General features: G+C 44.8%; 2 protein-coding genes across 4 annotated transcripts; one reads left to right on the forward strand and one right to left on the reverse strand.

Moving 5' to 3' along the window:
• Positions 1 to 27,265: 27,265 nt before the first annotated feature.
• LOC137525658 (hemoglobin subunit alpha-3-like) lies at positions 27,266 to 32,013 on the reverse strand. Its single transcript, XM_068246814.1, has 3 exons — positions 31,899 to 32,013; positions 29,365 to 29,569; positions 27,266 to 27,443 (listed from the first exon to the last, which is right to left on the reverse strand). Exons 1-3 carry the CDS (start codon positions 31,991 to 31,993, stop codon positions 27,315 to 27,317), a joined length of 429 nt encoding a protein of 142 aa, XP_068102915.1. The 5' UTR covers positions 31,994 to 32,013; the 3' UTR covers positions 27,266 to 27,314.
• LOC137525657 (hemoglobin subunit alpha-5-like) lies at positions 30,191 to 44,007 on the forward strand. Of its 3 annotated transcripts, XM_068246812.1 has the most exons (4): positions 30,191 to 30,221; positions 38,208 to 38,277; positions 39,897 to 40,101; positions 43,814 to 44,007. In XM_068246812.1, the coding sequence occupies exons 1-4, from the start codon at positions 30,209 to 30,211 to the stop codon at positions 43,955 to 43,957; spliced, it is 432 nt and encodes a 143-aa protein (XP_068102913.1). In that variant the 5' UTR covers positions 30,191 to 30,208; the 3' UTR covers positions 43,958 to 44,007. The 3 variants fall into 3 exon arrangements, with proteins under 3 accessions (XP_068102913.1, XP_068102914.1, XP_068102912.1); XM_068246813.1 differs by lacking the exon at positions 38,208 to 38,277 and having other exon boundaries at positions 30,203 to 30,231; XM_068246811.1 differs by lacking the exons at positions 30,191 to 30,221; positions 38,208 to 38,277 and adding an exon at positions 37,627 to 37,721.
• The last annotated feature ends 28,082 nt before the right edge of the window (positions 44,008 to 72,089 follow it).

Consider the following 72,089-nt stretch of genomic DNA (forward strand, 5'->3'; position numbering starts at 1 on the left):
GCCCATTTTGAGTGGCCCCATTCTAAGCTGCATACAATTCACATTAAATTTACATGCAAGCCAGAATTATTAGTATCTCATTATTGCCCCTAGTCTTTTAGCAGGAGGAAAGTTTTCATACTTATAATCTAAAAATGAAACTCTGCTTTCGTGGAAAACAAATTCTCTCGAAGACAACTATATGAAGATAGTAGGGATGTTATCGGAAATCGGATTCCACTGAAATCCAATTTACCGCAACTCAGTAATATTAGACCAGTCACAGAACTCAGAAGCATTGGACTGATCAGAGAATGCAGAACTTTTCTGCAAAAATCAGATTACCGCAGTAATTTTAGACCAATCACAAGATTCCGTCTTTCTGATTTTTAAAATTTTTGTCATTTTTTTGCATTCCCTGATGCAAAACATGACAAATAAAATACTCTTCGTAAATTAGAAATTTGGAAACACAGAAAATCAAAAAAGGGGAATGGAAATCGATAATTGGCATTGGCAGAAATCAGAATTTCCGTGAATCGGAAATGGGCTTTTCCAACCATCCCTGGAAGAGAAAGGACAAAGTATTTCCCTACAGAGAAGATTGCACCACCTAATACAGGTCCTCTAAAAAAATTAGCATATTGTGATAAAGTTCATTATTTTCTGTAATGTACTGATAAACATTAGATTTTCATATACTTTAGATTCATTACACACAACTAAAGTAGTTCAAGCCTTTTATTGTTTTAATATTGATGATTTTGGCATACAGCTCATGAAAATAGCAATAGCATATCATGAAAAGGTTCTCTAAACGAGCTATTAACCTAATCATCTGAATCAACTAATTAACTCTAAACACCTACAAAAGATTCCTGAGGCTTTTAAAAACTCCCAGCCTGGTTCATTACTCTAAACTGCAATCATGGGTAAGACTGCCGACCTGACTGCTGTCCAGAAGGCCATCATTGACACCCTCAAGCAAGAGGGTAAGACACAGAAAGAAATTTCTGAACGAATAGGCTGTTCCCAGAGTGCTGTATCAAGGCACCTCAGTGGGAAGTCTGTGGGAAGGAAAAAGTGTGCAAGAAAACGCTGCACAATGAGAAGAGGTGACCGGACCGTGAGGAAGATTGTGGAGAAGGACCGATTCCAGACCTTGGGGGACCTGCGGAAGCAGTGGACTGAGTCTGGAGTAGAAACATCCAGAGCCACCATGTACAGGCGTGTGCAGGAAATGGGATACAGGTACCGCATTCCCCAGGTCAAGCCACTTTTGAACCAGAAACAGCGGCAGAAGCGCCTGACCTGGGCTACAGAGAAGCAGCACTGGACTGTTGCTCAGTGGTCCAAAGTACTTTTTTCGGATGAAAGCAACTTTTGCATGTCATTCGGAAATCAAGGTAACAGAGTCTGGAGGTAGACTAGGGAGAGGGAAATGCCAAAATGCCTGAAGTCCAGTGTCAAGTACCCACAGTCAGTGATGGTCTGGGGTGCCATGTCAGCTGCTGGTGTTGGTCCATTGTGTTTTTATCAAGGGCAGGGTCAATGCAGCTAGCTATCAGGAGATTTTGGAGCACTTCATGCTTCCATCTGCTGAAAAGCTTTATGGAGATGAAGATTTCATTTTTCAGCACGACCTGGCACCTGCTCACAGTGCCAAAACCACTGGTAAATGATTTACTGACCATGGTATTACTGTGCTCAAGTGGCCTGTCAACTCTCCTGACCTGAACCCCATAGAGAATCTGTGGGATATTGTGAAGAGAGAGTTGAGAGACGCAAGACCCAACACTCTGGATGAGCTTAAAGAGAAACTCCAACCTAGAATTGAACTTTATCCCAATCAGTAGCTGATACCCCCTTTTACATGAGAAATATAATGATTTTCACAAACAGACCATCAGGGGGCGCTATATGACTGATTTTGTGCTGAAACCCCTCCCACAAGAAGCTCTGAGTACCGCGGTACTCTGGGCAAACGGCCACAATGTAACAATGTTCACAGACAGGAATTAGCTGTTTACAGCTGTCTCTAACAGCCAAAACAGCTAGGAGCAGCTACATAACCTGCCCACAGTAAAAATGTCACAATGTAATAAATGTCAGAATGTAAATTGAGGAGAGGAAAGATTTTACAATGAGCAAACACTGACTAAATCATTTATACATAATTATGGTAAAAAATGAAGCACTTTTTTTACTACATTATTTTCACTGGAGTTCCTCTTTAAGGCCACTATCGAAGCATCCTGGGCATCCATAACACCTGAGCAGTGTCACAGGCTGATTGCCTCTATGCCACGCCACATTGAAGCAGTCATTTCTGCAAAAGGATTCCCGACCAAGTATTGAGTGCATAACTGAACATAATTATTTGAAGGTTGACTTTTTTTGTTTTAAAAACACTTTTCTTTTATTGGTCGGATGAAATATGCTAATTTTTTGAGATAGGAATTTTGGGTTTTCATGAGCTAAAATCATCAATATTAAAACAATAAAAGGCTTGAACTACTTCAGTTGTGTGTAATGAATCTAAAATATATGAAAGTCTAATGTTTATCAGTACATTAAGCCCCGTCTACACGAGGCGATCCGGCGGCGATTAGCCGCTCGCCCGCCAGTGCGTCGGATTCGATCTCCCGCTCGTCCCGCCGGCGCCGCTTGTCTTCCGCTTGATTCCCTGCCTTCGTCCCCTCGTGGGGAACGAGCAGGGAATCGGCGGTGGCGAAATCCGACCTGACGGATCTTATCAATCGAGCCGCATAAGCGGCTCGATTGATAAGGAACATTGCTGTAACATCGCTCCGTGTAGATGGAGCTTTACAGAAAATAATGAACTTTATCACAATATGCTAATATTTTGAGAAGGACCTGTATATCAAATCAACACTTTATTATTATACATCTGCTGCACAACAATACAACGCGATAAAATCAGTCCCCTGCCTTGGGGTGAATAAAATAAGATCCTCAAATAGATGGACCTCATAGCTGCATAGAAGTATCATAGGGACTGTGAAACCACCGAAAAGTAATTTATAGTGTAGTTCTGTTTTTGTCCCACCCCTTAGAATTTGAATAGCACGTGGTGATTTTGGGACAAGAACTTGTATGCAGTTTACATGATCTAAATTTTAGTTCACTACATAGTGTTTACCCTTACTTGCTATATGTAAATACTGGGTCATTTTAATATTTTCTCATGACCTGTATCTTAGAACAGATCTTCAACTTAGCAATTTTAGCATGAAACGGTGTAAAATTAATATTTATCTAAAAATAATAACTGGGATGAAAACACACATGTACCCATATTCCCTATATTTGCAAGCAGTTGGCACTTTGATGCGACAATTATGTATAATATATACAGTAATTACCTGTAAGAAGAAGTAGAATAAGTCTATGGAAATGAAGGGTACAGCAGCCAGAGGCGTGGCTATTGCAATGACCGGTAATATCTTCTCAAGTATAGTTAGTGTCATTATTGTAAACATTAAAGCTGGCCATACACTGGCCCGATTTGCCGCCGTTTCGACAGCAGATTTGATCACTGGGATCGAATCTGCTGCTGATCGCTCGCGCTAAACGCACCCGCCGATCCGATTTCCTCCCGCAATTGGATCGGACCGTCGATCGCGCCGTGCGGGAAATTACCGTCGATCACCCACGGGTAGGGAGCGCGTCGCTAGCGGCGGCCGATACGATGCAGGTATACATTACCTGACGCTGGCTCCCGGGTATATTCTCCGCGCTGCACCGCTCTGTTCCTGCTTCCATCCCAGCGTACATTAATTTCATGTGTCACTATGGTGACCAGGAAGTTCAAATAGATCTATTTGAGCTTCCTGGTCACGGAGTGACACAGTGTACGCTGGGATGCGGTGCGGGATGCTGGTATGCGGTGCAGCGTGGAGAAAAGGACCCGGAGCCTGCTTCAGGTAATGTATAGGGGGGGCGGGACAGGCGGCAGGAGCAGCTCAACAGATTGTGATAGGTTTCAGGCTGAAATCGATTCACAATCTGTTTGCAGTAAAGGCAGCCATACGATCCCTCTCTGATCAGATTCGATCAGATAGGGATCTGTCAGTTGGTCGATCTAATGGCAAATCGACCAGTGTATGGCTACCTTAACATCTTGTGGAGAATACTATTTGTTGTGTGGATTGTTGTGTGCATTACCTTAGCAAGTTGGTTGGTTAAGTTTCCACAAAGTACTATATCCTTTCAAAAAAAGCTAAGTGGACATCTTATGATGCTGTGCAAGAGCTTTGAGTGAAGATGGCGGGACACTTATACTCTTCCCACAATTAGGCTGCAAAGATACACAGAACTGTGGAGAGGAATGGAGAATTAATTCAGCAGTAACAGTAAGAAGCAGAGCAAGAAAAAAGTGCGCATGTGGCAAGTGGACTAAATGGACGCCGCCATAGGCGTCAATACAAGATAGCGGTCTTTGGACGCCAGAGCGGAAATTTGGGTGCTCGATATATAGTGAGCGCTGATACTGTGCCGCTATATATCGCGGGCGCCCAAATGCTGCTATTCTGCGGTGCATATTTGTTTTTTAAAAACTTTTTTTGTGCGGTGGGTGGGGGTTAGTTTTAGGGATTAGGTAGGTAGTTTGTGCAGGTAGGGGGTTAGTTTCAGGGATTGGATAGGTAGTTCGTGTGGGTGGGGGGTTAGTTTTAGGCATTAAGTAGGAAGTTTGTGCCTTACCCTAAGACCCCCCTAATGGTGCCTAACTCTAAAGGTGGCCACACGCCATACAATTTTTTAAATATCTGTTCAATTTAAGGATTGCAATCAATTTTTCTGACTGATTGTAACGTTTCAAAAATATGACCAATGTACCACACACGTATGTTCAATTTTTCCCCAATTATGATAAAAATGATTGGAAACTCTGATAAAATTGCTAGGGTGTGTATGTTAATAAATTGACAATCTAACACACACCATACAATCTTCAGAGAGATTGAAGAAAAATATATGGCATTCTGCATCGATAAAAATCGAAGAAAACGGGAAATCCGATTGGATTTTTCACTCAAATGAAAAAAAAGCTTTCAATGTTTTCGGGAGATCCGATAGTTTTTATCGAATTGCCATAAAATCGGATCATTTTATGTTGTATGGGGGCATTGGGAAGCCTCCCCGTGGCGCTCCTGGATAGTGCTAATGTAGCATGAACTAATTCCCGCAGGGCAACCGCTTTGCGGTATTGGTTTTTTGACCCTGCATAGTTTGGCATGCGAAAGCAAATGCATATTTGCATGAGCATTGCCTCATGAATAGCCAATTAGGCCAGATTTGCAAAGCGAGACTTGCTAGGGTTAAACTTGGTGTTTGAGCACGCATACATTTTCTCATGGAAATCATTTTATTGTATCGTTTGTGTGGCCACCTTAAGCCCCCCCCCCCCCAGCTTTTGATGCCTAATCCTAACCCACCGCTGCACCCCTGAATCAAAAATCTCAGCTATAAAAGGGCATCCTTTTGTAGCAGAATCAAAAACCTTGTAGCCAAATCAAAAATATGGGCTACAAAGGGACGCCCTTTTGTAGAAGAATTAAAAACCTTGTAGCTGAAAACCTTGTAGCTGAATGGGCTACAAAGGGGCGCCCTTTTGTAGCAGAATCAAAAACCTTGTAGCCGAATCAAAAATATGGGGTACAAAGGGGAGCCCTTTTGTAGCCGAATCAAAAACCTTGTAGCAGAAAGAAAACTCGGGTGCCCTTTTCACCACCTTGGCTTGTAGCCCATATTTGCAGAAATAACATTAAAGTCTATGGAGGCGCCCTTTAAAGGTGGCCACACACCATACAATTTTTTAAATATCTGTTCAATTTAAGAATTGCAATCAATTTTTCTGACTGATTGTAACATTTCAAAAATATGACCAATGTACCACACACGTATGTTCAATTTTTCCCCAATTATGATAAAAATGATTGGAAACTCTGACAAAATTGCTAGGGTGTGTACCGTATATACTCGGATACAAGTCGACCTCGTGTATAAGTCGACCCCAATATTTGACCCTCTTAAGCTGGAATTATTTAATTACTCCAGTATAAGTCTATCTAGCAAAGTTAATGGCTGCACAGTAGACTTGAAGCCTTGCACAGGACATAAAGAAAACCTAGAGAAATGCACCCTGTATGTAATAAGAGTTTAGCCTGCCTAATCCCCCCTCATCTGTGTCTAATCACAAACTGTAATTTGATCTCTCCCGTGTCACCTGACAAGGCAGATAAGCTCATTTGAAAGCACAGGATGTTAACAATATGCCTGCTTCCATGAAAACAGGAAGTAGACACACTACAGCTGATACAAATTCTCCAATACATCTGCACACAAAAGCCGTTTTTCTTTTAAAGGTTATTATGCTATTGCATATCTTTTAGAGCAGAGAGAAAGATCTGAGATCAGGTCCACTTTAAACAATAGACCCTTCCCAGAGCCCCAGCAGCCAGCGTCTCTCTATCCCTCACCACAGTGCTAAATCAGCTGCAACACACTGAAAATCCCCCCTCCCTCCCCAGCACAACTCTGTAATGTTATGCGCTGAGAAGGCTGCCTCTTTCTGTCCCCTTCCCCGCAGTGCTTACGTTATTTTGTGCTTCCATCCGCTTTCTCCCCCCTCTGTGCGATGTGATGCACAGTGATCACTGCAGCAGAAGTGACACAGTTCCCATTGCCAGCGCTGAATTCATGCTGTAACTTTCCCACCTTCCCTTCTTCCCCCGCATCTCTGTGCAAATGTGGGCTGCCTCTCTCTCCCCCTCTGTGTAATTAATGTTAGGTGCCCTCGCAGCTGAAGCCGACACTTAAGTTTTATTGCCAGCACGGAATCCTCCCTTCATGCCGCTCTCTGTCCGTCAGTACAGCTCCAGTTCCCGATGTCATGTGACTTCATTTGTCATGTGACATCGAGAGTCGCGCTGTACTATTGGACAGAGAGCGGCATGAAGGGAGGATTCCGTGCTGGCAATAAAACTTAAGTGTCGGCTTCAGCTGCGAGGGCACCTAACATTAATTACACAGAGGGGGGAGAGAGGCAGCCCACATTTGCACGGAGATGCGGGGGAAGAAGGGAAGGTGGGAAAGTTACAGCATGATGGCTACATCAGAGGGGGAGAGAGAGCGATGCCCTCCCCCCACCCTGCTATAAGTGGGACATTTAGGACTGACTCGAGTATAAGGCGACCCCCCCACTTTTATACTTTGAGTCAGTCCTAAATTTCTCGACTTATAGCCGAGTATATACGGTATATTAATAAATTGACAATCCAACACACACCATACAATCTTTAGAAGGATTGAAGAAAAGTATCTGGCATTCCGGATCGATTAAAATCGAAGAAAACGGGAAATCCGATCAGATTTTTCAGTCGAATAAAAAAAAAGCTTTCGATTTTTTCGGGAGATCCGATCGTTTTTATCGAATTGCCATAAAATCGGATCATTTTATTGTATCGTGTGTAGCCACCTTAACCTTCTGCCGCCCGCGTCACGCCAGTAGGCGTGGCCGCGGCGGCAGCCCCAGGACCGCCTAACGCCAATTGGCGTAAAGTCCTGGGGCTCTGTTTTGCATGAGATCGCGCGCATGGTGCGCGCGCATCTCATGCTCGGAGGGCGGAGCTCCGCCCCACCTTCAGTCTCCGAGCGGCTATTGCCGCTCGGGAGACTGTTAGACGGCGATCACGCCGTCTATTTACTTGGTGCAGCGCTGCGATGAGCAGCAGCGCTGCACTGGGGACAGCCGTGTGACACGGCTGTCCCCATGGGGGACAAGAGAGCGATCGGCTCTCATAGGCAGAAGCCTATGACAGCCGATTGCCATAATTGGCTGGCTGTGGGGAGGGAGGGAGGGAGGGTAGAAATTTAAAGTAACAGGGTTTTTTTTAAAACAAAACAAAACAATAATATTTATTAAAAAAAAATAAACATGGGGGGAGCGATCAGACCCCACCAACAGAGAGCTTTGTTGGTGGGGAGAAAAGGGGGGGGGGTCACTTGTGTGCTGAGTTGTGCGGCCCTGCAGCTTGGCCTTAAAGCTGCAGTGGCCAATTTAGCTAAAAATTGCCTGGTCACTAGGGGGGTTTAGCCCTGCAGTCCTCAAGTGGTTAATACAGATGGCTAAGGAGCCCTCTTCAACTGATCGGGGGGCAGTTAGGGTTAGGCAGCGGGGGAAGGGTTTTGTGTGGAGAGTAGGGTTAGGTTTGGCCATAGTAAAATATTGCTATTTAATATTGATATTTTACGTTTTTATAGTAAAATATCGGTATTTAATAATATTTTACTAACAACGTTAGTGTGCGCCCCTATTTCCCTGTGCCTTTATTTGATGTACCAGTAAGAAGACTGCATTCAGCTACAAAGGGTGCTCGGTGTAGCCCATATGCCAAATTCGGCTACAAAGGGTGCCTGGTTTAGCCAAAAATTTAGTTTTAGTTTATAAAAAGGATGATGCTATAGGCACAATTTGTTGGGCTGTAAAAGGGCTCTGGACATAGTCGAGAAAAGTGATTACTATGACCTAACTTCTCTCTACTCTCACACAGAACCCTCCCCTGGTGGTGCCTAACCCTAAGACCCCCCTTGTGGTGCCTTACCCCCCTGGTGGTACCTAATCCTAACCACTCCCTGGTGGTGGCTAACCCTAAGACCCCCCTGGTGGTGCCCAACCCTAACCCCTCCCTGGTGGTGTCTAACCCTAAGACACCCCCTGGTGATTACTATGACCTTCCCCCTACTCTCACACAGAACCCTTCCCTAACCTTAACTCCCCTGGTGGTACCTACCACTAAGACCCCCTCTGGTGGTGCCTAACCCTAAGTTCCCCCTTGTGGTGTCTAACCCTAAGACTCCCCTGGTGGTGCCTAACCCTAAGACCCCCTGGTGGTGCCTAACTCTAATCCCCCCTTGGTGGTGCCTAACCTCTCCCTGGTGTTGCCTAACCCTAACCTCCACATGGTGGTTCCTAACCCTAAGACCCTGCTTGGTGGTGCCTAACCCTAACACCCCCCTGGTGATTACTATGACCTAACTTCTCCCTACTCTCACACAGAACCCTCCCCTGGTGGTACCTTACTCTAAGACCCCCTAGTTGTGCCTAACCCTAAGACCCCCTGGCGGTGCCCAACCCTAAGTCCCCCCCTCCTGGTGATTACTATGACCTAACTTCTCCCTACTCACACACAGAACCCTACCCTGGTGGTGCCTTTACCCTAAGTCCCCTCTAATGGTGTCTAACCCTAAGTACCCCCCAGCTTGTGATGCCTAATCCTAGCCCACCCCTGCACCCCCGAATCAAAAATCTCATCTATAAAAGTATGCCCTTTTGTAGCAGAATCAAAAACCTTGTAGCCGAAACCTTGTAGCCGAATCAAAAATATGGGCTACAAAGGGGTGTCTCTTTGTAGCAGAATCAAAATCCTTGTAACCGAAAACCTTGTAGCCGAATCAAAAATATGGGCTAAAAAGAGGCACTCTTTTGTAGCAGAATCAAAAACCTTTTAGCCGAAAACCTTGTAGCCGAATCAAAAATATGGGCTACAAAGGGACGCCCTTTTGTAGCAGAATCGAAAACCTTGTAGCTGAATTAAAAATATGGGCTACAAAGGAACACCCTTTTGTAGCAGAATCAAAAACATTGTAGCAGAAAGAACACTCGGACACCCTTTTCACCACCTTGTAGTCCATATTTGCAGAAATAACATTGAAGTCTATGGAGGCGACCTTTTAATACAGATGGCTCTGGAGCCCTCTTCAACTGATTTCGGGGGACAGTTAGGGTTAGGCAGCTGGGGAAGGGTTTTGTGTGGAGAGGGGGTTAGGTTTGGCCATAGTAAAATATTGCTATTTAATATCGTTAGTTTACGTTTTTATAGTAAACTATTGGTATTTAATAACAATATTTTACTAACAACATTAGTGTGCGCCCCTATTTCCCTGTGCCTTTATTTAATGTACCAGTAAGAAGACTGCATCAAAACAGTGTGTCAACATTACTTAATATTAAAAGGGTAGGTTATTAGTACTTAAAGTGAACCTAAAGCCTGGAAAAAAAAATGAGATTAACTCACCTGGGGCTTCCCTCAGCTCCCTGCAGCCGATCGGTGCCCTTGCAGCCCCGCTCTGACGCTCCAGGACCCGCCGGCGAACACATCCGGTTTGGCCGTCACCGGCCGACAGGCATGGGAACGCGAGTGATTGTTCGCGTTCCCAGCCTGTATATCGCCCCCTATGCTGCTATTGCGGGCAGGAGGCCAGGCCAGGAGGCCGCAATAGCAGCATAGGGGGCGATATACAGGCTGGGAACGCGAACAATCACTCGCGTTCCCATGCCTGTCAGCCGGTGACGGCCAAAAAGGAAGTGTTCGCTGGTGGGTCCTGGAGCGTCAGAGCGGGGCTGCGAGGACACCGATCGGCTGCAGGGGGCTGAGGGAAGCCCCAGGTGAGTTAATCTCATTTTTTTTTCCAGGCTTTAGGTTCACTTTAAAGGGTACCTGAGATGGCAAAATAAAAAGATTTTATACTCACCCGGGGCTATTACTGTATATAACTACCATATAGCATGTGTGCGCAGATGAGCCGACTGGCATGACTGAGCCAGATTACCGGGCTGATTGTGACCGAATAGAGGCACTTGGGAGGACAGCATGGGACGCATCGGTGCTCATGGGGCTGGAGGCTAGGTGAGTATAAAATCTATTTATTCCGTCCTCACAGGTTTACCTTAAGTCAAACCTGAACTGAAAATAAACTGATGAGATAAACAATTCTATCTTGTTACTTGTTGTAACAGAGTAACCAAGCACCTCGGGGTGACCCAAAACCACAAGGAAGTATAGGGGACTAAAAGAGACCGAAAAGCCCCCCTACTAAAAAGCAATGCATGGTGTGACTTTTTGTTTAGAACCCCACAGTTTTAGTTTCTGGTTAAAAGCCAGAAAAGCTTAATATTTTATTCACAGACAAAGGATACAGTCTTGCACACAGTCTGACACAGTTGAGAGCTACAATCTATGAACTAATGACCTATTTTATCTATTCCATGCACTCAGAAACTGTTCTCTTCCAAGCAAAAGTTTTATGGCTGAGATGTTTAAACTTTTCAGGGAGAAAATAACCACAGCTTAGTTATATACTGGAATAGAATTGTGCATGTCAGTTCAGGTACTCTTTAAAGTGGATCTCCAGCCTGTTACCTGCGCTCCCTTGAAGCTGTCACAAAGACCCTGAATCACTCGACTTCCAGCACGTGGCTCCACCTCCCCTCCCTACCAAGAGAAAAACACCAAGATATTTACTCCAGTAAACATCTTGGTGGAGGTGGAGCCATGTGCCAGAAGCACGGCTTTGAGGGAGAAGGCAGTGCAGGCTGCTGGATTTTACAGGCAGGCTGCTGGATTTTACAGGCAGGCTGCTGGATTTCACAGGAAGGCTGATGGAATCTAACAGAAATTTACATATCATTTTTTAAAATAAAAAGTCCCACATTTAAAATTAAGTCTTTCCCTCCCACACTCTCTCATAAATAATACCCAGTTTGTTTGTTTTTGTATAAAAAAAAAAATAGTTACCCTAGGGCCTGAACTTTTGTAATAGGTATGTCAAGAGGGTATATTACTGTTATTTTTTAAATCATGGGTTTGTAAATAGTGATGGATGCAACATTGAAAAGAATGCTCCTTTATTTCCAAATAAAATATTTTCACCATACAGTGTACTAGGGAATAATTTTAAACGTTGCAATAACTACTGTAGAACAAATGAGCAAATAAAATGTGTGTGTTTTAATTACAGTAGCATGTAATATTTTAAAACTGTAATGGCTAAAAACTCAGAAATATTGAATTTTTCCCAATCTTTTCTTATTATTCCCATTAAAATGCATTTAGCATAAAATAATTCTTAGCAAAAAGTACCACCCAAACGAAACCTAATTGGTGGTGAAAAACATAATATATATTATTTCATTATGATAAGTAATAATAAAGTTATAGGTGAATGAATAGAAGGAGTGCTATTGCTCTAGTGTTTAAAGAGGAACTCCAGTGAAAATAATGTAATAAAAAAAGTGCTTATTTTTTACAATAATTATGTATAAATGATTAGTCAGTGTTTGCACATTGTAAAATCTTTTAAATCCCTGATTTACATTCTGACATTTATTACATGGTGACATTTTTACTGTTGGCAGGTGATATAGATGCTGCATGTTTTTTTGGCATTTGGAAACAGCTGTAAACAGCTATTTCCCACAATGCAGCAAGGTTCCCAGACAGGAAACTGCCAGGAGTACGTACTCAAGAGTTTCTTGTGGGAGGGGTTTCACCACAATATCAGTCATACAGCGCCCCCTGATGGTCTGTTTGTGAAAAGCAATAGATTTCTCATGGGAAAGGGGGTATCAGCTACTGATTTTGGATAAAGTTCAATTCTTGGTCGGAGTTTCTCTTTAAGGGGAAAAAACCTTGGAGGTGAAGTGGTTAAATAAAAACATTAAAAAGCGTTTGCGTAAAGTACGTATGTTTTTGATAACTGTTTTGCCATTTATTCCCGACAGTCACAAAATTGAGATGTTCGTCCATCCCTTGTAGGCATTGGGAAGGTGGTTAGTGTTAGGCATTAGGAGGAGGGTTAGTGTTAGGCATTAGTAAAGGCATTAGTGCTAGAATTCGGTACCACGTAAGTCGATAGTAAAATACTAATCATATTATTTATATCACTGGTATGTTCACTATTGCTATTAACCAACACCCAATTCAACAGTGGCGTCCCAATACATACACACATTTTCTGGTGTACTGCCTAGCAAGGTCAGATGACTAGAGATGTAGCGAACGGTTTGCCGGCGAACGGTTCCAGGCGAACATTTGGGGTTCACGTTCGCCTGCGCCAGGCGAACTTTTCCGGAAGTTCGATTCGCCCCGTAATGCACTATGAGGGTCAACTTTGACCCCAGGGGCGTAGCAATAGAGGTCGCAGGTCACAGACCATTGATCTAAGGAATGCACAGACATACAGTGATTAGTCAGGTCCGTCAGAGGCTGGCCAGGTGAGTGAATTTTTTTTTATTTGTACAGGTTTATTTTCTGGTGACTGCCCCCACATAACGATTATTTTCTGGTGACTGTCCCCACATAACGATTATTTTCTGGTGACTGTCCCCACATAACGATTATTCTCTGGTGACTGCCCTCACATAACGATTATTTTCTGGTGACTGCCCCCACATAACGATTATTTTGTGGTGACTGCTCCCAGGGGCGTAGCAATAGAGGTCGCAGAGGTCGCATTCGCGACGGGGCCCACCGCCTGAAGCCTTGAGGGGGGCCCGGCCGCTGGGCCCCCCCACCCTGTTTGCATAATGTAACTTTTTTGCAAGGACGAGCCGGAGTGTGTGGGTGCTGCTGGGCTGGCATCCTTACTAATTGCATCTCTCTCTCTCCCTCGGCTCCGCCTCCCTCCTCCCCAGCGTCAGCAGCAGACAGCACAGCAGTGATCAGCGGTGGAGCCAGGCGAGTCTGGCGAGATGAGTCATGTCACTCTGTCTGTGACTATGACGTCACTCGCTCTCTCCCCCTGGTGTTGGCTGGCCTCTAGGCTAGCCTCTCCAGCTTCAACTGCACGGGGGGGGGGGGGGGGGGGGGCAGAGCAGGCCAAGTTCCAGGAGGAGGAGGTCGGGTCGGGTGCACCGTTAGTAGAGGCAGCAGGAGTGAGTGCCGTTGTTCTTTATGTTGAGATGTTGGATTGCTGTCCGTGCCTCTGTGGTCTGCAGGTCACAGACCATTGATCTAAGGAATGCACAGACATACAGTGATTAGTCAGGTCCGTCAGAGGCTGGCCAGGTGAGTGAATTTTTTTTTATTTGTACAGGTTTATTTTCTGGTGACTGCCCCCACATAACGATTATTTTCTTGTGACTGTCCCCACATAACGATTATTTTCTGGTGACTGCCCCCACATAACGATTATTCTCTGGTGACTGCCCCCACATAACGATTATTTTCTGGTGACTGCCCCCACATAATGATTATTTTCTGGTGACTGCCCCCACATAACGATTATTTTCTGGTGACTGCCCCCACATAACTATTATTTTCTGGTGACTGTCCCCACATAACAATTATTTCCTCGTGACTGTCCCCACATAACGATTATTTTCTGGTGACTGCTCCCACATAACGATTATTTTCTGGTGACTGCCCCCACATAACGATTATTTTCTGGTAACTGCCCCCACATAACGATTATTTTCTGGTGACTGTCCCCACATAACGATTATTTTCTGGTGACTGCCCCCACATAACGATTATTTTCTGGTGACTGTCCCCACATAACGATTATGTTCTGGTGAATGCCCCCACATTGCGTTTATTTTCTGGTGAATGCCCCCACATTGCGTTTATTTTCTGGTGAATGCCCCCACATTGCGTTTATTTTCTGGTGAATTCCCCCACATTGCGTTTATTTTCTGGTGAAAGCTCCCACATTGCGTTTATTTTCTGGTGAATGCTCCCACATTGCGTTTATTTTCTGGTGAATGCTGCGCACATGACGATTATTTTCTGGTGACTGCTCCCCATATTGCGATTATTTTCTGGTGAATGCTCCCACATTGCGATTATTTTCTGGTGAATGCTCCCACATTGCGATTATTTTCTGGTGAATGCTGTGCACATAACAATTTTCTGGTGAATGCTGCGCACAAAACAATTATTATCTGGTGAATGCTGCGCACATAACTAATATTTTCTGGTGAATGCTGCGCACATAACGATTTTCTGGTGAATGCTGCGCACATAATAATTATTATCGGGTGAATGCTGCGCACATAACGATTATTTTCCTTCAGACTGGCATCTTGCTACTAATTGCCCTATTTCCTCTGGGTGCTGCGTATGTTTGCAAATTGAACGTGGCAGCCATGCTGCTGGAAAGCGGAATTGATATAGCCATGCTATGCACAGCTATGGGGATTTGGATATGTGTGTGCTTCGGGTGTTGCGAGGGGGGGCTGTTGTTGCCGGGAGGGGCCCACATCCAGATTCCGCATCGGGGCCCAGAGGGTTCTAGCTATGCCACTGTTTGACCCTCTGCATCACAGTCACTGCATCCTACTACTACCTGTTGTGTTTACTTAACCCACCTCATCACTGCACATAACTACCTGTAGTGTTGAGTGAACCCAGCTCACTGCATCCTACTACTACCTGTTGTGTTTACTTAACCCACCTCATCACTGCACAAAACTACCTGTTGTGTTGAGTGAACCCAGCTCACTGCATATACCTACTACCTGTTGTGTTCAGTGAACCCAGCTCACTGCATATACCTACTACCTGTTGTGTTTACTTAACCCACCTCATAACTGCACATAACTACCTGTAGTGTTGAGTGAACCCAGCTCACTGCATATACCTACTACCTGTTGTGTTGAGTGAACCCAGTTCACTGCATATACCTACTACCTGTTGTGTTTACTTAGCCCACCTCATCACTGCACATAACTACCTGTAGTGTTGAGTGAACCCAGCTCACTGCATATACCTACTACCTGTTGTGTTGAGTGAACCCAGCTCATCACTGCATATACCTAGCTTTGTGTTGAGTGAACCCAGCTCACTGCATCCTACTACTACCTGTTGTGTTTACGTAACCCACCTCATCACTGCACATAACTACCTGTAGTGTTGAGTGAACCCAGCTCACTGCATATACCTACTACCTGTTGTGTTCAGTGAACCCAGCTCACTGCATATACCTACTACCTGTTGTGTTTACTTAACCCACCTCATAACTGCACATAACTACCTGTAGTGTTGAGTGAACCCAGCTCACTGCATATACCTACTACCTGTTGTGTTTACTTAACCCACCTCATCACTGCACAAAACTACCTGTTGTGTTGAGTGAACCCGGCTCACTGCATATACCTACTACCTGTTGTGTTTACTTAACCCACCTCATCACTGCACATAACTACCTGTAGTGTTGAGTGAACCCAGCTCACTGCATATACCTACTACCTGTTGTGTTGAGTGAACCCAGCTCATCACTGCATATACCTAGCTTTGTGTTGAGTGAACCCAGCTCACTGCATCCTACTACTACCTGTTGTGTTTACTTAACCCACCTCATCACTGCACATAACTACCTGTAGTGTTGAGTGAACCCAGCTCACTGCATCCTACTACTACCTGTTGTGTTTACTTAACCCACCTCATCACTGCACATAACTACCTGTTGTGTTGAGTGAACCCAGCTCACTGCATATACCTACTACCTGTTGTGTTCAGTGAACCCAGCTCACTGCATATACCTACTACCTGTTGTGTTTACTTAACCCACCTCATAACTGCACATAACTACCTGTAGTGTTGAGTGAACCCGGCTCACTGCATATACCTACTACCTGTTGTGTTGAGTGAACCCAGCTCACTGCATATACCTACTACCTGTTGCGTTTACTTAACCCACCTCATCAGTGCACATAACTACCTGTTGTGTTGAGTAAACCCAGCTCACTGCATATACCTAGCATCCCCCCGAGATGGACAAAATTGACAAACCAGGTAGAGGAAGAGGTAGAGGCAGACCCAGAGGAAGGCCACCAGGCACCGGCAGGTCTGTGCGAGGTGGTGTTGCTGTGATTTCGTGCGGACCTGCCCCAAAATACAGTGCTCAGAAGGAGGCACGTGCCATCACTTCCCAAAATCATGAGGAGGTGATTGAGTATTTAACACAGAACACCTCATCTCCCGCAGCCACCAGCGCTACAACAAACACCACATCCGCTGCATTTGACACTTCGCAGGAGTTATTTGGTGGTGGTGGTGGTGGTGAAATCACCGATTCACAGCCACTACTGCAACAACAAGAAAAAGGCGCAGGTACACCACCTCCTACGTCTGAGTTAGGTGGCGATAGTATGGACGTAACGTGTGTGGATGTGGATGATGGACCACCTGAAGTTGGTGCAGTTGAGGAGGTTTCTGAGGAAAGCGCAGCTGGCCAGGAGGATTATGATGACGATTATACGGATACCACATATGTTCTCGGTAGAGGAGATGACCAGGGGGACAGTTCAGAGGAGGATTCAGAGAAGAGTAGAAGGAGACGACTCCATGATAGAAGCAGAGGGAGCTCGTCCTCAGAAACAGCTGAGGGCAGTGTCCGGCGCCATGTATCGCCAGCTATGGCCAGACAGCCAACATGCCCTTCAACCTCAGCTGCTGTTGCCACCGTAGCGCCATCAGCCCAGGGGGGCTCAGCGGTTTGGAATTTTTTTTCACGTGTGTGCCTCAGATCGGAGCAAAGCCATCTGTTGTCTCTGCCAGCAAAAATTGAGCCGTGGAAAGGCCAACTCTCACGTAGGGACAAGTGCCTTACGAAGGCACCTGGAGAGAAGGCACAAACAGCTATGGCAAGAACACCGGAGGAAAAGCAGCACCCCTCAAAAGACAAGCCACCCTCCTTCTCCTCTTCCTCCTTCAGGTGCATCGTCTTCATCCACTTTCTCCCTTGCACCTTCACAGCCACCCTCCTCCACACCGCCTCTTCCCTTCAGCGGTTCCTTCTCCTCTGCCCACAGCAGTACCCAGCTGTCCGTGAAGGAAGTATTTGATACGGAAGAAGCAAATGTCTGCCAGTCACCCTCTTGCCCGGCGTCTGACAGCTGACGTGGCGGAACTATTAGCTCGCCAGCTATTACCATACAAGCTGGTGGAGTCGGAGGCTTTCCGTAAGTTTGTGGCCATTGGTACACCGCAGTGGAAGATACCAGGCCGCAATTATTTTTCACAAAAGGCCATACCCAAACTGTACTGAGAGGCAAGTGGTGTCATCTCTGGCACACAGCGTTGGGTCAAGGGTCCACCTGACCACGGATGCCTGGTCTGCCAAGCACGGGCAGGGCCACTACATTACATACACAGCCCATTGGGTCAACCTGGTGACCGATGGCAGCAAGCAGGGAGTACGTGGCTGCGCAGAGGACCGACTTGTCACACCTCCACGGCTTGCAGGCAGGCCTCCAGCCACCTCCTCTCCACCTGCTATCACCGCTTCGCTGTCGTCATCCTCCTCCTCCTCCTCCTTGGCTGGTGCCGCCATCTCCTCTCCAGCTACACAGCCCCAGCACCCCAGGGCCTATGCTGCATGCCAGGTGCGACGGTGTCATGAAGTGTTAGACATGTCTTGCCTGAAAGCGGAGAGTCACACTGGAGCAGCTCTCCTGGCTACTCTTAACAAACAAGTGGAGCAATGGCTGACCCCGCACAAGCTTGAGATCGGCAACGTGGTGTGTGACAATGGCAGCAATCTCAATGCTGCGTTGAATTTGGGAAAGCTGACACACATACCCTGCATGGCACATGTGCTTAATCTGGTCGTGCAAAGATTTGTGTCCAAGTACCCAGGCTTAGAGGACGTCCTGAAGCAGGCCAGGAAGTTGTGTGGGCATTTCAGGCGCTCTTACAAGGCCATGGCACGCTCTGCGGAGATTCAGCGTAGAATCAACTTGCCGGTGAGACGCCTGATTTGCGATAGCCCGACTCGCTGGAATTCCACCCTGCTGATGTTCTCTCGCCTGCTAGACCAGGAGAAAGCCGTCACCCAGTACCTGTATCATTACAGTACAATGACACAATCTGGGAGGATGGGGATGTTGTAGCCCAACAACTGGACACTGATGCAAAATGCATGCAGGGTCATGGAGCCCTTTGAGGAGGTGACCAAACTGGTGAGTCGCGATGAGGGCATCATCAGCAACTTGATCCCCTACGCCTACTTCCTGGAGCGTGCCGTGCGTAGAGTGGTGGATACAGCTGTGGAGGAGCGTGAACAAGAAGAGTTAGGGCAGCAGGAGTCGTGGGAGCCATTTACACACGAACCCGATGTTTCCACAACACCGGCGGCAGCACAGAGGGGGGAGGAGGAGGAAGAAGAGGAGTCGTGTGGGGAAGGAGAGGAGTCAGACTCTGATGATGGAGATGATGAGGAAGGTGTTTCTGTGGAGGAGGAAGAGGCGGCGGAAGGAGAACAACCGCGGCAGCCATCACAGGGGGCTTCTGCTGCTCCACGTTCCCGTGGTATTGTTCGTGGCTGGGGGGAGGAAGAGGAGTTGCGTCCCGTCACTGAGGAAGAGCAAGAGGAGATGGAGAGTACGTCTTCATCCAGCTTTGTGCAGATGTCCTCTTTCATGTTGTCCAGTCTGTTGAGGGACCCCTGTATAAAAAAACTCAAGACGAATGACCTGTACTGGGTGGCCACGCTACTAGACCCTCGGTACAGGCACAAAGTGGCGGACCTCTTAGCAACTCAACAAAAGGCGGAAAGGATGCAGCACTAGCAGAACAAGCTGTTGATGATGCTTTACAATGCATTTAAGGGTGATGTGGCTGCACAACGCAATAAAGGTACCACTGGCAGTAACCCTCCTCCTCCCAAGTCCACGCAGGCAAGAACAGGATGCTCCAGTGATCTCAGGGTGATGTCGGACATGCGGACGTTCTTTAGTCCAACTCCTCGCCATAGTCCATCCGGATCCACCCTCCACCAACGCCTGGACCGACAGGTAGCCGACTACCTGGCCTTGAGTGTGGATGTAGACTCTGCGAAAAGCGACGATGAACCCTTGGACTACTGGTTGCGCAGGCTTGACCTGTGGCCAGAGCTGTCCCAATTTGCCATACAACTTCTCTCTTGCCCTGCCGCAAGCGTCCTGTCAGAAAGGACCTTCAGTGCAGCTGGAGGCATAGTTACTGAGAAGAGAAGTCGCCTAAGTCACGACAGTGTTCAGTACCTGACCTTTATCAAAATGAATGAGGAATGGATCACGGAGGGCTACAGACTAAGTCAGTCCCCACACACAGCATCTCTGCCTGCAGGCCGCTTGACTGCCTTCTCCGCCACTACCAACAGGGTCCAGGATTCTAGGCGGATTCCTGAATTTTTAACTTGCCGCTACACTAATTTTTCTGGTGCGTGTACATGTGCCCATCCCCCTTCGTGATCATTACCTTGCCGCGGTGAAGGGGCTTGCGCATCATAATGAAGCAATGACCGCCGGCTATTTGAGTGTCTCGGGTGGGGGTGGCACACAAAAAGATAATAAGGTCGTTGCTTCATTGTGGTCAGAACAAATTTGATCAGCTGGACAGTCACTGTTCTGTCATTCAGCTACATCAGCCAGGCGAGCATATGGGCTGAAAAGCCACCATCACCTGCACTCTCGTCATGGTGCGCACCAGTCCAGCGCGGCCGTCACTACACAAACGGCTGTTTGCAGTCACTGCATACCTTTCACTGCATCTGTGACTGCACATTATACCTGGCAGTGAGTGCATAATTTGCACTTGAATTGATACACTTTTAAACAATTTAAAAATACAACCATCTAAACTTTCAAACAATTTAAAAATACAACCATCTATCATTTTCTAAAAATTTAAAAAAAAGGGCAAAAAAACTTGCCCTCCGTAAAACATTCTTGGCAAATGCTTTCGACTTGGTTTGTCTTCCGCTGGCTCAAGGGTCCATCTGACCACAGATGCCTGGTCTGCAAAGCACGGTCAGGGCAGCTACAGCATGGGTCTCAGCAGGCTCCCACTTCGGGCCGGAATCCAACCTTCATTCCCCACGGTGACAATGGCAGACTTTCCCTCCATAACGGATTCCCGTTAAAGGATTTAAAGTTAATTCATTTCAAATACACAGCAGGGCCTCGAAAGTCCGCCTCCTGTATTGTTATTTTTGGTCACTACCTCGGGGCGGGCGTGCATGCCTGCCTGCTGCCCTCCTTGGATGTGTAGTGGTAGCCGTTTCTCAGGCTCCACACCGGATTCCATCCCTCATTCCCCGGCCATTACCCGGGGTCACAAATGGCATATTTGCCTGCCTCCATATGATTCTCGTGAAAGGAATGTGGTGTCATCTTTGCCCGCCATAACTGGTTCTCGTTAAAGGATTTAAAGTACATTCATTTCAAATACACAGCAGGGCTTCGAAAGTCCTCCTCCTGTATTGTTATTTTTGGTCACTACCTCGGGGCGGGCGGGCGTGCATGCTTGTCCACTGCCCTCCTTGGATGTGTAGTGGTAGCCGTTGCTCAGGCTCCACACCGGATTCAAACCCCTCATTCCCCGACCATTACCCGGGGTCACAATGGCAGACTTGCCCGCCTCCACAGGATTCTCATTGTAGCGGTACTGAACAAGTACACAGCAAGTAGAAAATGTAATTTAAAAACAAAACGTAAGCTTTGTAACAATGCCATGGAAAGTTGAGAAGGAAGTCACACATTACCTGACATCACTGAGTGAGGAAGAGCAATCTCGCCATGTTGCGCAGTAGTCCAGCATGGCCATCACTACACAAACAGCTGTTTGCGGTGCGTTACACAGTGAGTTTGGTGTGTCAGTGTGAAGCAGTACTTTAATTACACTCCCTGATTGATGTATACACATGCAAGATGTTTGAAAGCACGTTAGGCCTGCAATTTAGCATTCAATGTGATTTCTGCCCTTAAAACGCTGCTTTGCGTCACATCCAGATTTTTCCCCGGGACTTTTGGCATGTATCCCACTCCGCCATGCCCCCCTCCATGTGTTAGACCCCTTGAAACATCTTTTCCATCACTTTTGTGGCCAGCATAATTTTTTCTATTTTTCAAAGTTCGCCTCCCCATCAGGGCCGGATTACTGACCAGGCAACAAAAGCAGTCGCTTGGGGCCCCATTCAGAGTCAAAGGGGCCCCATCAGCACATAAACCAGCCCTCTCCATCCTGTCAGCGGTGGCTGGAAGGTATAATGGTTAAAGGGACTCTGAGCAGTGCAGTAACTATGGAAAGGTGCATATCATTTTAAAGCTCTCTTTCTCCTCTTTCCAATGATATATAAACCGCCACCCTATGCCTTTTAATTTTTTGCTATTTTCGCAATCGAAATCGTGGCCACAGCAATTCCGATTGCGAAAATAGCGAAAACTAAAAGGCGTAGGGTGGCAGTTTATCTATCATTGGAAAGAGGGGATAATTACAAACATCATGCTGGTAGGTGTGAGAATGTAATTAATTAGTTGTGGGTATGCTTAAAGGAATACCCACAGGCACTGCTTGGAGTCCCTTTAAGGGCTCTGCCTCTGACACAGGAGACCAGGGTTCGAATCTCGGCTCTGCCTGTTCAGTAAGCCAGCACCTATTCAGTAGAAGACCTTAGGCAAGTCTCTCTAACCCTGCTACTGCCTATAGGGTGCGTCCTAGTGGCTGCAGCTCTGGCGCTTTGAGTCCGCCAGGAGAAAAGCGCGATATAAATGTTATTTGTCTTGTCTTGTCAAATGATGCCGTGCGCTGCTGATTGTCTTCAGAGCCAGGCTCTCCTCCTAGGTCCCCCTTCCTGCTACTGTGCGCTCTGCCACTGCCCACTCCTCTCTCCCTTCCCACAGAGAACCACAGCTGCAGCAAGAATGATAGCAGCAGATGGCAAACGCTGACTCACCTATCCATGATCCAAGCGATAGAGATCCCGTCATCTGAAACCCATCTGTCTCTTCTACAGTGCAGCCGCTCGCTCTGAACTTCCTGATTCTCAGATCAGACAGGAAGTAGGAAGTAGTAATAGTAGTAGTAACAGAGCGGCAGCACTCTAGAGGAGACAGATGGGCTCCGGATGACGGGACCTCTATTGCTTGGATCGCAATAGGTGAATGTGAGTCATCTGGTGCTGTCATTCTCCCCCGCTGTGGTTGCCTTCTCTGCTGGACTATCGTATTCACTGGGATGGAGGCTGCATCGTGGCTGTCTAGTTTGGGAGAAAATCGGATGTTCGGTGGTGGGGGTGGTTATATAATTCTGTCTGGGGAACAGCTTCCAGTTTGGCGGTGTCCAGAGCTTTCTGCTATTGCCAGGCTGGAGATGCAGGGGGAAAGTGCTGCTGCTGTGATATCTGGCGCCCTCTTCACAGGGGTGCCCCTGCTCCTGAGTGCAAATGTCCCAGCCATTCATCTCTCACTTTGCATTTTGCCGCTGCTATTCCCTGCATTGTGCACCCACAGAGGAAAGTGGGCTGTTGCCCATAGCAACCAGTAGCTTGGCTGCCTCGGTGTGTGCGGCATGTTGCTGTGCAGCTGCAATATCTTCTGATTCTATTATGACATGATGGGGGGGCCCAAATCAGTTACTTTGCTTAGGGCCCCATTTAACCTTAATCCGGCTCTGCTCCCCATTGAAGTCTATTGCGGTTCGCGAACTTTTCCGCGAACCGAACCTTCCGTGGAAGTTCGCGAACCCGGTTCGCGAACCGAAAATCGGAGGTTCGCGACATCTCTACAGATGACTTGAACCTGAACCACTTAGCTTGTGAACCAGTAATTTAGGTCTGGAATCTGGTACATGGCATGCTGAATATTGCCAGAGGTGCCACCTGCATCTAATTGGCCTGCTAATTAATTACATTTCTACACAGGGTATACATATATTTGAAATGACTGACAACGTTTTCATTTGAACATGTGTCCAGTTCAATGAGTATGAAGGTGAAACACTCCAAGAAGCGAAGCAGGCAATTTGGGTGCCTGCTAGCGCCAGAATTTTGGGTGCCGCCATAGGTACCTACAGAATTATTGGCATTGAGCCGTAATTTGGGCGCACGATAATTAGCGAGCGCTGGTACAGCTCAATGCCAATATTTCAATTGGTGCTTATGGCGGCGCTTGAGAACTTTGTATTTATTTTCTGGCAAAGGGGCTAGTGGCGGGGGAGTGGGGAGGGGGGATTAGGCATCAGGCAGGTAGTGTGTGCTGGGGAGGTGGGGGGTTTAGGGTTAGGCATCGGGTAGGTAGTGTGTTCTGGGGAGGTGGGGGGTTTAGGGTTAGGCATAAGGTGGGTAGTGTCTTCTGGAGTGGGTTTAGGGTTAGGCGTCAGGCAGGCTGTGTGTGCTGGGTGTTTAGGGTTGGGTGTCAGGAAGGCAGTGCGTGCTGGGGGGAGGGGGGGGTTAGGCGTCATGCAGGCAGTGTGTGCCAGGGGGGAGGGGGGTTAGTTTTAGGTATCAGGAAGGTAGTATGTGCTGTGGTGCTTAGGGTTAGGCATCAGATAGGTACAGGGCCGGCCCGCTCATGAGGCGGGGTGAAACTTTTGCCTCAGGCGGCAAAATTCCAGGGGCGGCACCCGCCCGTCCGTGGGTGCGGGGAGCCGGCCGCCGAGCTGGAGGGGTAGCTGGCAGGACGGGGGTATTGGGCCTAGCGGCGGGGAGGGGGGTCGGACCCCCCCCTCCCTCGCCTGGGTCCCCCATGCTCCGCTCCCCTCCAGCCTTAAATACAAGCAGCCGCTATGTGTAAGAGGCACGGGCGGGTAGGACTCACCTCTTCCTCGTTCCAAGCATGTGCTCCACTGACGTCACTTCCTGCAGCGTTGCAGGAAGTGACGTCAGTGGAACGCACGCTTGGAACGAGGTAGAGGGAAAGATTAGTTAGGCTCTTGTAGGCTTCTTAGCTTGCTCTTTGCTGATTCTTATTGCTAAAATAGCACCCCACAACAGCTCTCTTGAGAGCTAATCTTGTTCTTGTGATCTATTTCTTGTGTGTGTGTGTGTCCCACTGACACTTGTGTTGCATAGACAGCCTTGATAATTCATACTGTGTGTGTGCCACTGCCAGACCCAGCACATTCAGTCACATCCACCTCATCACTGAATATACGTACCTGTTGTGTTCAATGCACCCACCTCATCACTGCATATTACCTGTTGTGTTGAGTGCACCCACCTCATCCCTGCATATACCTACCTGTTGTGTTGAGTGCACCCACCTCATCACTGCATATACCTACCTGTTGTGTTGAGTGCACCCCCCTCATCACTGCATATACCTACCTGTTGTGTTGAGTGCACCCACCTCATCACTGCATATACCTACCTGTTGTGCTGAGTGCATCCACCTCATCACTGCATATACCTACCTGTTATGTTCAGTGCACCCATCTACCTATGCACGTGCATGCAGTGTGATATACCACTCCGTGCATACCTGTTAACTGCACCTGTGTGACTGCACATTGTATTAGTCAAGTCAGTGCATACCTTTCACTGCATCTGTAACTGCACATTGTATTATATCTGGCAGTCAGTGCATACCTTTCACTTGAATGGATGGCAGGCTTGCCCTTCAGAACAGATTCTCGTGAAAGGCAAGTGGTGTCATCATTGTCCTCCATAACAGATTCTCGTTAAAGGATTTAAAGTTGATTCATCTCATATACAGCAGGGCCTTGAAAGTCCTCCTGTATTGTTATTTTTGGTCACTACCTCGGGACATGCATTGCCATGCCTGCTGCCTTCCTTGGATGTTTGGTGGTAGCCGTTTCTCAGGCTCTAACTCCGGACCGGAATTGAACCCCGATTCCCCTGGTCATTACCCGTGGTCACAATGGCAGACTTGGCCTCCATAATAGATTCTCGTTGCAGGTACTGAGCAGTAAGCTTTAACGATGGTAGAGAAAGAGCCATCGAAAGTTGATAAGGCAGCCAGACATTACCTGATATCACTGAGTGAGGAAGAGCAATCTCGCCATGGTGCGCAGTAGTGTTGGGCAAACAGTGTTCGCCACTGTTCGGGTTCTGCAGAACATCACCCTGTTCGGGTGATGTTCTAGTTCGGCCGAACACCTAATGGTGTTCGGCCAAACTGTTTGGGTTCGCCCGAACTGCGGGGGGGGGGGGGGGGTCGGAAATTCCCCCCACCCCCTGCCAGCCACCGGTACTATTTAACTTGCATTAAACTTTTTTTATGGGGAAGCGGGCAGAGCGGGGAGCGCTAGCGGAGGGGGTGGGGGGAATTTCCGACCCCCCCCGCGATCGGGGCATGCTCCCCCCTTATGCCTGCGACCCCATAGGGCCCCCAAAATGGGCATGTTCGGGGGTCCCATTGACTTCCATTGAGTTCGGGGTTCGGGCCGAACATGCCGAACATCTGGCCCATGTTCGGCCTGTTCGGCCCGAACCCGAACATCCAGGTGTTCGCCTAACACTAGTGCGCAGTAGTCCAGCACGGCCGTCACTACGCAAACAGCTGATTGCGGCGCGTAACACAGTGAGTTTGGTCTGTCAGTGTGAAGCAATACACTACACTACCTGATTGATGTATACACATGCAAGATGTTTTAAAACACTTTAGGCCTGCAATTTAGCATTCAATGTGATTTCTGCCCTTAAAATGCTGCTTTGCGTCAAATCCAGATTTTTTCCCAGGACTTTTGACGTCTATCCCACTCATCCATGCCCCCCTCCAGGTGTTAGAACCCTTGAAACATCTTTTCCATCACTTTTCTGGCCAGCATAAGTGTTTCTAGGTTTCAAAGTTCGCCTCCCCATTGAAGTCTATTGCGGTTCGCGGAAGTTCACGCGAACCAAACTTTTTCCGGAAGTTCGCGAACCCGAAAATCGAAGGTTCGGGCCATCTCTATTCAGAACCTGTGGATGAACTCATGCTTCCCCTCCTTTACTCCACAGTTGGTTGAAAAATACTTTTATCACAGTTCTGGAGCCACAGGTCCTTATGTACAAAACCTCTCTCATGAGTCATTGTTGCTGTTTCTTTTCAATGTAATAAACTTATTCATCCAGCAATGATTTAACACTCACTAATCAAAAAAGTAATGAGATGGGAAAAGTTATATTAGAGTGTACACGAGGCAGATTCAGGGGGGCATACGGGACACATGTTCCCTGCTCTATGTCATGCCTCTGTGTCCCCTCAGCTTTCAGTGTTGCAACCGCCTAAAATTACCAAAATGCAAAATGCAAAGGGGTGTCCCTTGCAGAGGCACTGTTGCAAAACGCCAACCCTGGGCGTCAGAAATGCCCCCTCCCTCCTCTCAATGGTGCTTTCTGAGCTCTGTGCTTCTCGGATGAGAGCACAGAGCTCTGTATACTGCGTTGTGACCCCTGACCCCTGGAAGTGAAAGTAAGCCATTACAGGCTTCAGGGGGTCAGGGAGAGGCGGGGATGGATCCTACCTGACGCGGCTTGCCCCCGGATCAGGTAGTATGTTTTGTAATACAAATTTACACCAGCTTGAATTCACTTTAAGAAAGTTAGGAACAACTTATTTTTAGAGTTTTCTTTTTGCCCGTTTTATGCTAAATTTTATTTTCTTAGAAGGAAACAAACTCACGAGAAATGTGGCAATCGTGCTCAATAATGTTAAGTTATTTAAATAGCCATTTAAAACTTTCTTCAAATTACATAAAAATAGAAATGCAGAATAGACTTGTATGTGTTAGAGTTTTATTAAATGATAATACTAATACTTAATACATTTATCTGTACTTGGAAGTAAGCACATTAGACACAACTGCGAGGAACTTGTCAATAGCAGCTTGGGTTGTGGCATCAAATTCAGCTCCGAAGTGACAGGCCAGGGTAACCTGGATGGTGTGTGACAGCAGCTGTAATGGAGAAGAAAGATGGTTAGTATATCACCTTTGCCACTTTACTTGAAAATGAGTAAAGGTAAGCCAATCAGTTGTCATGGTGAATTGCTCCCTGCCTCATCTGCTCAGTGTTGGACTGGGAGGTGGAAAAGCTGAGGAAGTCCACTTGCTGGCCAAGCAGCAGTAATCATGTGTTGCTTCTCACAGCAAAGACTTGCTGCAGGTTTCTATTGGGAGTGATAGTACAGGGTTTCTGCTGCTTGGCCAGCAGGTGGATTTCCTCAGCTTTTCCACCTCCCAGTCCGACACTACATCTGCTATCTCATCATCTTCTCACCTAATGCCACCTGCTCACTACTACTCTCTAGATTGCAATCTTGCAAGGGCAGAATACTCCCCATAGTGTTTCTGCTGCACTTTATCTATCCAATGAACATGTGCCTATGTTACTGGATGTTTTTATACAATACAGCAACAATTGTTGCTTGTATTACTGGATGTACTGATTATACTATGTGTTGAATTACTTATGTACCTATTCTCTCCTACATTGCCTGTTTTGTACTCTGTACAGCACTGGGGAAGATGTTGGTGCTATACATATTAAAAATTATAATACTAATAAATCAATGTTTGTAATATTTTGGTTCAAAAATCATCATTATTGTTTAGTATTTGTATAACGCTGACATCTTCTGCAGTGCTTTACAGTGTATGAAGTCATATCACTAACTGTCCCTCAAAGGAGCTGACAACCTAATCCCTACCATTGTCATATTTCCATTGTACTCTAGGGCAAATTTTAGGGGAACGCCAATTAATTTATCTGTTTTGGGTATGTGTCCTCCCTCCAGAAATAAATAAATACTGTCTGTGTACTAAGTAAATGCCATTGTGAGATATTTTGTGGGTACAGTAAGTCAAATAATTATTTTGGTGTTCCATATACATATGGTTCTGGAAAGTGAGCCACTACTATTGAAATGCTTAAAATAAAGTCAAGCACTGTATTACCATATGTGGAAACACATAAGGAAATATTACCTATAAATTTGCCAAAGCAATGTTTGTTTTGTTTTTTCACTATGGAATAGAATTCTCTTTTGCTATATTATTTCGCTATATTATTTTGATGTCTAAAGTGATAATTCTGCCAGTGTTTTGCCCTTTTTAATTTTTTTAGGGAATCTCTCTAACATAACACATTGACAGTTCATTAGTTGGTAACTACTGTATATTTCATAATAAACTTTATTGAGACATTATTATTATTATTACTCTTTTACATTTATACTGCGCTGGCACCTTTCAGTGCTGTACAGAGTACACAGAAATGCCACTTACTGTCCTTCGGAGGAGCTCACACTGTAATCCCTAGTCTTAGGGCTTGATTCACAAAAGAGTGCTAACTGATAGCACGGCTGTTATCGCATGAATTTTTGCATTGCGCGCGATCACGAATTTTTGCACGAAAACGATAACTTTTTTGTGCACAAACGCAAATTTTCGTGCACAAACGATATCGGTTTCGCGTGAAAAATTAGCATTTGTGCACGAAACCGTTACCGTTTCGCGAGAAAATTCGCGATCGCACACAATGCGAAAACTCACGCGAAAACGGCTGTGCTATCAGTTAGCACTCTTTTGTGAATCAAGCCCACAGTCTAATGTCCCTATCATAGTCTGAGGCTAATTCTGGGGGGAACCAATTAACTTATCAGTATGTTTTTGAAATGCGGGAGGAAATGGTAAACAGTGGAAACCCATATTTATTGACCAGCAATGTATAATATGTTCTCACTTTATAAATACAATTTAGAACCAGTGCTATCATGTCACATGTAAAAAGATTTTGTTGAAATAAATATTTCAAGTGATAAAAAGTGATAAATAGGCCAAAACATAAATACTTCTTTAATTTAATTGTGAGACTTGCCTTGAAGTTTCCGGGGTCCACTCTCAGGTTGTAGGCATGGAGGTCACTAAGTTTGGACAGGCAGCCCTCCAGGTCATCCAGGTGTTTGCCAGCCTCTACCAGGGCACTCAGGACCTTGCCACCATGGTTCTGGACATCAGCTGATCCATGGCTCACATCAAAGTGACTGAAGTAGGTCTTGGTCTGGGGATAGCTCAGAAACAGCCTAGGAATTAAACATGACATTATTAGGCCTTGCAAATAGGGGAACAAGTTGCATAAACATACATTTTTTTTGCTTAATTAAAAAAGTTTATGCTGGAAAAGGCATAGGAACTAATTTTAAATATACAAATATACGGGATAGCTTTTGAAACACTTTTGAAACAATACCAGTTGCCTGGCCGTCCTGCTGATCTTTCTGGTCAGTAGTGTGTGAATCACACACCTGAAACAAGCATGCAGCTATTTCTTCTGTCAGGAAATATATATATTTCACACTAGGGATCTCATTTATTAAGGCTTCCCCAAGTTTTTAAATAAACTGCAGGGTGTTCTAGATGTATTTAAAACAAACAAAAAAACAAAAACTGTTGCTAGGATGCTGAACACAACTGCAAATACATAAGTAGTAATTCAGAAACCTCTCTCTCAGCAGCCTTCGCTTAGAATCCAATTATCAATGGCAAAGTCTAACCACTTAATAACGGAGAATGTTATTATCTAACAAACAGTAGGCTGTACATGGAGGTTTTACCTGTACTAGCCCTTTGTGTAGGGCAGGTGGCACAATTACAGCAACCCATACTTAGGTAACGTGTGCATTGCAAGGTTGCCATAGTAGCGCCTGATACTCTAGCAACACATGCATTACCTAGGTAACTTGGGGTGAGTACAAGTAAAATTGCTGTGTGCTGCCTGAATATGCTGCAATATTTGGGCCAACCAGTCCAGGTTCGCCAGATCATGATTCCAGTTAATATATATTTTTGGGCAAGCCTTTAGTTAATCAGGCCCTACATGAGTATATGGTATGTCTTTCCTTCAATTTCTAGATCAGAAGCACTAGGCATAATACAAATGGATAAAATCATCATATATTAACAGTTTAATATGAACAGTAACATTCTCAGATGAAGAACAGAACTAAGTGAAGTAATACTGGAAGGTGCCATGTCAGATATGCTGAGGGCACTCCTTCATTTCAAGGAATCATATAGAGGTTTAATAATGATAATAATAATTATCATCATATCAACAACTACTATATTACCCATGATACATTTTCTATTGGACATCCTGTTATGTATGTAACTACAAAAAAAATATGTACCGTAAACAGGCAAAAGATCAACTACAGTCAAAGTGACATTTTAGATTGCATTTAGTATGAAAACACTTTCAGGCTTTCAATGCTATTTGTATTCTCAACCGGGGACATTTTCCCATACTTCCTTTCCTAACAGGAAGTTAAGTAGGTGTTGAAGCAGGGGCAAAAGCAGTGAAAGTTACAGTTATTTTTTAGTTTGTTAATCAGGGGCCCTCATGACCTCCACCATCGCGGGGGCATTCAAAAATTGTGGGGGCCAGGAAGCGGCAGCTGGGGGTGGGCAATGGAGCATTATTTCCTGCTCCTGGTGGCGATACTTGTCCTCTTTCCTTCCTGTTCAGTTTACAAGTGCCATTCAGGCAGCCAATCACCATGCAGCTTCCTGACTGAAGCCCCATGGGTATTGGCTGGCTGCACGGCACTTGGAAACTGAACAGGAAGTGAAGACGATCTTGTGGGGTGCAGGTGATGTATAACGCTCCCCTCATCTGCCATTCTGCACATACAGGACCCCCCCTCCAGCTCCTGGCCTGATCCCCCCCCCACCCCACCCCACCGTGATGGATTTGGGGAAGCCCGGTGTGGTGAAATTTTTTGCAACTTTATCAGATTTTGCAACCGGTTGCATTTATTTATACGTATAGCTATCAGAAAGTGCAACCTAACCATTGACTTTAACCTAACTGTATCAGAAAATGCAACCCAACCAAACCCTACTCTCACACAGAACCCTCCCCTCTTGCTCAACTAATAACCCCCCCTGGAGGGAACAATCCCTCTTCTAGCCCAATGGGATCTGTGGTTGCAAAAAATTACAGGCGTGTTAACAGAGAGAAGCCACGCCTACACAGTCATACACTGTCCTCTATGGCAAGTTGCAAAATATGATGGGTAGCAAAATTTTTCACTACAACGGACAAAAATCTAGGGGGGGGGGGGAACTGGCTACTATAGCGGGCACCCTTTTAAAAAGGAGTGCCTTGCTACATTTTTAACGGTTCCTGGTCCTATCCCTTAGCTAAACTATACAGAAAAGTACATATTTTTTTCCCTGGAGTTGGGTTTTGTAGGGAATATAAAATGAATGAATATTGTATCATATTAGACATCAATATGAACGCAAATATAGTATTAAAGGGATTCCTGTCGCTACATGATGTTACATAGTTAACCTTTCTGTTCAATAAAAAAACATTTTCATTTTGAAATAAAGTAAAGAGGATACCTTTCCAGTGCTTCACCGCCAAGAACTTTCTCATGTCCAGAGGCTTTGCTCACGATAGCCTGAATGGCAGCCTTCTCAGCATCAGAGAAAGTCATCTTTGCTTGTTGTTTGTGGTTGTCGGGAGTTACAGACAGAGATGCAGGATAGATGTATTGGTCTACTCCACACTCTCCACTTTTATAGAGAGAAGGGCAGCAAGACCTCCCATGCCCAGTGGTCAGATAGAAGATACACCCAAAGGAAAACTGCTGCCCATGTACAACTGTGTGACCATTCAGCACCTCACAGACTGCTGACCTCTGGCTTCATTATCCTGACATAGTGAGGCTTGATATGTGTTCAGCATGTTTACTGAGCACTATTAGTTTATGCTCCTATGAAATACTTTTGTACACTTTAGGTAAAAGCTTCCTGAAGAGAATTATTTTTTTTTCATTTTTTTCAAACATTAGTTTACTGAATAAACAATTTAGCGAGAATACAGAGAAAACAGGCAGAAGGAATGTAAACAGATCATCCCACTGGTGTAAACATTGGAATTCATAAAATATATTCACATAAACACATATTTAATGGTTCTGCAGCACCATGATTGCTATATCGAAGGGGCATTTCCCTTGCCAACCACTGGTGACCCTCACAGTCTGGGGCCCCAACTTGACTGGGTCATAAAACAAGTGTAGCCATGCAAACACCTGATCTGAAGGATGGACCCATTTATCAGAGGGAGTAGTTGGGGCGTCCTTACAGCTCTGGGCCCCCTGCAGTCCCAGGGGCTGCTCCCTTATAGTCGCACCCCTATATATCACCCTTGCTTTCTGCTCACAATATGTACACAACATGTTTCACTTTCACTATGTAGAACTTCATGCACTAAATGTTCTGTATGCTCATGTGGTGTTAACCAAGGTCATTTGCATATATATATATATATATATATATATATATATATATATATATATATAATTTCAGTATTTGTATAGTGCCTTTCTCCTGTCGGACTCAAAGGAGAGAGAGAGAGAGAGAGAGAGAGAGAGAGAGAGAGAGAGAGAGAGAGAGAGAGAGAGAGAGATTATTCACACTACAGAACTGTTACTACTATAAATACATAAAACATACAGGGTGTAAAAATTAGACTATGTAACACAGGCAGCAGGCTTCTCAACCAGGGTTCCATGGAACTGCAGGGTTCCTTGACGTCTTTGCAGGGGTTCCATGGCATTTTTTGTCACCTCCCGTGACAATAGCAGGCTTAGAAAGTTACAAAAGTGCCTCCATTTCACTCATTGTATGCTCTCCCCAAATGAAGTGGGGGTGGAGTATAATAGAGCACACTATAATAGGGGTACTAGTAAATTGGAGTTCAGAATAATAAAGAGCACATTAATAAAAAAAGCTTTAGAATAGGAAGGTAGTATAATTAGTAGCACTATAATAAGGTGTAGCATAATACAGAGTCCTGTTATAGGGGAGCACTATGGGGTCTATGGCAAAAACACTAACATTCGCTACTATAATAGGAAGAAGCAAGGGATGGGGCCTAAAGACCAAGGCTGTTACAATGAACAACCACAGCCACTTTTAAAGACCTTGCATCCTGCAAAATATATCCTCACTTCCTCCATAATACAGGGGTTCCTTGAGATCCAAAAATAATTTGGAGGGTTCCACCAGGGTAAAAAAAAGTTGAGAAGGGCTGATGTAACATATTGATTATCTAGAAGTCTTTCTTCTGTTGGAGGGGCTCAGTGATGATTGTAATCAGCTAATTACGATTATGTGAAATCACACATTCATTTTTGCATTTTTGCATATACGCATATGCGTAATTACGAATTGTTAATTCAATTGACATTGTATAAGCATTCGGAATTACGCATGAATTTAAGCGGAATTTACGGGTAATTTTGTGACGACTTTGGCGGTGAATAGCAAAGCCCCCATGAATGTTATTGCTATCAAAATTGCTACATATGTTAAAGGGACACTTAAGCCAGGAAAAAAAAATGAGTTTTACAAAAATACGCGTTGCCGCATTACGCACGCATAGATATGCGGCAACGCGTATTTTTGTACGCGTTGCGGCCCGCAATAGCGCTAATTACAGTCGGGAATGCGGAAAAAGCTACGCATGGCCAGTCCTGACGGGCCTGTCGGCAAAAACGAAACTAGCTGGCAGCGGGGGACCAGAGGATGAGTGAGTGGCTGCGAGGGCACAGGACTGCTGCAGGGGGCTGGTAGAAGCCCCAGGTGAGTAAAACTCATTTTTTTTTTTCTGGCTTAAGGTTCACTTTAAGGAGGATAGGGGGTACAAGGCAAAAAAAAAATTTTCTAAATCCATCAAAACTGAGTTTGTCGTATAGGGTAGGTATTAATTACTTTCTGATCAAATTCCAGTCTGAAACAGATCAATTGGCTTAGCATATTATACCATAAATGATCCGCATAGGGTTAGTTTGAGGGTTTAAACACACTAACACCCTTCTGTATGCTTTTCAGCAACACATCAATGTTACAGACTAATACACGTTGCTGAAAGCAGACAGTAGTGAGCTAGTTTCTCTAGGCCCTTAAGGTGCCCATTACGATCACCGCAGTAAGTGATCAGAAGCAATCGGTCACGCTCATAAATGCCCGAATTTCCCCACTGGCGTATCCAGATCAGGGTTCTGGGTGTATGGAACACCCCCCTGAGACTTCTGTCCCTTTAAAAAAAATTCCCTGAAATCGCTGAAGCGGGCGAGCTGGTAAAGGCTTTCCTCCTGCAGGGATTGTGGGAAAAACTCAGCTCTTTCACTATTGTAAAGACTGCATGTAGACAGCTACAAAAGGAATTTCACAGGTTGAAAAGTTTTGACAGTCCCTAAACTCCAGGAGGGCTGCCTGCAGCTTGTGTGAGAGGCTTTTTTGGATTTGGCTGGCAGGGACAGGAGACACATTACATGCAAGTAGACTGTGTGATGGGGGACTGCAATACAGATACTCTCTCTGCATTCACTATTGTTTTCCTCCTTCCCCTAGTGCTGGCTGGAAGGGGGGCAATCTCCCCCCAGGCAGCCTTTTATTCAGAGATTTGTGTCTGGGTTATTCAGGTAAAACACTAGGCTAGCTGATAAAAGTGCAGGCAAGCTGGTAAATATACACAGCCTGATGCAGAGCTTGCCTGGAGGGTCTGTGGGCAAACATCTGTCTGGTCTCTCCTCATTGTTATAATGACTGCATGTGTGGATAAGGTGTTAAACAAGGTGAAAAGTTTTTGACAGTCCCAAGACTCCAGGAGGGCTGCTTTCTGCAATACAGATAAGCTCTCTGCTCCATATCAGGCTATTCTCAGTCTCTCTCCACTCCTCCTCTTACTGAGCTAATGCATGCCAAAATCACAATAGCAATTGCTAGCAATTAGTGAGTGCAATTTTGTGAAGCGATTTTCAGAGCGATTTCTAAATGAATTGTTTAAAAAAAATGCTACATGAAATATACCTGCGATTTTGAAAAAAATCACAACGCTGCTGTGAGAACACCCTCATTGGGTAACATTAGCCAAGCGCTTTTCAAATCACTGTCGATTTGAAAAACGCTCAGAAGCCCTCTTGGTGTGCACCAGCTCTCCCTCATTCACCTTTGTTTCCCTCTTCCCCTAGTGCTGGCTGGCTGACTGTGTGTTCTTGTCTTACAGGAAAGCTAAATAAAAGTGCAATCCTGGTGAGGCAAATTATTATTATTTAGTATTTATATAGCACCGACATCTTCCGCAGATGCATATATCCCTGCATCATATGGGTATCGCTTGCGCTATGTGACACTATGTAGCATATTCCACTGAATTGTCCAAACTAAGTCTATCTCCTGTTCCTCTCTCGGGGAGTTGTTCCAGCGCTGTACCCCGTTCAAATTTGCTGCTACCAGAAGCCCTCAGTCCTTGAGTACTTCCAAAGACAGGCAGCCCCGTAATACGCCAGCGCACTTTTGTGCATGGGCAGTATGGAGCCACCTGTATTCGGAAGCACTCGGGGACATAAGTGCTTCTGGACCTTTCAGGAATCCCCCCCTTAAAAATCCTGCGTTTGCCCCTGTTCCCCCAAACCAATTCAATCAGATAAATGGAATTGATCAGTTTTTTGGATTAACTACATCGATCTGATTGGATTGTTAAGCGGGATTTTGACCATTAATGGGCACACTCAATCTTTTCTGACCAATTACCACAGCAATCGGAAACAATCGATCAGCAGCGGAATTGTACCGTTAATAGGCACCTTAAGACTGCTGAGACTAGAAGGGTCACAGCAGTCCCTCCGAGTCCTTGTTAGTGCATTGTTAATGCATTTTTGGGGTTGGAGGCTGTATCAAGCTCTAATTGCTGTCTGTTGGAGGCAGTGGCGTAAGTACAAATCATGGAGCCCCCAGCAAAACTCAATGCTCACACCCCTACCCTTGCCAACACCCTTGTGACCCTCACAGACCATCTTGCAAGTCATTAAACAAGTGTGGACATCGTAATCTTTACACCCATAATAAGTGTAGCCATAAAACCTGATCTGAAGGAGTGAAATATATTTGTGGCCCCCTTACAGTTCTGGGCCTCCCTGAAGTTGCAGGAGCTCAAACCTCCCAACTTTTTGAGATCTAAAAGAGGGACTCTTAAACCACACCTCTAACCACGTCCCAACACACCCCTAGTCACACATACTATAAAGATTTCATAAGGAAATTATATTGTTTTATACTTCAAACCAATCTGGGCTTTCCTATTCTGGCTCATTTTACTTTGCATTAACAGTTGAAAATAAGAAATATATAAATGTAAAAGATAAAAATAAAGTTTAGAATACATGAAATACATTTTCAGTAGGAAAATACATATATTTACATACATCTGTACGTCAGTCCTGAAAGAGGGACAAATAAGAAAGAGAGAGGGACGGAGGGATTTGGTTCCGAAACAGGGACTGTTCCTCCAAAAGAGGGACAGTTGGTAGCTATGGGAGCTGCTTCTTGTAGTTATGCTCCTGGTTGGAGAGCTGGCTTTATTTCCTATGTAGTCAATGAGAAAGAGAGAATTAATGGCATTGCAACAAATAGCCATAAACACATGCTGATTGTTCAAATGTAGCCTAATGACTGCTGTCGGGAGTGTTTCTGAGCTGGACTTTTTACAGGGGGACACCTGATGCCTGTATTTGTTAGGAGTGGAGAGGGGCATAAGACCATGGCTGTAGTTGTTACAATCGATGGTGGGACGCATGATATGATGTCTACACTTGCTTAGCTGCCATGTGATGTCAGAACTTGCTATATGGACAACAGAAGCTGATGGCTAGGCAATGTTAGTGAATAGCAATATTAAAATTGCACTGTTGAAGGAAAATATCATTTTGGTTGATTCAACATAGTCACAGTATGTCATGGTAAACTTATCCTTCAAGACAACACCCTGTTGACAGTAGCATATTGTTATCACCGCAGTATGTTGCATGCTGTAATGTGCGTGCTCTGAGTCCTGTATGGGGAGATAATGAGGTATAGTGTTTTATCAGTCACTATGGATTCTGGCATTTTGTGCAAAGATAAAGGGAAGGGCGTTACTACATATACAGCCAATATGCAAATAAAAATGTCTAGGTCATCTTTTTTTTTTTAAATTTTATTCACTTTAAGAATAGGGAGAAATTAGGAAAATAGTGCTATTAAAGACTTCTGGGTTCATCTATAGCAATCTGAGGCAGTCATGACTTTCTCTGAGGCTGAGAAGGAGGCCATTACCTCCCTTTGGGAAAAGGTGGCTGGCCATGCTGATGTCATTGGAGCAGAGGCCCTAGAGAGGTAATCAGCTAATTGTCAGGAAGGTTTATTGTCATGTTACAGTATATGCTTTGGGGCATTTACCATAATCATTTTTGTTTTCGCTCTGAATGTTGCCCAGCTAGTAGTAACCCTGAGAACTTGATGTTATTTTTTACGGTTCTGTTGCCCTTAAAATTTAGTTTACATAACTAATTATGCAAATTGCATGTTGCCATTTTATGGTATCTTCACTGACATTTTATTAGCAGTTCAAATTCCAAAATGTGTCTGATTATCTCTTTTATATGTCAGGATAGTGCTGTTTAGTTAAGTGTCCTTTGTTGTCCACAAAACTAATATAGTAACTCCATTTTTGTTTTTTATAGTGTTATAAGGAATTAGAATGAATGTCAGTTTTTTTTGTTATTGCTGTTTGTGTCCCAGGAGGAGAAGAAAGATTTAAAAGGTGTAGGCCCCGTTGTACCTGCGGGTTAACCTGCGTTGTGTTACTCTATTTTACCGCAGGGTGCCGCAAAAGCGGGGGTGGGAGTGCTGCTCACAAGTTTGCCTCAGGCATCAAAAGCCAGCCGGCCTTGTAAGTGATATATACATATTTTTTGTCAGGACAAACTAGACTTTCTTTGGACAGTATTTATTTCTCAATAATTATTCTGTTTTATTTTTATGAATTTTTAAAGGATACCACAGCTGAAAATAAAGATAGCTGCAGTGTGTGGGGGGTTAAAAGTACATACCGAAACCTCCTCCTGCCCCCTCCGTCTGCCGCCGTTCCTGTAATATTCATGCCGGTATCCCGGCGACTTGCTTGAACCTTGACCCGGACACACTGCGCCCTGTGTGCGCAGTATGTCCTCCCCTCTTCACTTCTGGCAGGCGCATAGCGATCGGCTCAGAAGCACGCTGACCCCTCCGTCTAATCTGGGCTGCGTGTGCGTTCCAATACACCAAGTGTCACATGATTAGCATGTGACGCCTGGTGTAATGGAGCGCACACGCAGCCCAGAGTAGACAGAGGAGTCAGCGTGCTTCTGAGCCGATCACTATGCCTCGGCCAGAAGTGAAGAGGGGAGGACATACTGCACACACAGGGCGCAGTATGTCCGGGTCAAGGTTCAAGCAAGTCGCCGGGATACCGGAATGAATATTACAGGAACGGCGGCAGACGGACAGGGCAGGAGCAGGTGTCGGTATGTACTTTTAGCCCCCCACACACTGCAGCTTTCTTTATTTTCAGCTGTGGTATCCTTTAAGAGAAAAATAAGAAGGAATATAAAAAAAACATAGTGTTTGCCAGTTTTTAGTCATTTTTGTTCATACAATATATTGCTACTGTTGATAAAAAACACACATTTTATTTGGCTATTTATCCTTACATCATGCTGCTAGCACAGTGCATGATGATGATATTTGATTATGGAATAAAGGTGATTTTTTTGGTACATTGTGTACTTTTTAATCTTGAACTGTAAAAATAATAAGAACATAGTGTTAATGGTAAAATGGAGAAGAGGTCAGTGCGGTGAATTGGTCATTTTATTATAGAAGGGGTTTGATCTCAAAAGTTGGCATGGCTGAACAGTATTTTTATTGTAATAGTTCCCATTCAATCTGCGCTATTATGGTACCCCATTGCATGTCCCCATTGCACCTGTCTCCTATATATTTGCCCCCATGAAAGTGTTAGCCCATTCTAAGCCCCACTACAGAGTTCACCTTACAATGCCTTTATATATATATCATTCCCTTATAGTGGTAACTGCACTGTTCCCCCCTAATAGTATGCTTATGTTGTGCCTCAATATAGTGATTCACAACCCCTGTGCTCATTGTAGTAGCACTTATTATTTTTCCTAATAGGCTAGTGGTCCCCCTCCCCCTTATATTTCTCCTTGGTGGTCCCTTCCCCATTATATAGATTGCCCTGGTGGTCTTGTTGTCCCCCTCTTCTTTATAGATTTCTCTGGTGTCTAGTGGTCTCCCTTCCTCCTCCCTCCCATGCAGAAATCAGCATGCATTATTGTGAACATGTGTGTGCTAGCATGTGTGCTGTGCTTACTGATTGCAGCGGGCATATATCTACATTGGTATGCCAAAACCAATGGTAAAGAGGACATCGATGTACTGTGGTATAAGCAAAAGTGGGCATATAATATTCATTTTTTATAGATAATAACCAAATGTTTTTGCATTCAGATTGATGACGTGCTTCCCTCAGACCAAGACCTACTTCAGCCATTTTGACCTGAGTCACGGTTCCACAGATCTGCGCAGGCATGGTGGGAAAGTCTTCAATGCCATTGGCAATGCTGTCCATCATTTAAATGACCTTCACCATGCTCTATCTCACCTGAGTGACCTTCACACTCAAAATCTCAAGGTTGACTCAGGCAGTTTCAAAGTAAGATTCACAGCTTATTTTGTTGGCAGCATATTAATATGACAAGTATAAATAGGCAAAATCGCCTATCGCTGCAGCTATAGCAAATAAAACAATGGCCTCCTGAAATCAAGTGACCTGAAGTGGATGATCAAGCATGAAAGGTTTACTAAGTATGAGCTGTAAAAACATAAATCTTCTATCAGTCATATTAATACAAGTTTACAGTTACACATGGGAGCCGTTTCCTACACAGTAATTGCATTTCATTTCATTGCTTGTGCTATATGGCTGTAGAAATATGCTGGACTCATTGCTAGGCTGGCTAGAAGTGTTTAGATATATGCTTGGCTGCTACATAGAAAATGCATGTGCTTGTGTCATGTAATATTAATAGCAGGATGCTGCACTTGTGGAGATGTCTACTAACTGTCAGGGATGCTCATCACGGATTAATCACGAGTAACCATGGTGGTTACTCATGATTCAAATTAGCTTTAATTGCCGCAGCTGAGCGGCTAGATGCGGCCGGGTTAATTACCCATAATGCCGCTCTAATGGATGCGTTGAAAGCCTCGCTATGGAGCACTTCCTCGGCTTGAAGGAGGAAGTGCTCCATAGCGAGGCTTGCAACGCGTCCAATAGACGCTTGCAAGCTCCTTGAAACGCTGGGCGGAGAGCAGGATTATGGGTAATTAACCTCGCCGCATCTAGCTGCTCACCGCTCAGCAATTAAAGCTAATTTGAATCACGAGTTGTGGTTACTCGTGATTAATCCGTGATGAGCATCCCTACTAACTACCAGAGCCGTATCATTCACAAGGAGATTCTAGTCAGTTGCCTAGAGCCTTGAGAGAGTCTAGGATCCTGGTAAGCTACCGTATTTTTTGGACTATAAGACGCTGCTGATCATAAGATGCACCTAAGTTTAGAGGACAGAAACCAGGGGGGAAAAATATATGCTAAACCTGGTGCATCCCCGGTGAAGGGGAATCTTGAGGATTATGCCCCCTTGTACCCCTTGTGTCCTCCTCTGTCCCCCTTGTGTCCTCTTGTGTCTACCTCTGTCCTCCTTGTGTCCTTCTCTATGTCCCTTTGTGTCCCCCTTGTGTCCTCCTCTATGCCCTTTTGTGTCCCCAACACTGCGGTGGGTAAGACGCAGTGACTATTTTTCTCCACTTTTGGGGGAGAAAAAGTGAGTCTTATAGTCCAAAAAATACAGTAGCTGACCAATTGCTCCCTTGCCTAGGGCCCCATTTCATCTTAATCCATTTCTGTTAACTGCAAGCCACACCACTTCATCACTGTTTTTTTGCATGTGATTGATTGCAACTAATATAAAGCTGGCTTTTTTTCGGACCATCTGACTGGGACGTGTAGTATTGATCTGGTTGATATCAAAGACAACTAGTTCCACACGTTATCCTAAAATGAATAGCAATTTTAAATGTGCATTGACATGACTGAAGGTGCTATCTATGTGCCATAGGAGTTTATTCTTAAACCACAGTAAAGTTACATTGTGCACACAGTGCATGGCAATTTTACTGGTGTTTGTGCAAGCCGCGTAACGTGCGTTATGCACATAGCGCAACTTGCGCTCCTTACACAACATGCACTTCCCGCGTGCATGAAAAAAAGGCATGAGGAAAAAGGGGCACGGCTGGATAACAAATTGGCACAGCTTGATAGCAAAATCTCATTAATGAAAAAGTTTGTTTTCAAGTGGGCGCGAAGTGAAACCAAAAACATATTAACGATCAGTACCGTTTTAAAACAGTGGGAAAATCAAAAAAATATTTACTTTAAAAACCGTTACATAATTCAAGAATACAGCTTAACCTTACTCTAATCTCATGCAGAACCCTCACCTGGTGGTGCCTAACCCTAAGCACCCCGGTGGTGCCTAACCATAACCCCCCCAAATGGTGCCTAATACTGGGCACACGGCGAGGTGTGCTGCTATCAATCGAGCCGCTGATGGCTCGATTGATAATATCTGACCGGTCAGATGACCTGCTGGATAGATTCCCCGCTCGATCCGGATCGAAAATCGTTCCGGACGCACGCGCGGACGAGCGGGGACGCGGCGGGAGTCGATCCGGCAGCTAATTGGCAGCCGGATCGACTCGTGTATGCCCAGCATAACCCTAACCACCCCCCTGGGGGTGCCTAACCCTAACCACCCCCCTGGTGGTGCCTAACTCTAACCATCCCCCGGTAGTGCCTAACCCTAACAACCCCACTGGTGGTGCCGCCTAACCCTAACCACCCCCCTGCACAAACACCCTTACACACATAGAAACAATAACATATTTGATAACGTACAATCTGTACATACAAATTAAATAAAACTATAACGTTGCAACTTTCTAAAACAATAACATTTCAAAAACTTTATTGTTCTAATGTCGAAAACAATATTTATCCCTTGCCCTTTTTTCTAATTTGGTTGCCGTATTAACAATAAATGCCTTAGAATCTATGGTGGCGCCCAAATCATCCACAAGCCACCAGCGCCCTTTTTTCCTGCAACCCACTTCCCTAGCATAATAGCTCAAACAGCATAATGCAGGTTATAGGAGCAACATGTGCATTGTGTACACATGTGGGTTGTGCTATGTGCGTATGGCAGTTATATTGTGGTTTTATGAATCAAGCCCATAAAGGACTGGTCCTAGACTTTTTGCTGCATGAGGCAAACTTGTGAGGATGTGCCCCCCCCCCCCTTCCCGATTTTGAATGATTACACAGCATCCGACAATTTACTCTGATTCATGTAATTCAAATGAAACACTGCTGCTCTCCTGCCTCCCCCCCTCCTCACTCATTGTCAGACTCCTCATACAGCACAACAAGCTGCTTTTCCCCAATGATGACCTCTTCCCCTCGCTCACAGTACAAAAATGCTGCCCCAGTAATCTCTGTGCCTGATGCAAATGTTTCACCTTGCTTCATGACAGAACCAGCCCTGACCCCATAGTTAGACAGTTTTTTTAAAAGCAATATTTTTTATACATTTTAGATGTTTGCAGTATTATATGTACCTCTATGGAATGTTCTCACCCAGTAAGAAATATTATAATAGTGTTTTTGATTCTATTGATTAATGCTATAGTGCTCCGGATAGTGCTCCTAAGTAACTTTTTGTGTTATATTTAATAATATAACTCAGTTTTGGAGACTATTATCAAATTCTTTAAAGCATTTGAGTAATCTAGACATTAGTCATTTCTGCTAAGTCATGCCGTGATATAATTATTAATAAATAGGGCAAACCTGTATGCAGCACACCAAAAAATATTAGGGCATCGTGCCTGCATTTTTTCATTAAAGTGGACCTGAACTCTTGCACAGGACAGAAGGAAAACAGAGAAATGCACCCTGTATATACATAGAGAGCTTAGCCTCTTTAATTCCCCCTGATTTGTGTCTAATCACACGTTGGAATTTGATCTCTCCACTGTGTCACATGACTGCCATGGCAGAGATGGCATATAAGCTCATTTGAAAGCACAGGATGTTAACAATATGTCTGCTTCCATGAGTCAGGAAGTAGAAACAGTGCAGATTTATTGCAAGATTTCTATCAGCTGTAACAAAGAAATGTTTTTTGTTTTAAGGTTATTACGCTATTGCGTATCTTTTAGAACAGAGAGGACATTCTGAGTTCAGGTCCACTTTAATTCCTCTGATTTAAAGAGCTTATACTTAACTTTTTTCTTTCTTGTAGCTACTATCCTATGCCATCCAGGTCACTCTGGCTTCCCGTTTTCCCAAAGATTTCACTCCCGCTGCCCATACTGCCTGGGACAAGTTCCTTTATGTTGTGTCAACTATCATTGTGCAGAATACAAGCAATCCAGACACCCACTGAGCTCCCTGGTGCTGTTCTTTATTTCATTATTAAAGATTATTATATTTATAGCTATCTGAGTTTTCATTTTCCAGTTCTCTTTCTATATAGATAATTATCACTCTGTGTTTGCATGTCACTGATGATTCAGTTTAGGCTAGTTTCATACTGGGGTGTTGCATTGAGTACCCTGTAAAAACAGGATAGCAACTTAGCAAGGTAACAGAGGGGAAATGTCGCACCATGCATTACGCTCGTGATGTGAAGGATACAGACTAGACATTTTTCGTTTCTACATTTTTGGGTGCTTCTTTTTGTATACAGATCCCTTACTGCCTGGGATGATATGTTCTGGGTGTCTTGCATCTCCCCTGCACACCTGGGGGGAACCAAAAGCAGCCATTCAGATTTCAGCCATTTATGTTAATAGAAAAAATGTAAAAGGCTGCCATTGTCACAGTAATAAAGCCAGAGTCCAAAAATTTGGTACAGCTGGTCACTTGGTGACCAAGGTTACAAATTTCAGAAAAGTGGGTGGGTTATAAAACAGCCAATCACATTTCAGCCATTCATTTTAAATGGGAAAATGTAAACTGCATCCATTGTTAAACTGTTAATCACAGGGTTTTCAAACTTGGCACACATGGTCACTTGGATTAATATTCTGGAAAGTGGGTGAAGCCTACAACAGCCAATCAAAATTCCCCTATTGATTTTCAAGAGGAATATTTAAACTGCCGTCATTCTTAAACTGTTAATGGCAGAGGCCTCAAACCTGCTACAGTTGGTCATTGGGTCACTGGGGTTCAAATTCACAAAAGGGGTGGAACCACAAAATGCCAATCAGATTTCTTTGCTGGATAAACTACTTCCAATCACACATTTTTGATGCCAGGGAACTGAAAGCACACAAACTTGGTCATTGAGTGATTGTGTGTAAGGTTACAAAAAGTGAGCAAAACCAAAAACACATTTCACTGGGGAAATGTAAACTGCAGCCATTCTTACTATCACGCTGGTGTGTGACGAGGTAATGTACAGAGAATACACAACGATAGTACAAGGTATCGTCTATAGACAGGGTCAGAACTTGTGTACAAGTATTTGTCGAAGTATAGAGTCGTTAAGCTAAATCCTAGTTAAATTCGAGCAGGGTCATACACGTGTATCAGATGTCAGTCGTATTGCAAGGATCAGGCAGTAACAGAGTGAGGGACAGGCCGAGTCAGTAACGTAAATCAGATGGCAGTGGTACAGAAGAACAAGACAGGAGCGAGGTCAAAATGCAAGCGAGAGGTCGGTACACAGATAATCATACAATATGTTACTTCAATAATATTACTAGGATATTACAAATAATTACAAAATAACTACAAGAACAATACTGACTGACTAGAGTCCATTGTGCATCTACACAATATATCAATGTATCTCAGAGTGGCTTACTAGCTAGACCTGAAACCAGCGAACTGATTAGTATCAAGGCCAGTGAGCGACTGCAAGCTCTGGCCTTAAATACAATTCCCAATTCCCCAGAAGCCACTCCCTTAGTGATGTCACTACAGTGACATCACTGCTGACCTCAGCTAGATCCTCCTCCTAAGCTTATAAGGCTTATCGGCAGCCGTGCGCACGCGTTTCGTCGCATGCATGCCTGAACTCACCGCCGGAGGGATGCCGGGGACGCTGCCTGAGGATGTCAGCTGCGAAGTCCTGCCGCACGCCCGGACCACGCCGGAGACACCGCGGGACCTGCCGCTGGAAGGTAAGGATGTTACACTTACCCTGTTAATTACAGGGTTCTCAAACCTCACACAGTTAGTCATTGGATGACTGGCATTAATATTCAGTAAAGTGAGTGGAGCCTACAACCAGGGATGGTCGTAGTCAGCCAACTTCGCAATGCAGTAAACTACGCGTATTTTTACGCAAATACGCTTCGCAAACTACGGCTACGAAATCAGAAACTTCACTACGTTTGCATTCCGTAGACTACGCGTTAAAATACGTAAGCTTCGCGTAGTGCGAAGCGTAGTTGATGCGACCGCTTATGCCCTTATGCGGAAAAATTTCCGCAATAAGTGCTACCTATGTGCATATATAAACTAATATAAGCGTACATTCCACCTTCCAATGCGGTATTGTATGCGTATAAAAGGGCAATAATCCATATAGATGCAGTTACTGCACGCGTAGTTGACTTCGCAATACATACGTCAACTACGCGTAGCGGGCGAAGCTTCGCATAGCGGGACTACGACTACGCGGAAATGCGTACGTGTAGTTCTTAAACTTCGCATAGAAACTACGATGCGTAGTTGAGTACTACGACGCGTAGATTCGCGCTGGCGTAGTTTACGAGCAACCCTGCTTACAACAGCCAATCAAAATTCACCTAATGATTTTCAGGGGAATATTTAAATTGTTGACATTCTTACACAGTTAAAAGCAGAGGCCTCAAACCTGGTACAGTCAATAATTGGGTGACTAGGGTTCTAATTCAGAAAAGGGGGTGGAGCCACAAACAGTATCACATTTGTTTCATTTCTATGGGAAAATTGAAATTATTGATGCAGAGAAGCCCGAATGCACACAAACTTAGTGATTGACTGTCTGTGTGCTAAGGCAGAGCCAACAACAGCCAAATTCATACCTGGGCAATGCCGGGTCTTCCGCTAATTGAAATACTGTATAATAATGTGCGTTTTACATGCACCTTGGAGAAATATGCAGCAAATTGTGCATTTTGAAAAACACACATTGTAAAACGGTGATATATATGCGTTTTTTTAATGCAACCCATAGACTTTCATTATGTGCTGAAATGTATGCATTTTCTGCAACACTAGCAATTCTGCCTAGTGTGCTCCTAGCCACAGTGAAGCATGCAGCTTATGAAAAGTATGCTTCACTGCAATTGAGAACACGTATGTTGTCCGGTACCACACAACATGCCTCACGCTATTCAAACGGATTCTGCTGCACCACATGGCTAACACGCTGATGTTAATGTCCCATTATAATATAATTGCACTTGCTATGCAATTATATTGTCCAACGCAAAGCACCTCAATGTGACAGTGGGAAAATAGCCTAAAGTCTGGCACACCCTTTCAATTATGATTGGCCAATCACTTTCCAATTGTATTACCTGCATGTAGTAAGAGAACTTACCTACACAATCTGCTTATAGTATTCAATATCTGTTGACCCCCATACTACATGGAGGTAGTAAAATTGGTCAGTGATTGGCCAATCATAATTGAAAGGTTTTACAAGGCTTTAAAGCTTACCTACACAATCTACTCATAGTATTTAATATCTGTTGATCCTTATACTACGTGGAGGCAGTACAATTGTTCAGTTATTGGCAAATCATAATTGAAAGTGTGTACCAGGTTTAAAGCCCTGATACACACCTTTAGTTTTGATTGGCCAATCGCTGTCTAATTTTACCACCTCCATGTAGTATGAGAGCCAACAGATATTGAATACCAAGAACAGTTTGTGTAGGTAATCTCTCATACTACATGGAGGTGGTACCATTGGTCAGTAATTGAAAATGTGTAAAGGGCTTTGGGCCCTACATTTTACCTCCCTTTTGTTGGTTATACAGACATAATTGAAAGTTTGTACCATAATTGAAATGATTGGTCTATCATAATTGAAAGTGTGTACCAGGCTTAAGGGTTCGTATAGACGTACGATAAAGATTGTTCGTTACGAACGATTCGTGACGTTTACACGATATTCAAATTAGACGGAAAAGATCGTTCGTAATGAGCGATTGTGTACACACGTGAACGATATAAGTATAAAGTACTGAATGACGAACGATTAAAAAATGCGTGCGCAAACGGAAGTGACGTTATGACAGGCAATAAGGACATGCGTTATCGGACGATCTTTGTACACACTGCAACGATTGAACGATTATCTTTCGAAAAAATCCGCCGGGTTGGATCGGTCGGATTGAACGATAACGGTCGTTATCGTCCCAAAAAACGATCGTTGGAAAATTTGGAGCGCACGATTATTGGCCCAATTGTCGTTATCGTTCGTTTTTGAACGATCGTTATCGTACGTGTGTACTCAGCTTTAGCCTGGTACATACATCCAATTACATACATCCAATTATGACTGGTGATTGGCCAATTTTAATACCTCCATGTAGCATGAGGGCCAACATGTTTAGAAATGTTGAAAATTGGATACGATCAGGGGCGGCGCCAGGGGGGTGCTTGGGGGTGCTCGAGCACCCCCTAGAATTGTCCAAGCACCCCCAAAGCACCCCCTGGAGTGAACTGACTTCAGGCGTCTAAAAGACGCCAAGTCAGTTCACACACCGGCAGCACGGAGCAGCAGGCAGGGCTACGGTAAGATGGCCGCCCGGAGCCCTGTTCTGCAGACTTCGGGCGGCCATTTTCCCGTAGCCCTGCTCTCTGCATGCAGGCAGGAAGTCTCGTGGTGACGTCGGGAAGGAAGAGGATCGTGGGCGCGCGGGCGCTGCGCGCCACAATGAGGTCGGGACTCGGGACAGGAGGTCGGGAAAGAAGGTCTTCTGGCTGTAGGTGAGTAAATGGGTTTTTCTTTTCTTTTTCAGGTGATGCGGATTGTGCATATTGGGGTCATATCTGCTACGGATTGTGCATATTGGGGTCATATCTGCTACGGATTGTGCATATTGGGGTCATATCTGCTACGGATTGTGCATATTGGGGCGATATCTGCTACCGATTGTGCATATTGGGGTCATTTCTGCTACCGATTGTGCATATTGGGGTCATTTCTGCTACCGATTGTGCATATTGGGGTCATTTCTGCTACCGATTGTGCATATTGGGGTCATATCTGCTACCGATTGTGCATATTGGGGTCATATCTGCTACCGATTGTGCATATTGGGGTCATATCTGCTACCGATTGTGCATATTGGGGTCATATCTGCTACCGATTGTGCATATTGGGGTCATATCTGCTACCGATTGTGCATATTGGGGTCATATCTGCTACTGATTGTGCATATTGGGGTCATATCTGCTACCGATTGTGCATATTGGGGTCATTTCTGCTACGGATTGTGCATATTGGGGTCATATCTGCTACCGATTGTGCATATTGGGGCCATATCTGCTACCGATTGTGCATATTGGGGCCATATCTGCCACCGATTGTGCATATTGGGACCATATCTGCTACCGATTGTGCATATTGGGACCATATCTGCTACCGATTGTGCATATTGGGACCATATCTGCTACCGATTGTGCATATTGGGACCATATCTGCTACCGATTGTGCATATTGGGGCCATATCTGATAACGATTGTGCATATTGGGGCCATATCTGATAACGATTGTGCATATTGGGGCCATATCTGATAACGATTGTGCATATTGGGGTCATTGGACGTGTTTTTTGTTAAAATCTGCTCACATTACGTGTATTTTCTTGAGAAAACCTGCACAATTATGTGAATTTTCTGGGAAAAGGGTCACCAAAACTTGGGCCCTCTGTCTTTGCGTTGCACTTTTAAAGGGAACCCGAGGTGAGAATAATATTGAGGCTGCCATATTTATCTCCCTTTAAGCAATACCAGTTGCCTGGCTGCCGTGCTGGTCCTCTGCCTCTTATTCTTTCAACCATAGACCCTGAACAAGCATGCAGCAGGTCAGGGGTTTCTGACAATATTGTCAGAACTGACAAGATTAGCTGCATGGCTTGTTTCTGGTGTAATTCAGTTCACTACTACAGCCAAATAGATCAGCAGGGCTGCCAGGCAACTAGTATTGTTTAAAAGGAAATAAATATGGCAGCCACCATATCACTCTCACCCTGGGTTCACTTTAAATTACAGTTAGCCCCGCCCTCATCCGGTCATGACCACGCCCATTTTTTCGCCGCGGCGCGCTTCGCGCGCCGCAGGTTGTAGCCACACCCATTTTTGGCGTCAGCTCCCCCGGAAATTGGTCCAGCACCTGCATAGCACCCCCTAAAAAAAATTCCTGGAGCCGCCACTGGATACGATTTAAAACATGCTCTGGTTTTAGGCTAAGTACACACATGAGATTAATGTCTTTGGAAAATGAAAGATCACAGACCAATTTTACCCCCTTCCATGTAGTATGAGGGCCATACTCTACACACAGTGATGACCGTAATCAGCTAAGTACGATTAGGCAAAGTTTTGCATACATTTTCACACTTACACCTATATATAATAACTAATTGTTAAAGGGACTCCGAGCAGTGCAGAAAATAGGTGAAGATGCATATCATTTTAAAGCTCTCTTTCTCCTCTTTCCAATGATATATAAACCGCCGCCCTACGCCTTTTAGTTTTCGCTATTTTCGCGATTGAAATTGCTGTGGCCGTGATTTCGATCACGGAAATAGAGAAAACTAAAAGGCGTAGGGCGATGATTTAGGTGTCGCCAGAAAGAGGAGAAAGAGAGCTTTAAAATGATATCCATCTTTCCATAGTTACATTGTATTACACAGGGCAACTTTTTCTCAAAGTCAGCAGCTCCATTCAGCAGAAAAAGTCGCCCTGTGTAATACAATGTAACTATGGAAAGATGGATATCAGTTTAAAGCTCTCTTTCTCCTCTTTCTGGCGACCCCAAAATCGTCGCCCTACGCCTTTTAGTTTTCTCTATTTTCACGATCAAAATCGCAGCCGAGGCAATTTCAATCGCGAAAATAGCGAAAACTAAAAGGCATAGGGTGGTGGTTTATATATCATTGGAAAGAGGATAAAGAGAGCTTTAAAATGATATGCATCTTTCCATAGTTTCTGCACTGCTCGATGTCCCTTTAAAGGGGAACTGAAAAGAGAGGTATATGGAGGCTGTCATGTTTATTTCCTTTTACTCAATACCAGATGCCTGGCAGCCCTGCTGGTCTATTTCTCTGCAGTAGTATCTGATTAAAACCAGAAACAAGCATGCAGCTAGTCTTGTCAGATCAGACTTATAAGTCTGAGCCACTGAAACACCTGATCTGCTGCATGCTTGTTCAGGGGCTATGGCTAATAGTATTAGAGGCAGAGGATCAGCAGGGCTGCCAGGCAACTGGTATTGTCTAAAAGGAAATAAACATGACAGCCTCCATATACCTCTCTCTTCAGTTCCCCTTTAAGTCAATGGATTTTGTATAATCATTCAATTACACATGAAGTTACGCGTCATTTTTGCATAATTTCATGCTGTCTTTGGCAGTGAATGGCAAAGCCCCCATACATGCTATCGCTACCTACAGTAAATTGCTACACATGTTAAGGAGAATAGTGGGTACAAGGAAAAAAAAGAATTTTTCGAAAAGAACTTGTAGTTTTTGAGAAAACCCATTGTAAACATGCAAAGAAAAATGGCTTTTTAAACTCAGAAAAATTTGAAAAGTTTGAAAAACATTTTTCTTTTTGAACAATTCTTCTTTTTTTAACTTGTACTCACTATTATCCTTAATATATGTAGTAGTTTTGGTAGCAATAGCATGGATGGGGGCTTTGCTATTCACCGCCACAATTGGCACAGAATTATGTATAAATGAATGCGTAATTACGAATACTTACAATTACATATGAAATGTACGCTTCACAGTACGATTACGATGCGTAACTGCAGATTACAATGCCTAATTACGCATAGGCGTAATTTCTGCTCGTCACTGCCTACACAATCTATTCTATTAAGATGAGTACACCCATCAGGATAAAAATCTTTGCAAACTCAGGAATTTATCTGTCACATACAGTAGGTTTGTCAGGGAGGTTTGAAAGACTGATTTTTCTAAAGTCCCATCTACACCATACGATTCTTTGTCTGATTCGATTCAATTCGATCTATCTATTGATGCGATGCACTCCACTCGCGCTTCCAATGAACACTCCTACAAGAGCGTACGTACGAAAAGGGCGTCGGGAAAAAAGGGCGCGTGGTATAAACGATAAATGGAAATATCGTTTATAGAAATTATTGTGTAGAATTTCGTTTATAAATAGTGTTTTATGAATTTATAAATCACTAAATAATGTGTATGAGATCGGCAATTCTTAAAACGTTAATCTTCCCTGTTTGTAAAGTGAAACTTATATTTTCGTTTATTAAAAACCCTCCCTGTACCTATCCCTAACCCCTAGACCCCCTGTTGGTGCCTAAACCTAAGACCCCCCTGTTGGTGCCTAAGCCTAAGACCCCCCTGTTGGTGCCTAAACCTAAGACCCCCCTGTTGGTGCCTAAACCTAAGACCCCCCTGTTGGTGCCTAAACCTAAGACCCCCCAGTTGGTGCCTAAACCTAAGACCCCCCTGTTGGTGCCTAAACCTAAAACCCCCTATGGATAATAATGTTTTACAGACATTAATAAATAAAAAATGTAAAGAAAAAAAATGTAAATTATTTTTTGGGGTGGATAATAATGTGTTAGAAATGTTTTAGAAATAGTGATTTATTATCTTAATAAACGTTATTCGTCACGGGCTCATTTTGTGAACTTAAATCATCACAAACATAGTTATAAATCCTTAAAAATCTCCGGGCGCCGTTATAAATCCTTAAAAATCTCCGGCGCCTTATTTTCCCCGTTCAGCGCCCATTAAACGATATTTATAATGGAAGTGAATGGGGCGCCCTTTTTGTCCACTTGTCTCATGCGCCCAAATCTACTGCTTCCCCTACGCGAAACAACTTTACATAGCGTAATACTGTCACAGCTGGCATGCCTCACAATTTCACCGTGCAGGTGATAAACAGTGCTCATGCGTGGTGCCCACCACCTCATAAATCAGAAAGGCTCACCAGATATAAACCACCATATCCAGGTGGCAATCTCGCACAATACATATGTATCACTAGGACCGTCAGTGATCATATCCACATCAAGGTATAAAAAGGCCTCTAATAAAACAGATAAACAGTTTCCATAGTGCAATTTGTTAGCTCACAGTAAAAATCAGCTGCGATTCTCGCACCCTCCAAACACTTACAAGCTCCCTATAGGGATATTAGCATGTCATAACGGCAACTCTCACGGGTCCAGTGCGATCTACTCCCCCAATCATCCGCGGCATCCCGGTGTATCGGCTCCCTCACCTCCCCGGACTTCCGTATACCATCCGTACATGTGATCTGCGTCAGGCGTACTGGCTCCGCCCTACGCATTTTGTGACCAGGACTCATCAGGGGCTAGCGTTGCCAGCCACAGTTATACGCTACCTCCCGTCTTGATCTATTCATTGATTCTATTTGATTCAATCCGACATGTCCGATTCATAATTCAATTCAACTTGATTCAATTTGCCATTGTTTTGAATCCAAAATTGAATCAAATCATGAATCGAACATGTCGGATTGAATTGAATCGAATCAATGTATCGAATCGAATCGGACAAAGAATCGTATGGTGTAGATGGGGCTTAAAGATACTGTACACATGCAAAAGATCAGTTCCTGCAAAAGATCAGTTCCTGCAATATGCTTTCAATGTCTATGATATCTGCAGATCCTCATACACACCTTGTTTAACGGACATTCATCTGCAAATCAGACCCACCAGGATTGATCTTCAAATCGGATATTTAATATAACTCCTTGTCATCACAGCAAAACAAGTATGCAATCAATACATAACCTGAATCATGACTGACATTATGAATCATAAGCAATCCATACAGTTGAATTGAAGCAATATACAGTAGATGTGCTATAATCCATTTGCAGAAGAGGGTTCATATAAAAAGTGCAGTAACATTTTATACTGTATGACTGGCCACACGATACAATGGTGGCCACATATGATGCAATTTTTTTTATATTTCTTTTCAGTTTGAGAATTTCATTTCTATTCAAGAATTACAATCACTTGTTTTGAATGATTATTACATTTGAAAAAATCTGACCAATGTATCACCCACATGTGTTCAATTTTTTCACATTTTTTGCCCTTTCTGATCGCTGCGATTGGTTCACAGTGATCAGGCAATCAGGCAATCAGAAGCCAATGAAAACGGCTCCTGACCGAGGTATGAAACTATGGTCTAAAGACAGCTGAGTTCTGTGCCAGCGGGGACATGCTGAGGTGTCGCGTGTCATGGATCGGGCAGCGTTAAAACTATGCCGCATCAGGGTTAGGCAGCCACAAGTGTGGTGTAGTTTTAACTAGTGTTGGGCGAACACCTAGATGTTCGGGTTTGCGAACGTTCGCCGAACATCGCCGCGATGTTCGGGTGTTCGACCCGAACTCCGAACATAATGGAAGTCAATGCCTCTCTAAGTTCAAGTTTACTTTAAGGTTCGGGACTGGCAATAGTTAAAACTAGTGTTGGGCGAACAGTGTTCGCCACTGTTCGGGTTCTGCAGAACATCACCCTGTTCGGGTGATGTTCGGGTTCGGCCATATGGCCAAACTAAGAGCGCATGGCCGAACGTTACCCGAACGTTCGGCTAGCGCTGTGATTGGCTGAACGGGTCACGTGTAGTGTTGGGCGAACATCTAGATGTTCGGGTTCGGGCCGAACATGGCCGAACTCCGAACATAATGGAAGTCAATGGGGACCCGAACTTTCGTGCTTTGTAAAGCCTCCTTATATGCTACATACCCCAAATTTACAGGGTATGTGCACCTTGGGAGTGGGTACAAGAGGAAAAAAAAATTAGCAAAAAGAGCTTATAGTTTTTGAGAAAATCAATTTTAAAGTTTCAAAGGGAAAACTGTCTTTTAAATGCGGGAAATGTCTGTTTTCTTTGCACAGGTAACATGCTTTTTGTCGGCATGCAGTCATAAATGTAATACATATAAGAGGTTCCAGGAAAAGGGACCGGTAACGCTAACCCAGCAGCAGCACACGTGATGGAACAGGAGGAGGGTGGCGCAGGAGGAGAAGGCCACGCTTTGAGACACAACAACCCAGGCCTTGCATGAGGACAAGAAGCGTGCGGATAGCAATTTGCATTTTGTCGCCATGCAGTCATAAATGTAATACAGATGAGAGGTTCAATAAACAGGGACCGGAAACGCTAACTCATCACAGATGTTCATTGTTCATGTTACTTGGTTGGGGTCCGGGAGTGTTGCGTAGTCGTTTCCAATCCAGGATTGATTCATTTTAATTTGAGGCAGACGGTCTGCATTTTCTGTGGAGAGGCGGATACGCCGCCGATCTGTGACGATGCCTCCGGCAGCACTGAAACAGCGTTCCGACATAATGCTGGCTGCCGGGCAAGCCAGCACCTCTATTGCGTACATTGCCAGTTTGTGCCAGGTGTCTAGCTTCGATACCCAATAGTTGAAGGGTGCAGATGGATTGTTCAACACAGCTACGCCATCTGACATGTAGTCCTTGACCATCTTCTCCAGGCGATCGGTGTTGGAGGTGGATCTGCACGCTTGCTGTTCTGTGTGCTGCTGCATGGGTGTCAGAAAATTTTCCCACTCCAAGGACACTGCCGATACCATTCCCTTTTGGGCACTAGCTGCGGCTTGTGTTGTTTGCTGCCCTCCTGGTCGTCCTGGGTTTGCGGAAGTCAGTCTGTCAGCGTACAACTAGCTAGAGGAGGGGGAGGATGTCAATCTCCTCTCTAAAGTCTCCACAAGGGCCTGCTGGTATTCTTCCATTTTGACCTGTCTGGCTCTTTCTTCAAGCAGTTTTGGAACATTGTGTTTGTACCGTGGATCCAGAAGGGTATAAACCCAGTAATTGGTGTTGTCCAGAATGCGCACAATGCGTGGGTCGCGTTCAATGCAGTCCTAGGCCGAAGAGGTCATAGCCTAGGGTCACAAAACCTGTTTATTTGGGCAATTTCAATGGTGGCGAGTCTGACGTACATAAATCGCAGCAATGGCCGTTAGCAACGTCTGAATCTCACGAAATGTCTCATGCAGGTAGAAGACATATTGTTAGACTTGGGCTCCAAAGATGGGTTCCCTACATCTCTGCAAACCAGAGTTACAGGGCTCCAAATTTGGTAAAATCCCCCATAGGCTTTCATTGGGCCTCCTATTTACAGTTCCAAAATCTCACATCTTTTCAAAGGGCAATTACTCAGCAGTGGCAAATTTTCTAGCATTGTAGGGACCCTTAGGGGGAACATGACTGGTGAGTTTCGGGCCCCTAGGCCAAAGAGGTCATAGCCTAGGGTCACAAAAACCTGTTTATTTGGGCTATTTCAATGGTAGTGATGGTGACGTACATAAATCGCAGCAATGGCCGTTAGCAAAGTCTGAATCTCACGAAATGTCTCATGCAGGTAGAAGACATATTGTTAGACTTGGATTCCAAAGATGGGGTCCCTACATCTCTGCAAACCAGAGTTACAGGGGTCCAAAATTGGTAAAATCCCCCATAGGATTTCATTGCCTCCCTATTTCACTTTCCAAAATCTCACATCTTTTCAAAGGGCAATGGCTCAGCAGTACCAAATTTTCTAGCATTGTAGGGACCCTTAGGGGGAACATGACTGGTGAGTTTCGGGCCCCTAGGCCAAAGAGGTCATAGCCTAGGGTCACAAAAAACTGTTTATTTGGGCTATTTCAATGGTAGTGATGGTGGCGTACATAAATCGCAGCAATGGCCGTTAGCAAAGTCTGAATCTCACGAAATGTCTCATGCAGGTAGAAGACATATTGTTAGACTTGGATTCCAAAGATGGGGTCCCTACATCTCTGCAAACCAGAGTTACAGGGGTCCAAAATTGGTAAAATTCCCCCATAGGATTTTTTATTGCCTCCCTATTTCACTTTCCAAAATCTCACATCTTTTCAAAGGGCAATGGCTCAGCAGTACCAAATTTTCTAGCATTGTAGGGACCCTTAGGGGGAACATGACTGGTGAGTTTCGGGCCCCTAGGCCAAAGAGGTCATAGCCTAGGGTCACAAAAAACTGTTTATTTGGGCTATTTCAATGGTAGTGATGGTGGCGTACATAAATCGCAGCAATGGCCGTTAGCAAAGTCTGAATCTCACGAAATGTCTCATGCAGGTAGAAGACATATTGTTAGACTTGGATTCCAAAGATGGGGTCCCTACATCTCTGCAAACCAGAGTTACAGGGGTCCAAAATTGGTAAAATTCCCCCATAGGATTTCATTGCCTCCCTATTTCACTTTCCAAAATCTCACATCTTTTCAAAGGGCAATGGCTCAGCAGTACCAAATTTTCTAGCATTGTAGGGACCCTTAGGGGGAACATGACTGGTGAGTTTCGGGCCCCTAGGCCGAAGAGGTCATAGCCTAGGGTCACAAAAACCTGTTTATTTGGGCTATTTCAATGGTAGTGATGGTGACGTACATAAATCGCAGCAATGGCCGTTAGCAAAGTCTGAATCTCACGAAATGTCTCATGCAGGTAGAAGACATATTGTTAGACTTGGATTCCAAAGATGGGGTCCCTACATCTCTGCAAACCAGAGTTACAGGGGTCCAAAATTGGTAAAATCCCCCATAGGATTTCATTGCCTCCCTATTTCACTTTCCAAAATCTCACATCTTTTCAAAGGGCAATGGCTCAGCAGTACCAAATTTTCTAGCATTGTAGGGACCCTTAGGGGGAACATGACTGGTGAGTTTCGGGCCCCTAGGCCGAAGAGGTCATAGCCTAGGGTCACAAAAACCTGTTTATTTGGGCCATTTCAATGGTAGTGATGGTGACGTACATAAATCGCAGCAATGGCCGTTAGCAAAGTCTGAATCTCACGAAATGTCTCATGCAGGTAGAAGACATATTGTTAGACTTGGATTCCAAAGATGGGGTCCCTACATCTCTGCAAACCAGAGTTACAGGGGTCCAAAATTGGTAAAATCCCCCATAGGATTTCATTGCCTCCCTATTTCACTTTCCAAAATCTCACATCTTTTCAAAGGGCAATGGCTCAGCAGTACCAAATTTTCTAGCAATGTAGGGACCCTTAGGGGGAACATGACTGGTGAGTTTCGGGCCCCTAGGCCGAAGAGGTCATAGCCTAGGGTCACAAAAACCTGTTTATTTGGGCTATTTCAATGGTAGTGATGGTGACGTACATAAATCGCAGCAATGGCCGTTAGCAAAGTCTGAATCTCACGAAATGTCTCATGCAGATAGAAGACATATTGTTAGACTTGGATTCCAAAGATGGGGTCCCTACATCTCTGCAAACCAGAGTTACAGGGGTCCAAAATTGGTAAAATCCCCCATAGGCTTTCATTGGGTCTCCTATTTACCGTTCCAAAATCTCACACCATTTCAAAGGGCAATGGCTCAGCAGTGGCAAAACTCACCAGTCATGATCCCCCTAAGGGTCCCTACAATGCTAGAAAATTTGGTACTGCTGAGCCATTGCCCTTTGAAAAGATGTGAGATTTTGGAAAGTGAAATAGGGAGGCAATGAAATCCTATGGGGGATTTTACCAATTTTGGACCCCTGTAACTCTGGTTTGCAGAGATGTAGGGACCCCATCTTTGGAATCCAAGTCTAACAATATGTCTTCTACCTGCATGAGACATTTCGTGAGATTCAGACTTTGCTAACGGCCATTGCTGCGATTTATGTACGTCACCATCACTACCATTGAAATAGCCCAAATAAACAGGTTTTTGTGACCCTAGGCTATGACCTCTTCGGCCTAGGGGCCCGAAACTCACCAGTCATGTTCCCCCTAAGGGTCCCTACAATGCTAGAAAATTTGGTACTGCTGAGCCATTGCCCTTTGAAAAGATGTGAGATTTTGGAAAGTGAAATAGGGAGGCAATGAAATCCTATGCAGGATTTTACCAATTTTGGACCCCTGTAACTCTGGTTTGCAGAGATGTAGGGACCCCATCTTTGGAATCCAAGTCTAACAATATGTCTTCTACCTGCATGAGACATTTCGTGAGATTCAGACTTTGCTAACGGCCATTGCTGCGATTTATGTACGTCACCATCACTACCATTGAAATAGCCCAAATAAACAGGTTTTTGTGACCCTAGGCTATGACCTCTTTGGCCTAGGGGCCCGAAACTCACCAGTCATGTTCCCCCTAAGGGTCCCTACAATGCTAGAAAATTTGCCACTGCTGAGTAATTGCCCTTTGAAAAGATGTGAGATTTTGGAACTGTAAATAGGAGGCCCAATGAAAGCCTATGGGGGATTTTACCAAATTTGGAGCCCTGTAACTCTGGTTTGCAGAGATGTAGGGAACCCATCTTTGGAGCCCAAGTCTAACAATATGTCTTCTACCTGCATGAGACATTTCGTGAGATTCAGACGTTGCTAACGGCCATTGCTGCGATTTATGTACGTCAGACTCGCCACCATTGAAATTGCCCAAATAAACAGGTTTTGTGACCCTAGGCTATGACCTCTTCGGCCTAGGACTGCATTGAACGCGACCCACGCATTGTGCGCATTCTGGACAACACCAATTACTGGGTTTATACCCTTCTGGATCCACGGTACAAACACAATGTTCCAAAACTGCTTGAAGAAAGAGCCAGACAGGTCAAAATGGAAGAATACCAGCAGGCCCTTGTGGAGACTTTAGAGAGGAGATTGACATCCTCCCCCTCCTCTAGCCAGTTGTACGCCGACAGACTGACTTCCGCAAACCCAGGACGACCAGGAGGGCAGCAAACAACACAAGCCGCAGCTAGTGCCCAGAAGGGAATGGTATCGGCAGTGTCCTTGGAGTGGGAAAATTTTCTGACACCCATGCAGCAGCACACAGAACAGCAAGCGTGCAGATCCACCTCCAACACCGATCGCCTGGAGAAGATGGTCAAGGACTACATGTCAGATGGCGTAGCTGTGTTGAACAATCCATCTGCACCCTTCAACTATTGGGTATCGAAGCTAGACACCTGGCGCAAACTGGCAATGTACGCAATAGAGGTGCTGGCTTGCCCGGCAGCCAGCGTTATGTCGGAACGCTGTTTCAGTGCTGCCGGAGGCATCGTCACAGATCGGCGGCGTATCCGCCTCTCCACAGAAAATGCAGACCGTCTGCCTCAAATTAAAATGAATCAATCCTGGATTGGAAACGACTACGCAACACTCCCGGACCCCAACCAAGTAACATGAACAATGAACATCTGTGATGGGTTAGCGTTTCCGGTCCCTGTTTATTGAACCTCTCATCTGTATTACATTTATGACTGCATGGCGACAAAATGCAAATTGCTATCCGCACGCTTCTTGTCCTCATGCAAGGCCTGGGTTGTTGTGTCTCAAAGCGTGGCCTTCTCCTCCTGCGCCACCCTCCTCCTGTTCCATCACGTGTGCTGCTGCTGGGTTAGCGTTACCGGTCCCTTTTCCTGGAACCTCTTATATGTATTACATTTATGACTGCATGCCGACAAAAAGCATGTTACCTGTGCAAAGAAAACAGACATTTCCCGCATTTAAAAGACAGTTTTCCCTTTGAAACTTTAAAATCGATTTTCTCAAAAACTATAAGCTCTTTTTGCTAATTTTTTTTCCTCTTGTACCCACTCCCAAGTAGTGTTGGGCGAACAGTGTTCGCCACTGTTCGGGTTCTGCAGAACATCACCCTGTTCGGGTGATGTTCGAGTTCGGCCGAACACCTGGTGGTGTTCGGCCAAACTGTTCGGGGTTCGCCCGAACTGTTGAATGCATGGCCGAACATGGCCGAACATGGCCGAACAGGGCCCCTGTTCGGCCGAACAGGGCCCTGTTCGGCCGAATACTGCCCCCCTATGGGGTCGCAGGCATAAGGGGGGAGCATGCCCAGGTCGCGGGGGGGGTCGGAAATTCCCCCCACCCCCTCTGCTAGCGCTCCCCCCTCTGCCCGCTTCCCCATAAAAAAAGTTATAGTACCTGGTGCCTGGTGGCTGGCAGTGGAGTGAGGAGGAGGAGGAGGAGTCCGAGTAGCAGAGTGGCGTTGAGGCCGGGCAGCGGGCGGTTCGGGCGGTTCAGCGCTAGTACCTTGTGGTACTTCCGCCCTTTCTCTGACCTCACGTCCTCTGCGTGATGACGCATACGAGGGTACGCGTGATGCGTACCCTCGTATGCAGAGGACGTGAGGTCAGAGAAAGGGCGGAAGTACCACAAGGGTACTAGCGCTGAACCGCCCGCTGCCCGGCCTCAACGCCACTCTGCTACTCGGACTCCTCCTCCTCCTCCTCACTCCACTGCCAGCCACCAGGCACCAGGTACTATAACTTTTTTTATGGGGAAGCGGGCAGAGGGGGGAGCGCTAGCGGAGGGGGTGGGGGGAATTTCTGACCCCCCCCGCGACCGGGGCATGCTCCCCCCTTATGCCTGCGACCCCATAGGGCCCCCATGTTCGGGGGTCCCATTGACTTCCATTGAGTTCGGCGTTCGGGCCGAACATGCCGAACATCTGGTCCATGTTCGGCCTGTTCGGCCCGAACCCGAACATCCAGGTGTTCGCCCAACACTACTCCCAAGGTGCACATACCCTGTAAATTTGGGGTATGTAGCATATAAGGAGGCTTTACAAAGCACGAAAGTTCGGGTCCCCATTGACTTCCATTATGTTCGGAGTTCGGCCATGTTCGGCCCGAACCCGAACATCTAGATGTTCGCCCAACACTACACGTGACCCGTTCAGCCAATCACAGCGCTAGCCGAACGTTCGGGTAACATTCGGCCATGCGCTCTTAGTTTGGCCATATGGCCGAACAGTTTGGCCGAACACCACCAGGTGTTCGGCCGAACCCGAACATCACCCGAACAGGGTGATGTTCTGCAGAACCCGAACAGTGGCGAACACTGTTCGCCCAACACTAGTTTTAACTATCGCCAGTCCCGAACCTTAAAGTAAACTTGAACTTAGAGAGGTATGGAGGCTGCCATATTTATTTCCCTTTAAACAATACCAGTGGCCTGGCAGTCCTGCTGATCTCTTTGGCTGCAGTAGTGTCTGAATCACACACCTGAAACATGTATGTGGTTAATCCAGTCAGACTTCAGTCAGGAACATCTGCTCTACATCCTTGCTCAATGTCTATGGCTAAAAGTATTAGAGGAAGAGGAGCAGAAGTTCAGCCAGGCACTGGCACTGTTTAACGACTTTCCTACCAAGGGGTTTTCACTTGTCAGCACTCCTCCCATTCATTTGCCAATAACTTTATAGCTACATATAACAACAAAATGATCTACGTCTGTTTTTCTCACCACCAATTAGGCTTTCTTCGGGTGGGGTGCGTGTGCGTGTGTGTGTGTGTGTGTGTGTGTGTGTGTGTGTGTGTGTGTGTGTGTGTGTGTGTGTGTGTGTGTGTGTGTGTGTGTGTGTGTGTGTGTGTGTGTGTGTGTGTGTGTGTGTGTGTGTGTGTGTGTGTGTGTGTGTGTGTGTGTGTTTTATTAAAAAAAATGTATGTAGCTGTAATTGTAGGTGTAATTTTACTATTTGGCCACAAGATGCCCTCGCAGTTTTTCTTCCTTTGCATACTGTTAGTACACTAAAAGGAAGTAACATGTGTATGTGTTAGTTAGTTACAGTGGGAAAAATAAAAAAATAAAAATTGAAAAAAAAAATGATTTCTCAGATTTTAGCCATTATGTAATGATCCGCTCAGCTGGCTGCACAGGCAGACAGCTGTTTGACCATTCCTTATGTCTGAGAGATGCAGGTCTCTGGAAAAGAGACCTGGCTTCATCTTGCAACTTTCAGAGTTGCTTTGCTGAGGGATTTGCATACATGCAAATTGCCCAGCTGTTTCCTTTGAGGGCTGGCAGTATAAAAGCCTTCTGCTCCCAATAGGCTTTGCTGGTCATAACGGTTTGTTAAATACACTCCTGGAGTGTCAGCCTTCCCTGTTGGATTGTTATAGTTATCTTGGAGTAATTCTGGGGACTGCACTAGGCAGCTCCTCTAGTGCAGTTAGCTTGCTTATATGTTTTGTCTGTGTTGTCTCTCTGCTGTGATTGTCCTGTCGCCAACGGTGGTCGATAGGAAATCGTCCCGTCTGTCTGTGGGTGCTAACCAGAGCAGCGGTTGCTACTGGTAGCCCCTTATGTTTCATCTGTCTTACTTGGATCGCACTAGCCCCTAGCGGTAGCGGCTGTGGATCCTTCTGATCGCTTTCTTGGAGTATAGCTGGAGCAGCGATTGCTACCGGCTATCTCATCTGTCTGTCTTGCTTGGATTGCACTAGCCCCTAGCGGTAGCGGCTGTGGATCCTTCTGATCTGTGATCCTGTCCTTGAACCCGGATCGCACTCGCTCTGGCGAAAAGAGCAGTGGATCTTTCCTATCCTGTCCCTGAACTTGGATCGCACTCGCTCTGGCGGAAAGAGCAGTGGATCCTGCTAACTCTGTTTCTATACTTGGTTCACACTCGCTCTGGCGGAAAGAGCAGTGGATCCTGCTAAGCTCTGTTGCTTTACTTGGATCGCACTCGCTCTGGCGGAAAGAGCAGTGGATCTTTCCTATCCTGCTTCCCGTCCGTCTGTCTGTCTTGTCTGATACGAACGCCTGCTGTAGGCTCGGTGAGGTAACCGTTAAGCAAGCGCTCGCGTTCTCTGTTTCGTGTTTGTCTGTCGGTGGTTATTTAGGTGTGCTTGTCTCTGTTGTGCTTAACACGCGGAGACCGTGCAGTAAACGCGTTCGCTGTTGCGAATGAGTGTGGTGTTCGCGTTTAGTTAGCGTTTATTATTTTCCTTATCTTCTCATTGTATGATTTGCTGTGTCTTTGCTACTCTCGTGCTCTGCCTTGCTGTAGCCTTGTGTCACCTCTGGCAATCGCCTCTCTCGCGATTGCGTTCCTACTTCATATCTGCTGTTGTGTATGCACCGTCGCGGGTTGCCGACTAGATTGGTGCACACACATACAATCTGTCCCTTTGCTCATTCTCATTCGCAATCGTTTCTCAGGCGATTGCGTTCTCACTCGATTTCCTTTGTTGTGTGTCCACCATCGCAGGTTGGAGACTAGATTGGTGCACACACATACATTCCTCCTCTGTGCTTATTCTGTCTTGTGTCACTGTTAGCAATCGCCATCTCTTGCGATTGCCTTCTCCCCTGATCTTCATGGTTGTGTGTTCATCGTCGCAGGGTGGCGACTAGATTGGTGGGCACACATACACTCTGTCGCTTTACTCTCTCTCTTTAAGGGCTATCTTGCCCTGCGTTTCTTCCCTTCGTACAATTCCTATCTGGCGTCTGTGGCAGGGCAGAGGATCTGTTCCTCTGCACTCCACAGCTCCATCTGCCGACAGGAATTTCCCTCTACAGGTGCGTTGCACCTTTTGCTAGGTTCTCTCAAATTATACGCTTGTGGAGGATTTCCGCAGTGTCAGCGCGCGTCCTGTGCACTGACCACGGAGAGAATTCCACAATCATTACAGTATGACCAGCCAAACCGAAATTCCCAGTGTAGAGGGAATTTCCGATTTGTACGATTTGGTCGAATATGGGTCCTGTATCTTTAAGAGGTTTAAGATACTGGACTCTGAAACCAGAGATGAGTTCATATCAGAATTTTCCAGATTCTTGGCAAATCCTGAATTTCAGGCCACCAATATTTCCGCTTGGAGTGGTCAGATTGCTTACAATCTTTTCTAAGGGGATCTGTTTGTGTGGGTTGATGAGTATGCCAGACACAAGAATCTGAGACATAACCCTCGCAGGTTTCTGGCTTATGTGTTCTCTCGTAAGCTTAGAATTCCCATGCCAGGCTATTTCTATGAGTTTTTTCCTGCAGTGCAAGATGCTGATCAAATTGGTTTATGCAACACCTCTCAGTCGTTACCATATTCTAATGAGTGGGTGCTTGCAGGCCAGTCTGCTGACTTGGCTTTTCAGCCAAAAAAATCTGTTGCCCATAGCAACTACAAATAAGGAGGTTATTTCTGTCAAGTCTGAAATGTGCAAAACCATTCAGTATCACAATCAGTTCAATGTTTATGTTGCCACTTCAGGTTCTAAGCAGGTGCAAGAGAACTGCTTTTATACCTCTCTTGCCTTTAAACAGCAGACATGCAAACTTGCTGAAAAGGAAAAGACTAAAAACCGTAAGCATCTGAATAAAACACTCCGTATAGATGTTGACAATGATGTTGCTCAGTCTCAGGGTTTAATACCCCAATCAAAAGCTTTTGTGGATCCTTTAATAGGCAGAATTATTTTCTATATTAAAGGAGTAAGAAAGTCTATGCATGTTCCTGACCCCAACCCTTATGTGTGCTACTTAGATACCGGGTTGTTTGAGCCACCATTTGCTCCCTGGGATATTGGAGCTTTGGTTGAGGAATTTGAGATGGATTGGAAGGCGTTTTGCGATTTCTATATCGCAGAAAGCGCAGAGACACTAAACGCTTGTATAAATTCCGTGTACACTTTGATAGATTCTGATGAGTGTGACAGGTGTTTTGTGGATCCAGTGATGTGTGTGTGGCAGACGATTTTGGATGAGTTGCACACACACCAATCAATTGATTCCAATAAAGAGACATCGTTATCGGATGGTTGTTCCTGCCTTTCTGGGGTAAAGCATGTGAGTCTAGACATTGTGCAATCTGAAATTAATGGGTGTACCACTGTGGTTGACTCCTGTGCGAATCCTGAAAGATTCTCTCCTGATTCTCTCCTGACTGTGTGCAGTTTGAATCTATGCGATCTAATGCCTATTTCTCGTATGTTCCTGCAAATTGCGATCAACATGAATATGCCAGTTTTCTCAAAGATATGTGGGATCCCTTGTCATCTAAAAACAGATCTTTAAAATGTTCCATCTATGCTATGGGGAAAATTCCTAAATTATGCAGCGTCAAAAGTAAAATTAATATGTCTAATAAAGTTTCTCCTGTTGTTGTCGCTATTTCTTCTGCAAATGAGTCTTTGTCTCACCCTGTTCACACCTGTAAGGGCCCGTTGCCTGGTGACAGTTGCTCCAGTGTTTCTGTCCTGAGCGCCTTACATTCTGCTCCGCAGATCGCGGAGGTTTGCGCTATCGAAGCGTCAGTTTCACAACCTAAAGCGATCTTGGATTCGCAAGGTTTGCGTTCTGACTCCCCGGAGTCGACATTGTTAGCCGAATCTAAGAGTGAGACAGCGCTGTGGTTTTGCGAATCTGACACTGAAGCATCTTTGTTGTGTCCAGAGAAGGTTTCTCTGAGCCTGCCCTGTACCATGAATAACAATATGATGTCCAATCGCACTGACATTTGTGAGTCCCTTTCTTGCTCTGAAGAAAGTATTGACTCTCCACCCTGTACTCTGGATGAGTCAGTTTTGTCTTGTATAAAATCTGCCTGCAGTGAAACGAAACTCAGAAAGTCAGAGTTAGTTTCACTAGATATTACTGTGCTTCCATGTCCTGATGATGAAATTCAGTCTCAGCTTATGGTGGAACCATTCCTGAGACATCTGCCCTGCCTGCAGGAGGTATTTAATGTTCGGCCCTGTAACATGGATACTTCAGAGTCCTTCTTGGAAAATGACACTTCTGAGGTCTTGTTTGATGTTTTGAAGGTTTCTAAGTCCCTCCGGGGGGATGCAGAACTTCTAGGAGATGCCTCCTGCCCCCCAGATCCGTCTGATGTTTTGCCCACTTCGTTGGGCATTGCTGTTGTGCTGACTACCTTTGCAGCTCTGGTGGAGCTTCACTCATGTGTAGTCAATCATGATATTACAGTCACAGAAATTTCTGAATTTAAGTCCGAGTCTTCTTTTGAAAGACCAGTACTTGTAGCCTCTACTCGTGATGATTTTTTGCCCGGTCCTGGTTGTGGTCTTGTCGTATCGGACTCTGAGGTTGGCAGTTCCCCGACATGTCCCGAGGTTTCTCCTGTGCTGGTGTACCCAGATGTGCTCTGTGACCCAGAAAGCCCAAGTTTGCCTTGGTTACCAGCATGCTCAGATGCTTCCTCGGTGGAGACATGCTCTGATATTGCCTGCCTGTTTGCATGCCCAGAAGTGGTCCCTGAAAGTCCTGATCTTGATGGGTGTCCTGGTAATTCTGAATCCAGAATAATCATAGGTTCCATAGGGGTTCTTGGTAGTTCTCCATGTGAGCCTGGTGAGCGTTCTGGCCTCTTGGGATCTCTGCGGAGCTTCAAAGGGTTCTGGGAGATTCCGGGAGAGATTTTGCTTGGTACCTTGGATAGGATCAACAGTGGCTTTTGTTTTGAAAGAGACACTTCGAACAGGTATTGTGGCAGGTTTGGTATTTTCGGACGCTCCATGGAAGGTGGTGGGTATTGTCTGGAGGGTGTCGATGGCTTCTCCTCTGGTGTTCTCAGTCCTGATGGGTGTTATGCTGAGACTGGTAGTGCTAATGGGCATGTTTCGGTGGCTTCTGCTTCCGATGCGGTCGGTTTTGGGAGGAATGACTCCGGAATTGGGCCTAGTCGGGCTGTCCCGACCTTCATGAGTCTTCAGTCAGAGATTTTTGCTGGTATCAGTTTTGAGAGATGTCTGGAATCCATCTCTAGAGGGAAGGGGGGGGGGGGGGTGTACTGTAATGATCTGTAATGATCTGTAATGATCCGCTCAGCTGGCTGCACAGGCAGACAGCTGTTTGACCATTCCTTATGTCTGAGAGATGCAGGTCTCTGGAAAAGAGATTCATCTTGCAACATTACTGGCATCTGTGGCAGGGTAGAGGATCTGTTCCTCTGCACTCCACAGCTCCATCTGCTGACAGGAATTTCCCTCTACAGGTGCGTTGCACCTTTTGCTGGGTTTTCTCAAATTATATGCTTGTGGAGGATTTCCGCAGTGTCAGCGCGCGTCCTGTGCACTGACCACGGAGAGAATTCCACAATCGTTACACATTATTGTTTTATATTAAAACATGCTACCATAATTAAAACACACAGATTTTATTTGTCCCTTATCACAATTTATAGTGATAATATATTATTTGGAAATATAGGTGTAAATTCTCTGGGTTTTTTTGTGTCTGGTCCATAAATACAAGCTCTTATGTAGTAAGATAACAAGAATATACTCTCATAAAATATATATTTAAAAAGCTGAGTACCTACGGAAACAATGTATTTTGTAACGGGGGGGGGGGGGGGGGTTAAGTGGAAGGGATTCATTTTGTTAATTTTTTATTGTAATGTTAAGGGGTGGGGGGGGGGTGTAATTTTACTTTCTGCCCAATAGATGGTGTTGCTAACACATTCCTGTTTTACAGGAAGCGTTCACTTTTATTTTTTACATTTAATGGTCCTCTTACTATTTCCTGTGTTATGAATGGACATAGCCCCTGATCAGGGTCATGTCCATTCATTTCAGGCATTGCAATTGGGTAGGGGAACGTTTGTTTTAATGTGGCGATGTGTCGGGAACTGGTTAAAAAGTTCAATCCCTAAGGTAACTATTTACTGTACGTATTTTTATTTTAAATGTCATTTAAATAAGCGCAGAACTATGCGTAGCTCTAATGTACCAATTACAGGAGCAATAAACCAAATTTCTAGACAACAGATAAGCAAGCAAATAATGTACATTTAATTTGTAGCTTGGTGAATTCCCATCTTATTTCCTTTTTCAGATACAATGGAAAAATGTGTAAACCCTTTCAATTGTCTATATATTGTAGAAAGGTCACCTAATGCTAGGTACACACTATGAGATTTTCTGCCAAATGTACTGTCAGATTGATTCTTTCTAACATGCCCAATCTGATTTCCAATCAATTTCCGATCGATATCTGACTGTTTTCCATTTACTTCTATCAGAAATCGATTTGAAAATGATCGGAAATCAGATCGGACATGTTGGAAATAATCGATCTGACAGTAAATCTGCCAGAAAATCTCATAATGTATACCTAGCGTAAAACATCATATGATTTGCTAGAGGCGCTCCTATTGTTCCAATCAGCACTCCACTGGCATAGTTGTGAAATGCATTGTACAGTAAACTCTTTTGAAAATATTTCCTTGCCTATTTTGTCCTGAGGAAAGGAGGTAAGTTCCCTCCTTGCTATTTTTACACGCTAAGTATTCAGGAGTCCTAAAAGTAGATGAAGAAACCTAGTTAACAACACAACACAGACGCCACTCTAGGGGCCATATGCAATTCTCTTTTTCACCTGAGTTTTCTCCTAGGAGATAATTTTTCATCTTCAATCTTAACTATTTGACATTCCTGGACGTGAAACTCACGTCCAGGAAGCCATGTGCGCTCCTGCGCGTCCACGCGGCCGATCGCGCGCGCGCACGCACGCGCGCTCCCGGCCGGCGGTTTGTTAGCCAGTGAATCAGTGAATCGGGCAACGGTGCCCGATCACTGATTCCTCTCCCCCGCAGAAAAAGCGACAGCTTCTCTCGGAAGCTACGCTTTTTCTGCTTCCTATGTCGCTCTAAGCGTACGTGGTACGCTTAGAGTGACGTCACAGTAAACAACTCATGGCTGCCATCTTGTGGCCAAAAAGTAAACTACATCTAAATGTTAAATAAAAATAAAAATACACATATATTTCCAAAAAATAATACAATTTCAATCCCACCCTCCCAAAAATGCCCACATAAAATGTTTAATTAAAAAAAACAAAAAAAAATTACAATAAAAAAAAAAACACAAATATTTACCTAAGGGTCTAAACTTTTTAAATATCTATGTAAAGATGAAATATTTCTTTTCTTTTTTAATTATAAGCTTGTAAATAGTGATGAATGCAAAACGGAAAAAATGCACTTTTATTCCCAAATAAAATATTGTCGCCATACATTGTGATAGGGACATAATTTAAATGGTGTAATAACCGGGACAAATGGGCATATACAATACGTGGGTTTTAATTATGGAGGCATGTATTATTTTAAAACTATAATAGCCGAAAAGTGAGAAATAATGATTTGTTTCCGTTTTTTTCTTATTCTTCCTTTTAAAATGCATTTACAGTAAAGTGGCTCTTAGTAAAATGTACCCCCCAAAGAAAGCCTAATTGGTGGCGGAAAAAACAAGATATAGATCAGTTCATTGTGATAAGTAGTAATAAAGTTATAGGCTAATGAATGGGAGGTGAACATTGTTCGGATGCATGAAGCGAAAAACGACTGAATGCGAACTGGTTAAATAACTTTCCAGCACCTTACAACTAAAAAAGTAGGTGAATAAGTACTATCAAAATTAGTTTGAGCATTTTCTTGCTTTCTGGTGGCTTAAAAGGCATTTTATTGACAAGTTTAAAAATATCACCTAGGAGAAAACTATGGAGAAAAAGTGAATTGCATATGGGCCTAGGGGTGCACAACACAGGGACGAGGGATCATCATAATGCGGGCACAGCAGAGTGGCCGTTATAAGAGGGAGACTGCACAAGGACCAGGGCCGGTTCTAGACTTTTTGCCACCTGAGGCAAACTTGTGAGGAAGCTGCCCAGCGTGCGCCCCCCCCCCCATAGGTAGTATAATTGCTCCCAGTATAGGTAGCCTGGAGGGGGTAGCAGCAGGGAGGAGGATGGTCAGTCCCCGCCTCCTTCACCTGGGGCTCCCCCATCTGCGGTCCTCTTCCAGCTATTTGTGCAGTATTTAATTTCTGTCAGGCAGCGGGGGAAGCAATGACTCATCTACTTCCGTGATCCAGCATGGTGTTCCACCACTGTACTGCGGAAGTACAGTGGGTGACATTGCAGGAAGTGAGGTGAGCTGTGGAACACATCACTGGATCATGCAAAGAAGTGAGTCATTGCTTCCCCCGCTGCCTGACAGAAATTAAATGCTGCGCAACTAACTGAAGGGGGAGCACGGATGGGAAGCCCCAGATGAGGGAGGGGGGGAATGAGGAAGGGGATAGTGAGGGAGGGGGGATCATCTGGCCCTCCTCCCCAACGCTGTGCCCGCTTCTCCCCCTTTCTGGCTGCTGCCACCTCCAGCTTGGCGCTTCCCCCCACACGGGCAGGCGGGCGCCCCCTCCCCCCCATTTCCCCCACCTGAGGAACCTGCCTCACCCCACCTCCTGAGCAGCCCGGGGCTTACAAGGACCACTACAAGGGGCACACAGCACAGGTACATTGGGGTAGTGATAGAGGATGAGGAGGTTGGGACCACACCAGCGCCCCTGAACCTGAGAGGCCCACATGGGACACTCCTTCAGTCACAGCATTTACTCTTTATTGGTGCTTTAGGGGTAATGATAACCTTCATATGCGATTTCCTTTTCTTACACCTCTCTCACATAAAGGCTGCCTTTGGAATGTTGGTTTTGGTGATCTGTATCATGTGACTATTATAGATACAGTGCTAGAGAAGATCCAGTGTAAAATGTGCACAGGGCCCATAGCTCTCTATCTACATCACTGCGTGGGGACTATAAGGGGACGATATATTTAAAAACGCAATGGGAGGCACCATAAAAGGACTTCAAATGGGCAAACACTTTAGTGGGGGCAAATAAAAGGGATTTGTGTGAAATGGAGACATGTACTAGAGGCATCGTAATAGTGGAAATGCAATGGTAACTATGATGATAAAAATAACTATAACTATAAAGAATAAAAATAAAAAAAACAACTATCCTCCTCATATATTTTTATTACTGCATTTTTTCTATTAAAATTTTGTTATTTTTGTTACCATTCAAGGTAAAAAAAAGTACACAATGGGCCTGATCCAATTAACTTTTTCTCACAGGAGAATTAATTACCGGTAAATTAACTTTTCAGAACTTTGTAATTGAAAAAGTACCAGAAAGTAGATAAAAAAAAGTACTGCCAAAACTATTCTGAACATTGTTTTGTTTGCTAGTGGCTTAAAACGCATTTTATTTATAAGGTGTAAAAATACCACTTAGAAGAAAACTTTGGAGAAAAAGTTAAAGGACAATTGACTTGAGAAGTATAGTGCAGGCAGACATATTTATTTCCTTTTAAACAATACCAGTTGCATGGCTGTCCTGCTGATCCTCTGCTTTAATACTTTTAGCCATAGACCCTGAACAAGCATGCAACAGATCAGGTGTTTCTGACATTATTGTCAGATCTGACAGGATTAGCTGCATGCTTGTTTCTGGTGTTATTCAGACACTGCTGCAGCCAAATAGATCAGCAGGGCAGACAGACCAAATAGATCATTAAAACGGTTGTGGTCCATGAGGTCGAGCTGTGGAGTGGTTAATAAGGATGAAGCATGTACTGTGCTGTGTATTAAAGGAAACTGGAGCTGTCAGATAAAGAAGATATGATACTCACCTGTGGCTTCCTCCAGCAGCATAAGCTCATCAGAAAACCTGAATTGAAAATTAAAAGTCAAAATAAGCAT

The sequence above is a fragment of the Hyperolius riggenbachi genome, chromosome 7 (assembly GCF_040937935.1).
Source record: "Hyperolius riggenbachi isolate aHypRig1 chromosome 7, aHypRig1.pri, whole genome shotgun sequence".
Lineage (NCBI taxonomy): Eukaryota > Metazoa > Chordata > Amphibia > Anura > Hyperoliidae > Hyperolius > Hyperolius riggenbachi.

What these genes read in the sequence shown, in the direction of transcription:
- LOC137525658 (XM_068246814.1), bottom strand. Translation starts at nt 31,993, where the DNA reads ATGACTTTCTCTGATGCTGAGAAGGCTGCCATTCAGGCTATCGTGAGC. An exon ending in GGCGGTGAAGCACTGGAAAG is followed by an intron (nt 29,570 to 31,898) that starts GTATCCTCTTTA and finishes TTTAATTCCTAG; the next exon opens with GCTGTTTCTGAGCTATCCCC. An exon ending in TGGACCCCGGAAACTTCAAG is followed by an intron (nt 27,444 to 29,364) that starts GCAAGTCTCACA and finishes TCTCCATTACAG; the next exon opens with CTGCTGTCACACACCATCCA.
- LOC137525657 (XM_068246811.1), top strand. Translation starts at nt 37,627, where the DNA reads ATGACTTTCTCTGAGGCTGAGAAGGAGGCCATTACCTCCCTTTGGGAA. An exon ending in GGAGCAGAGGCCCTAGAGAG is followed by an intron (nt 37,722 to 39,896) that starts GTAATCAGCTAA and finishes TTTTGCATTCAG; the next exon opens with ATTGATGACGTGCTTCCCTC. An exon ending in TTGACTCAGGCAGTTTCAAA is followed by an intron (nt 40,102 to 43,813) that starts GTAAGATTCACA and finishes TCTTTCTTGTAG; the next exon opens with CTACTATCCTATGCCATCCA.